Raw genomic sequence first — 72,089 nt, forward strand, 5'->3', positions numbered from 1 at the left:
TGACACCAAGATTGGTGGAACGGCAAATTGTGCGGAGGGTGTGGAGAGTCTGCAGAAGGATATAGATAGGCTGGGCGAATGGCCCAGGAACTGGCAAATGGAATTTAATGTTGGCAAATGTGAGGTGGTCCACTTTGGTAGGAATAATGGTAGGAAGGACTATTACTTACGTGGCGAAAAACTGCAGCATGCGATGGTGCAGAGGGACCTCGGGGTCCTTGTGCATGAGTCGCAAAAACCCAGCCTACAGGTGCAGCTGGTGGTCAGGAAGGCAAATGGGATGCTGGCCTTCACAGCGAGGGGGATTGAATATAAAAGTAGGGAGGTCTTGCTGCAGCTGTATGGGGCACTGGTGAGGCTGCAGCTGGAGTACTGTGTGCAGTTTTGGTCGCCGCACTTACGCAAGGATATTTTGGCCTTGGAGGGAGTGCAGAGGAGGTTTACTAGGCTGATACCGGAGTTGAGGGGGTTCAACTATGAGGAGAAGCTGAATAAACTAGGCTTGTACTCGTTAGAGTTTAGAAGAATGAGGGGAGATCTCATTGAGACGTATAAGATGATGAATGGGTTGGATAGGATAGAGGTGGAGAGGCTCTTCCCGCTCAGAAAGGACAGTAGGACTAGAGGGCACAGCCTCAAGATAAAGGGGGGGTGGTTTAGAACAGAGTTGAGGAGGAACTTCTTCACTCTGGAATCTCTGGAATTCTCTGCCCGTTGAAGTGGTGGAGGCTGCCTCGCTCAATATTTTTAAGACACTGGTTGATGGGTTTTTGATAGGCAAGGGGATTAAGGGTTATGGGGAGAGGGCGGGAAACATAAGAAACATAAGAAATAGGAGCAGGAGTAGGCCATCTAGCCCTTCGAGCCTGCCCCGCCATTCAATAAGACCATGGCTGATCTGTCGCTGCTCAGTTCCACTTTCCCGCCCTCTCCCCATAACCCTTAATCCCCTCTCTTATCAAAAACCCATCAACCCGCGTCTTAAAAATATTTAGCGAGGCAGCCTCCACCACTTCAACGGGCAGAGAATTCCAGAGATTCACCACCCTTTGAGTGAAGAAGTTCCTCCTCAACTCCGTTCTAAACCGCCCCCCTTTTATCTTGAGGCTGTGCCCCCTAGTCCTACTGTCTTTTTTGAGCGGGAAGAGTCTCTCCACCTCTATCCTATCCATCCCATTCATCATCTTATACGTCTCAATGAGATCTCCCCTCATTCTTCTAAACTCTAACGAGTACAAGCCCAGTTTATTCAGCCTCTCCTCATAGCTCAACCCCCTCAACTCCGGTATCAGCCTAGTAAACCTCCTCTGCACTCCCTCCAAGGCCAAATGTGGAGCTGAGACACGACAGATCAGCCATGATCTTATTGAATGGCGGGGCAGGCTCGAGGGGCTAGATGGCCTACTCCTGCTCCTATTTCTTATGTTCTTATGTTCTAATCCCCCGACTTTAAGAGTCAATTTAGCACAGCCAATCAACATAGCCTGCGCATTTTTGGAGTGTGGGAGGAAACCGGAGCTGGGGAGAATGTGCAAACTCTACATAGACAGTGATCTGAGGCCAGAATTGAACCTGGGTCCCTAGTGCTGTGAGGCAACAGCGCAAACCACAATGTCACCTGATATGTTACTTTTGATGAGGTATTTTTTATATTTACAGAAAAACAAACTGATTGAGTTGGAGATGGGAAGTCAACAACATTATGTCATCAAGGAGATCCAGATAGAGTCTGAGAGCGTGATCAGGAATGTTAACTACAACCCTGAGCACAGCTACGAAGGGCGTATGGAGGGAGTGTGTGAATGACAGGCTTCAGTAACAAATAGGCACCAAGAATAAGTGAATCTTAAGTGTGACAGAGATAAAGGAGGTGAGGAGTGATACTGGCATACATGGTGAAAGGATATGATCATTGGATCCCAGAGTACACTGGCTGTTTTGTATCACACTGGATAGTTCAGGGTGTGCATGAGCAAACTGCTTTCAACACTTACTTCTGTCACACACTATTCGAAGTTGAAAGATTGTGTTGGACGTTTGGTGATGACCGATAGGACATGAATAATCTCACTGGTAAAATATATCACTCTGAACTCAAAAGAAACATGCATTTTGATAGAATAATTGGGAGCTCATTTGCTGTCCCTCTGCACCAAGTGGAAAAGTCCCTTCTCTCTCTCACTACAGAGACAGGAAGGGGGAATGGAAATTTCTGTTCTCTCTAGAATATTTTATCTTTTCTTTGCCATTGGATGATCATATTCTCCTGCTCTAAGACAGAGAATAGATTTCCTCTTGTACACCTAAAGCATGGGCAAAAAATTAGTAATAAAACACAAATAAACGCTGAGGCCAATTTTTGTTCTCACGGGTTTAAAAAGCTATCTGCCATCTGCTGTTTTCTCAGCAGTAGTTCAGTTTGTGATGGGGTGGGGGGGTGGGGGAGTGTCAATGTCAGTCAACATTCACCAAGTAACAGGCCAGCTCACAATCTGCTTCAATCCTGCAGAGGCCAGTAACAGAGCTTGCATATTTCCCTGTCCCAGACACAACACCACAAGGATGGGGATGGGCAAGGCCAGTAACTGCTGCTCACACACTGTTTCCTACCCAGTTCTCTCACCTTCTCTTTCAGAGGTGCTCACTGAACTTCACTTCCCCAGGTGGCAGATCCTCGCTGTCACCTTAACCAATAGAATCACAGAGTCATTCAGCGTATGACAGGGCCCTGCAGCCCATCGAGTCCTCACCCACATAACTACTAGTAAAGTCACACTAGTCTGGTTTTCCAGCATTTGTCCAATATCTTTGAATGTTACGAGATTTCAAGTGCTCGTCCAAATACTTTTCAATGGCTGTAATGTTTCCAGCTTCCACGACCTTCCCAGTGCATTCCAGATCCTCACCATCCTCTGAATGAAAAGGTTTTTGTCAAATCCCCTCTGATTCTCCTGCCCCTTACCCTAAAACTCTCCCTTATCATGACTGACCCCTCAACGCAGAGGAACAGCTGCTCCCTATTCATCCTGTCCACATATCTCATCATCTTATACACCTCAATCATAACCTTCCTCCCCCCCCAGCCTACTCTGCTCTAGAGAAAACAATCCAAGCCTATCCAGTCTCTCCTTATAGCTCCTTCCCAGACAATATCCTAGTGAATCTCCTCTGTACCCCTCCAGTGCAATCACATTTTTCCTCTACTGAGCTGACCAGAACAGCACACACTGCTCCAGCTGTGGTCTCACCAATGCTCTGTCGAACTCCAACATTACCTCCTCACTCTTATATTCCATGCCATGACTGATGAAAGCAAGTGTCCCATGTGCCTTCTTAACTTGTACATAAGAACATAAGAACATAAGAAATAGGAGCAGGAGTAGGCCATCTGGCCCTTCGAGCCTGCCCCGCCATTCAATAAGATCATGGCTGATCTGTCGTGGCTCAGTTCCACTTTCCCGCCCTCTCCCCATAACCCTTAATCCCCTCTCTTATCAAAAACCCATCAACCCGCTTCTTAAAAATATTTAGCGAGGCAGCCTCCACCACTTCAACGGGCAGAGAATTCCAGAGATTCACCACCCTTTGAGTGAAGAAGTTCCTCCTCAACTCCGTTCTGAACCGCCCCCCCTTTATCTTGAGGCTGTGCCCCCTAGTCCTACTGTCTTTTTTGAGCGGGAAGAGTCTTTCCACCTCTATCCTATCCATCCCATTCATCATCTTATGTGGCACAGTGATTAGCACTGCTACCTCACAATGCCAGGGACCCAGCTTCGAATCCCGGCTCGGGTCACTGTCTGTGCAGAGTTTGCATGTTCTCCCTGTGTCTGCGTGGGTTTCCTCTGGGTGCTCCAGTTTCCTGCCATGACATGCTGGTTAGGGTGTATTGGCCGTGCTAAATTCTCCGTCAGTGTACCCGACAGTCACCGGAGTGTGGCAGCTAGGGGATTTTCACAGTCACTTCATTGCAGTGTTAATGTAAGCCTACTTGTGATACTAATAAAAAAACTTGCACAGAAGCGAAGGTAAACTATATAGACCCCAAGTACTGATACAAAGGACTGAGGTAATACATGTAATAATTGTGCATTGTTAATCAGTACTTGTCCTGGGGAAACTCTTTATCAATCATCACTAGAAAGACTGATGGTTTAGAACGAGATCATACTGTTTGGGATTTGGGTCTCGATGTGGGACTTATCTAACTGGGATGCGGCTTTAAATGGAGAGTTAACACTCAGGGGTAGAGGTTTAAACCGGGAGTTGATGAGGTTCGGGTTCACTCCAGGAGCTGGGGTTTCCAGTTCACTCTGTCCTGAGGGGCTGGTCCCTGGTGAAGGGAGGTTGAGGCTCTGGCTGACGCCGGCTGATTGACAGTCAGTCAGTTCAGACAGACAGACAGAGCCCGGGCTGGGTTACACCGAGACTGACCCAGCGCCGGCTCCACTCTCAAAGCGGCCACACTCCTAGTCTAAGGCGGTGCTGCTCCCCCCCCCAATTCCCGGTCATGGCTCTGGGCCACGGGCTGCTCACCCTCCTGTTTCTGGCTCTTTGCAGAATCGGTGAAGCACGCCAGGAAATGCAAGGTAAGAAATTGTGAACTGTAGTTCTCTGGAAAAGTTTCCTACGGGTGGTAAATGTATTTCCCAGTATCTTGACTTGTGAAATTATGTCCGTTACTTCATGTGAAGTTAAACTATTCCAGGCATCTGGGACTGAGCAGAGGGTAATACTGCAGTGGCAGGATAAGTTAAACAAAGTTAGCAAAAGAAAAAGGAATAAAAATGAAATGGAGGAATTGGCTGAGTAACTTCCAGTAAGACCAGAGAAGTCTCCAGAGGCTGTCCTTGTAAACCCTCCCTTCTCCATTTCACAGGACAGCCTAGAACCAGGACCTACAATGATGCTTGGTTTCCAAGAGTTAATTTACAAAGAATCACACAGACTGAATTTGTATTCCTGCGATTTGAAAGGGTAATTTGATCAAACCTTTCGAGATAGCAGTCTGTATTTAGCGTTTATTAACAGGGAGTTTGAGTTTAAGAGCCGTGGGATTATGCTGCAACAATACCGGACCTTGGTGAGACCACATTTGGAATATTATGTTCGGTTCTGGTCACCTCACTATAAGAAGGATGTGGAAGCATTGGAGAGAGTGCAGAGGAGATTTACCAGGATGCTATCTGGTTTGGAGGGTGGGTCTTATGAGGAAATGTTGAGGGAGCTGGGGCTTTTCTCTTTGGAGCGGAGGAGGCTGAGAGGTGACTTAATAGAGGTTTATAAGATGATGAGGGGGATTGATAGAGTGGACGTGCAGAGACTATTTCCTCGGGTGGATGTAGCTGTTACTAGGGGACATAACCATAAGGTTCAAGGTGGGAGATATAGGAGGGATGTCCGAGGTAGATTCTTTACTCAGAGAGTGGTTGGGGTGTGGAACAGACTGCCTGCTGTGATAGTGGAATTGGACGCTTTAGGAACTTTCAAGCGGTTATTGGATAGGCACGTGGAGCACTCCAGAATGATAGGAATGGGATAGCTTGATCTTGGGTTCACACATAGCTCGGCACAACATTGAGGGCTGAAGGGCCTGTACTGTGCTGTAATGTTCTATGTATTTGTATAAATACCTTTACCATAAAGGTATCCCAAGGTGCTGCTTTGATTTGATTTATTATTGTTATATGTATGAAAGGAAATAGGTAGAAAAGATGGAGCAAAACTATTCCCATAACAGAGTCCCAGCAGTACAGAAGGAGGCCATTCGGCTCATTGAGTCTGTACCGACCATAATCCCAGCCAGACCCTATTCCTGTAACGCCACACATTTACCCTGCTAATCCCCTTGACATTTGGGTCAATTTAGCATGGCCAGTCCACCTAACCTGCACATCTTTGGAGTGTGTGAGGGGGAAACCGGAGCACCTGGAGGAAACTCACGTAGAAACGGGGAGGACATGTAAACTCCAAACAGACAGTGACCCAAGGCTGGGAATTGAACCTGAGACTCTGACGCTGTGAGGCAGCAGTGCTACCATCGTGCCGCCCATCAATTGGATAATCTGGGATGTGAGTGGGGGGAAAGACTGTAAAAAGTCAAAGCCAGATCTTTCAAGAAGATAATTAGGAAGTAATTGTACACCCAGGATGGTGGTGGTTTGCAGCTCATTTATGAACATAAGGAGCAGGAAAGGCCATTCAGCCCCTTGAGCCTGTTCTGCCATTTAATACTGTCATGGCTGAAGCAAACTCCACTTTTCTGCCATTCTTCAAAACCCTTTATCTCGTACTAATTAAAGATCTGTCTATCTCCCCAAATTTACTCTGTCCCAGCATACGCTGCACCCCAGGAAAGTGAATTCCACGCAGTCACCACCCTTTGAGAGAACTAGTTTCTCCTCATCTCTATTTTAAATCTGCTACCCCCTGCTATCCGAAAACTGGGACTTTCGTTCTAGATTGCCCCACAAGAAGGGACATCCTCTCCACTCCGGGTGGTGCGGTGGTTAGTACTGCTGCCTCACAGCACCAGGGACCCAGGTTCAATTCCTGGCTTAGGTCACTGTCTGTGTGGAGTCTGCACGTTCTCCCTGTGTCTGTGTGGGTTTGCTCCGGGTGCTCTGGTTTCCTCCCACAGTCTGAAAGACGTGCGGATTAGGTGTATTGGCCGTGCTAAATTCTCCCTCAGTGTACCCGAACAGGCGCTGGAGTGTGGCGACTGGAATTTCACAGTAACTTCATTCCAGTGTTAATGTAAGCCTACTTGTGACGATAATAAATAAACTAAACATCTGCTTTATCAATCCCCTTTATTATCTGTACAGAGTCATACGGTGCAGAAAAGGCCTATTGAGTCTGAACTGACAATAAAAGGCGCACTAATACCATTTCCACTTGTCCCATATCCTGACTGTTCAGATATTTCAAGTGCTCATCCAGATACCTTTTTAAAGGTTGTAACGTTTCCAGCCTCCACAACCTCCCAGGCAGCACATTCCAGATTCTCACCACTCTCTGAGTGAAAAAGTTTTTTCAAATCCCCTCTGAATCTACCCCGACGCTAAAACTCTGCCCCCTCAACCAAGGGGAACAGCTGCTTTCCACACTCCCTATCCATACCCCTCATAATCTTAAACACCTCAATAATTTCCCCCCTTAGCCTTCTCTGCTCTAAAGAAAACATTCCAAGCCTATCCAGTCTCTCCTTATAGTTCAAACGCTCCATCCCAGGCAACATCCTGGTGAATCTCCTCTGTATCCCATCAAGTGCAATCACATCCTTCCTATAGTGAGGTGGCAGGAACCACACACACTACTCCAGCTATGGCCTAACCAATGCTACGTACAACTCCAACATAACTTCCCTGCTCTTATACGACTGATAAAAGCAAGTGTCCCATATGCCGCCTTAACTCTCCTATTCACCTGCTCTGCCACCTTCAGGGATCTGTGAATAATTACCCCAAGATCCCTCTATTCCACAAAGCTACCTAGTGCCCTGCCACTCATTAAATACTCCCTCAACAACATCAACTGAACTTCCCTTTTCCATATATTAGATCTTGAAAAGTGCAACCACGTTAACAGTCAGAGTCATAGAATCTGTAAAGGGCAGAAGGAGGCCATTCGGCCCATTCAGCCTGCACTGACAGTGTCCTCTGACACTTTTCCCCCAACAATACACGCCTCTTTAACATGTGCTTAACCCTCTCTCCACTCACATCGTCAGTACTTTTAAGACTTGATTATCTGTAAAGACTCACATTCCAATCATTACCTTGTAAATTGAGTTTGCATCTATATATGCCCTGTTTGCGAACACAACTCTTCACTCACCTGAAGGAGGAGTGACACTCCGAAAGCTTGTGCTACATATTGGATTTTAACCTGGTGTTGTGAGACTTATTACTGTGCTTACCCCAGTCCAACGCCGGCAACTCCACATCATGACTTCCCCCATGGCCAGAGAGGAATTAAAAGTTTGCGTCAGAGCCCCTGTAATTTCCTGCCTTGTCTCCCACAGCAGTCTGGGATGCAGTCCATCCGGTTGATGGCAACTGATGCTAAATTTTAAATTAAAATTAAATTTTAAATCTGTAACTGATAGATTTAGATTATTTGAAGGTGCTATTGAATTTGGGCCCGTTGCAGTCAGTCATGAACTCATTAAATGGCAGAACAGATCAAAAGGGTAAAATGACCTCGTCCTGCTCCTAGGAGCCTAATTCATAATCCAAAGACCCAAGATTCTGCAACCCCATACCTGAACCCCTGGCCTAATCATGGCCTACCTTTCACGTTGATTTTTAAAGTTCTTTCACAGGGATGTGGGCTAGACCCAGCATTTATTGCCCATCCTTAATTCCCTTGAGAAAGTGGTGGTGAGCCGCCGCCTTGAACCGCTGCAGTCAATGAGGAGTCGTTACATCCACAGTGTTGTCGAGAAGGGGCTTCCAGGATTTTGACCCAGTGACAATGAAGGAACAGCAATATATTCCCAAATCAGGATGATGTGTGACTTGGAAGGGAACTTGCAGGTGGTGATGTTCCCATGGGCCTGCTGCCCTTGTCCTTCCAGATGGTTTGAAAGATGCTGTCGAAGGAGCCTTGCTGAGTTGCTGGAGTGCATCTTGTAGATGGCACATTCTGAATTGGTGGTGGACAGAGTGAATGTTGAAGCTGGGCCAGATGGAGTGCCAATCAAGCCGATATAGTCACATAAGCAAATTCAGCAAGGTGTGTGCACGTCCACTTTCTGTATTTGTTGGAGTACCAATGTTAGACTTAGTTCTTGTGCATCACTTTTTGATTACTAACCTCAGTTGTTTTCCCCTGTAGAGCTGGAGTCAGGCATTGGGGGGGTAGTTATGTGAAACAATATTCTCCTCAATCAGTAGCTGTCCTTTAATTGCCATTGATCCTGTGTGCATTGCCATAATTTTCTGTTCCGATTTCCAATAAGTGGTTGTCTTTCTGTTTTTGACGGTTCCTTCTCTTTCTGTCCCTGGCAGTGATTGATTTTGGATCGGTGCAGAATGTGAAACAAGAGGCTACGATAGTGGAGAAACTGGCCACAGAAACTCGGACAGTGAATGAGCTCTTTGTCGTGTCAGTGTTCAGGCTGCCGCCCAGACAGGGTGGCATTCTGCTGGGTTTCTATGCAAAACAAGACAACATGAGATACCTGGAGGTTACTGTGATGGGAAAGGTCAACAGAGGTAGGCAATGGACACCGTGGAAGCTACGAGCAGTGTGCTGGAAGTTATCAGTGTAAAAGGGGTTAGTATCATATTAGGGAGCGGAGAGAGGGTGAGGAAGGGGAGGAGGGATATGGGAGGAATGGGATGCTGAGGGGGGGGTGGAGATGAAAGGGGAGTAATAGGGAAAAGAGAAAGAGTAGCTGATTAAGTTTTTGGTTGTCTCTTTTACACAGTCCTTGTCCGTTACTTGAGAGAAGATGGGAAAACCCAGTCCGTGAACTTACAGAATGCAAACCTGTCAGACGGGAAGCCTCACTCCATCATCCTGAGGGTCAGTGGGTTTCAACGTGACCTGATCACCATAGAGCTGTACATTGACTGCAGACTGATGGATTCCAGTGTGGGGCTCCCAGCCATGGCCACCATCCCCCCAGGGCACGCAGAGATGGTCAATGTGCGAACTGGTCACAGGGCATACGCACGGATGCAGGTGAGCTCAGGCCATGGGACAAATTGGATTAGGTTCGACATTATTGAGTTAGCGTCTGGATCTTCTCCTTTGCAGCATTCTGTTGGGATCCAATTTGACATTTCCCATCCCTGAGAACAAACACATTGTCAAACACACGATGCTGTAGCAACTGTCAACATACAGCACATGGACTGCAACAATTCAAGAAGGCAGCTTACCACGACCACCTCAATGGAATGGGCAATAAACGCTGGCCAGCCAGCGATACCCACGTCCCATGAATGAATGAATTAAAAAACCTCAGAGGGAGAGTGAGGTAGGTGGAAGCTGGCTGGTAGGGGTGAAGGAAGTTGGATGAACAAATTAGTGGAACGATTGAACACAAGGGAGAGGCGATTGGATATCAAAGATGCCTTTACCTGCTTAGTTTTTGGATAACTAGTGTGAACCCTGAGAAACTCACTGGTTTAACCACAGAATGATAGATTTCCCTTTAGTGCAGAAAGTGGTAATCCAGCCCATCGAGTCTGCACCGACTCTCTAAAAGAGCATCCCACCCAGGACCAGTCTCACCCGCATCCCGCCCCCCCGCCCCCGCCCATCTATTCCCATGATCCTGCAAACTTACCATGGCCAATCCACTTAATCTGCACCTCTTTGGAGTGTGGGAATAAACCAGAGCACCCAATGGCACTTTCACAGGATTGGGTGCAAAGTATTTTCGGAGCTAGAACGTCATCAGTTGGACACTGAGGAAGATTTGGATAAACTCTTAAAATTTATGGTCTAAATTTATCAGAAACCTGATCTATTAAATGCATAGAGTCTTTCTCAGCATTTAACATACATAGGATGGACACTTATTCCACAGGAAAATATAACATGGAACTTAACAAGTTATACACAAGATTGCAGAAATTCTATTTGAAGATCCCTAATTCAGTGGGTACTTTCAAATGGTTTGATTTATTATTGTCACATGTATTAACATAGTGGAAAGTATTGTTTCTTATGTGCTACACAGATAAAGTGTACTGTTCATAGAGAAGGAAAGGAGATAGTGCAGAATGTTGTGTTACAGTCATAGCCAGGGCATAGAGAAAAATAAAGCATTGTTAGCAAGTTTAAAAGAGAATGAATTTTTAGAAGCCTAGATCGATATAAAAGATAGAATTAGAAGGTATGCTGGGCACAGCTTGCAAGACTGGCGCCATCTTGGAAAAAATGATTAGACTGTGAGGAAATGGGAGGGCTAAAGAACATTTGTGAGTGTCCTTCAAGACACTGCTATGCCAAGTATAGAGGACGTTAGCTGAGATGGACGGGACATGTCATCAAAATGCCCATCTCTAGACTGCCTGGACAGGTGTTCTACTCAGAGCCACGCCATCTTCACATATGAGCCAAGTGAAACATTTCCAAGACCATCCCAAAGCTTCCACAAAGGTCTGATCTGTTAACATCAACTCACTCAACTGTGACCAAAATAGCGATTCCTCGTCACAATGATGTCAAAACCTTCTAATCAAGCAGTACAACAAGTGAGACAGAGACAGAGAGAGGGAGGGAGGGCAGCTGCTTGAGGTAATAATCCACCAGCACACAACCAACATCCTCACTGTGGTTCAGCCTGCAAGGCTAACATGGGTTTCGTTAACCATCTGTGAACCCACAGCCACCGACTGACAACTCACTTTCAGGATGAATCATCTTCTGAGGGATAGAAACATGCTCATCTCAGGATCTTACAGCCCATCATGCATTGCTGTTACTTTCAGCAACCTATTCCGTTGTCCATGATTTAGCAGTTTGCATGATTGTTTTGTGGAGGTTGACTTAAAGGTTTATTTTATTCATTCCATGAAAATGAAATGATCGAACCTCATGCTGTATGCAGGGCTCATTGGAAGAGTTGAAGCTGTTCCTTGGAGGGACAGTGACCCGAGTTGGTGCATTGCAGGAGTGTCCATTTCAGGGTGATGATGCTCTAAGGAACACAGGTATGATTTAAATAAACCAACTCACAACAAGCTACTCTTAATGACTGCAAACATGGGCAGGGGATTGCTGCAAGAGGCTGTGACGTTCCAAGGAGACACAATATCTGTTGGGTGTTTATCTATCATTTAACCTCCCTTAGGAATTCCCAAATCACCTTTTCTCTCCAAAGGTGAATGGCCATTGCTGACTCCGTTTTTAGAATAATAGAATCCCCACAGTGCTCAAGAGGCCATTTGGCCCATCGAGTCTGTACCAACTCTCCGAAAGAGCATCTTACCAAGGGCCTCTTTCCCCCATATGGCCAATTATCATGGCTAATCCACCTAACCTGCACAATTTAGGAGTGTGGGAGGAAACCGGAGCATCTGGAGGAAACCCATTCAGATACGGGGACAACGTGCAAACTCCACACAGACAGTGACCCAAGGCCGGAATTGAACCTGGGTCCCTGGAGCTGAGTGGTAACCACTATGCCACTGTCCTCTGTCCTCTGTCTAATGCTTATCTCTGGTGTCCAGTTCCTGTGCCATGACTGTCTCCACTATCAACCTACTGTGCTCAGTGTCTGTGTCCTGAGTTCAGATTCCAATATTTGCTTCCAATCCTTGTGTCTATGTTTGACTCCAATGGTCAGTTCCCATGTCCAGGGTTCAATGTCTGGTGTTCAGGGTTCATTGTCTGTTTCCAATGTTTCCCTCCAGTTCCCTGTGTTGTGTGCAGCTCAGATGATCTTCTTCATTCCAAATGCTTAACTTGAGTTCATTGATATCTCTGTAATGATTTGTTTTGTCTTTTTGCAGTGAATGGTGCAAATTCAGTTCTGGGTAAGTTCTTTTTCCAATGCCTGCTTACTATGTTGCTGGCTCCGTGGATTATATGGGGTGCTGGGATAATTTTTACTAAAATTGTTAGCCCAGATTTTGTTTTCAAATGAATGTTTGTGTTTCCGATAAATGTGAAATCTGATTTGGTACTGAGTCTGACAGAGCAGGAGATCGTGTGTCCATTTTGAACTTTCATTAAGGCACAGTAAGAAGTCTCACAACACCAGGTAAAAGTCCATCAAGTTTCCCTGAGGCCAGCAGCAGGACAACTTCAAGTGACTTCAGTATCCTTGCATTGGGGAAGGGAAACAAATCTAGGGTTCCTGATCACTGTCCAGTGATCCCTGGGTTAGAGAGTGGGGAAATCAGCCAGGGTTCCTGCTCCTGATCACTGTCCAGTGATCCCTGGGTTAGAGAGAGAGAGAGAGAGGGGAAATCAGCCAGGGTTCCTGCTCCTGATCACTGTCCAGTGATCCCTGGGTTAGAGAGAGAGAGGGGAAATCAGCCAGGGTTCCTGCTCCTGATCACTGTCCAGTGACAACTGCATGTGTGACCATTGGGTGCATTATGATTTTTTTCTTACTGGTGTTTTGCCTTAACTTCAATAAATTAAGGTGGTAGTTGTTGCACTGGTTTTCATTTCATTGGGAAATCCTCCAATGACTAAACCAAATAAAAGCTGGTTGTGGTTGTTAGAGGGCAGTCCTTTGAGCAGCAGAACGTTGCTGCAGGAACTGCTGCAGTGTGGGGTGTCCAAGTCCAACCATCTGCAACAGTTTCATCAAACACTTGCCCTCTGTAAAGTGAGGAGGAGGCTGTTTACAGCATTCAGTTCTGTTCACTACACTGCTGATAATGAGGTAGCCTGTGCCGGTCTGCACTACACCCAGAACAACATTCAGACTTGGGCTGACAAGTAGCTGGTAACATTTCTGTCACCTAGATGCTGGTTAATGACCATTACCAACCCCAGCTACCCCGACCAGCGACCTTCCAACAGAACTACCACCAGGTTAAGCAGAAACAGGACTGCGTTCATCAACAGGAGCAGGATGAAGGCTGGACATTCTGCAATGAGTGGATCACCTCCTGACCACTCAGTGACCTTGTTACCATCAGCAAGGCTCAAGTCAGCAGTGTGATGGAAGATTTGTCACTTTCCTGAATCACGACAGCTCACAACCATCTAGAAACCACAGAGTTTTTACAGCACGGGAAGAGGCTCATTGTGTCTGCATCTGTTTTCCAAATGAGCAATTCACCCATTGCCACGGTCCTGACCTCACCGTAATCGTGCATATTCATTATTTTCAGTTCACCGTTTAATTCCCTTTTGAATCCTCGATTATACCTGTCTTCACCACACTCTTGGGTCATGTATTCCAGCCTAGATCCATTCTTACTCCATTGAAGTTGGCTTTGACCTAATTAGTTATTCTACCTTTCGATTCCTCTTTGTCCTTTCCTTGACCAGACTAAAGCTTATGAAACAATGATAGCTCACTGTTAAATATTCTCTCATAAATATTGGACCATTCCCCAGGAACCTCCTCTTTAGTTGGACTGGAAACATACTGCCAGAGAAAATTCTCATGAACATCACTCGAGGAATTCTTGCTTCTCTTTGCCTTTTTAGTTTCCAACTATCTCAGCCTGTATTTGATCATTAAAATCGCCCATTATAATTACAAAAACAATTTGCTAGGTTGCCTTTGGCATTAAGTACCCACCTCCTCTAGCTCCTCTTTGCAAACAATCCAACCTATCTGTCTGTGGACTCAGTGTCCACCCCTATCCTACAACACACTGGCAATATAACCTATATGACTGTACAGAAATGTTGACAGTGCCTCCCTACCCTGCAATCTGTCCCACTGAGAAAGACGAGGCAATACTCTGAGAATGAAAAAACTGTCGTCATAACTTGGACATATATCAACCATTTCTTCATTGTTGCTGGATCAAACTCCTGGAATTTTCTCCCAAACGCTGTGTAAAAGCACCTTCACCACACAGACTGCTCTGATTTAAGAACTAGGCCCGAAGGGCAATAAGAATGAGGAATGAGTGCCGGCATTGCCAACAATCCCCACCATCCATGAATCAATATTCAAAAGGCCTGTACACCTCTTCTAATGTCTTGTCAACTGCTGCCTAACAATACTGGGCCATTGAGTGGCCTTTACCCTTCTGAATCCAAGAATGTTGCAGTGTATGGAGGGGAGGGTTTAAACTTTCAAAAGTGTGTGCAGAGTTGAATTTGGGGCAGTTAATTGTGCCAAGTGGATGGCTGCCTAATGGCAATGGGAATCCTGTTAGTGATTAATTCAAATCACAGAATCCCTACAGTGCCAAAGGAGGCCATTTGGCCCATTGAGTCTGCACCAACTCTGACAGCATACCTTACCCAGGCCCTCTCACCTGCCCTATCTCCATACACTTCCCATGGCTAATCCATTTAACTGACACATCTTGGGATACTAAGGGACAATTTACCATGGTGGCTCAGTGGTTAGCACTGCTGCCTCATAGCATCAGGGACCCAGGTTCAATTCCAGGTTTGGGTCACAGTCTGTGCGGAATTTGCATGTTGTGTCCGTGTCTGCGTGGGTTTCTTCTGGGTGTTGCAGTTTCCTCCCACAGTCCAAAAGATGTGCTGACTGGGTGCATTGGCCATGCTAAATTCTCCCTCAGTGTACCCGAAGAGGTGCCAGAGTGTGGCAACGAGGGGATTTTCACAGTAACTTCATTACAGTGTTAATGTAAGTCTACTTGTGACTAATAAATAAACTTTACAATCTATCTAACCTTCACATCAGTCACCCAAGGCTGGAATTGAACCCAGGTCCTTGGGGCTGTGAGGCAGTGATGCTAACCACTGTGCCACCATGCCATCCAAGATATGACAATGGTGCTGAATATGGAAAAGTAGGAAGGATCAATAAATGGGTGGTTAGAGCTATCCATCCATTCTAATGCTTATAGATTCCCAAACATGCCAGTCTTATGATTTAAGCTTACACGGAAGAAAAAGTCCTTTGTCTGTGGAACCACGCACCAGCAATGTATGGGGATGGAAAGGGAGAGAAAGATAATGCAACTTTCTGACTTCTTTATTTTTCAGGTGACCAGACAAAAGCCCTGATCAATCAGTTGGTTCTTTTCAATCAGGTCCTTCGTGACCTGAGAGAAGATATTCGTGAGCAGGTAAGCAACACTCCTGGTCAGGGGAATGAATATCCTGGGCAAGGAGTCTGCTGTCCTGAGCAGCACATCGGCGAGTTGCTGCTTTGAGCAGGGGACAAAGGGTGGGTGTCCTGAACTGGATGTCAGTGCTCTGAATAGCAGATCACGGGTCAATGTGCAGGGCAAGGGGGACTCAGTGAATGGGGGTCCAATTCCTTAGCCAGGACATCAAGTGGTCAAGGTCCTTGACAGCACAGCGTCCAGAGAAGGGGGATCAGGGTTCAGTTTCCCAGCAGTATTATTGTTTTTCATGTTGTTTCCTGGTTTTATAAATAGGTGAAGGAAATGTCACTGATAAGGAACACCATCCTGGAATGTCAAGTGTGTGGTAAGTATGGAACTTCTTAAAGTCTTAGAATCATAGAGGTTTACAGCATGGAAACAGGCTCTTCGGCCTAACTTGTCCATTCCACCCTTTTGTTTTTAAATCCCTAAGCTAGTCTTAATTGCCCGTATTTGGGCCATATTCTTCTATACCCATCTTACCTACGTAACTGTCTAAACGCTTCTCAGGAGACAAAATTGTACCCGCCTTTACTTTTACCTCTAGTTCCAGACACTCACCACTTTCTGTGTGAAAAAATTGCCCTTCTGGACACTTTTGTATCTCTGTCCTCTCAGCTTAAACGTATGCCCTCTCATTTTAGACTCCCCTACCTTTGGGAAACGATATTGACTATCTAGCTGATCTGTGCCCCTTATTATTTTATAGACCTCTATAAGATCACCCCTCAGCCTCCAGAGGAAAAAGTCCCAGTCTATCTAGCGCCTCCTTATAACGCAAACCATCAAGTTCCGGTAGCATCCTAGTAAATCTTTTTTGCATTTTTTTCTAGTTTAATATTATTCTTTCAATAATAGGGTGACCAGAACTGTACACAGTATTCCAAGTGTGGCCTTACCAATGTCTTGTACAACTTCAACAAGACGTCCCAACTCCCGTGTTCAGTGTTCTGACCAATGAAACCAAGCATGCTGAATGTCTTCTTCACCACTCTGTCCACCTGTGACCCCACTTTCAAAGAGCTATGAACCTGTGCCCCTAAATCTCTTTGTTCTGTAACTCACCTCAATGCCCTATCATTAACTGAGTAAGTCCTGCCCCGGTACAATCTACCAAAATGCATCACCTCGCATTTATCTAAATTAAACTTCGTCTGCCATTCGTCAGTCCACAGGTCCAATTGATCAAGATCCCAACTGCAATCTGAGATAACCTTCTTCACTGTACCCTATGCCACCAACCTTGGTGTCATCTGTAAACTTACTGACCATGTCTCCTATATTCTCATCCAAATCATTAATATCAATGACAAATAACAATGGACCCAGCACTGATCCCGAGGCACACCACTGGTCACAGACCTCCAGTTTACAAAACATCCCTCTACAATCACCCTCTAGCTTCCCATTACTAGGAACCTTCTCTTACTGGGAACCTTCATTGTCCTTTTGTGTCCAAATGTTGGCCCATGAGCCATTGTCACTTCTGGACAAAGTCTTGGAGCAAGATTCAGTAGGTGAAAGGTGTAAATCTGAACAGAATCAGTACAGAGGGAGTGAATGGAAAGGATTCTGATCCATTGGCAATTGGATATGGATTTGATGCACTTGTGTTCTTTACAAGGGAGTGAATGCAATGGGTTTGGTCCATTTGCTTTGTGTACAGTGGAGTTAATAGGTTGAATCCATTGGGATTCTGTACTTTGGGAGTGAATGGGAACAAGAATTGGGTTCATTGAGATTGTGTACAATGGGAGTGAACGAGAAAGGGTGTTTGATCCAATGGGATTACACAATGCGGATGAATGGAAAGGAGTTTGCTCCACTGAGACTCTGTACAATGAGAAGGGAAAGGGGTTTGATCCATTTGTATTTTGCGCAAGAAGAATAAGTAAAAAGGTCTTTGGTGTATTTTTCAACAAAACCACTTTCATTCCTTCCAAAGGGTTTCACGACCATCGCTCCAAGTGTGAGCCCAACCCTTGTTTTGAAGGTGTGGAATGTATGGAAACGTACGAATACCCAGGTTACCGTTGTGGATCATGTCCTGAGGGATTTACAGGAAACGGCACACACTGTACTGATATTGATGAGGTCTGATATTAATATCAAGTATTCATATAGCAATGACGTACAAATTGAGACTAAGTTACAGGCTGGAATTTAATCAATGTATTTGAAGGTTTACATCTAGTATAAAAGAAAGCTGGGAATGAGTTACAGATTGGAATCTAGTGAAGGGCTAAATGGCATATGTAGAGTAGAATAGTAATTGTATTTTTTTTCTTTATGCATTCCTGAGATATGAGTGACCGTGATAAGGCCAACATTTGGATCAGGATATTGAAGTCGATGATCAGCCATGATCAAAACGAATGGTGGAGCAGGCTCGAAGGGCCAAATGGCCTCCTCCTGCTTCTAGTTTCTATGAATGTACAGTTTTAAAGATCATAGAATCCTACAGTGCAGAAGGAGCTGTGCTGACTTCAGCCAGGCTAATGAGGTTGGCTTGTTGAGTATGAACTACCTGATGAATCCGAATTGATGGTTAAATTAGGGAGCCTCATGCTCTCTATTTAAAGCAGGTTATATTAGACTCCCAGCCTGCATTCAGCAGGGACAACTGGAGAGCTGGCTGTTTACAGATGTATGGTGTAAATAAAGTAACTTGGTGATGGAACTTCCACCTCTGTGGAGTTATTACAGAGGCTATTCAGCCCAACAAGTCTGTATCAACAACAATCACACCCAGACCCTATCCTCATAGCCCCATGCATTTACCCTAGCTAATCCCCCTAACACCAAGGGACAATTTAACATGGCCTAGCAACCTAACCTGCACATCTTTGGACTCCGGGAGGAAACCGGAGCAGCTGGAGGAAAGCTATGCAGACATAGAGAGAATGTGCAAACTCCACACAGACAGTGACCCAAGCCGAGAATTGAACTCAGGTTCCTGGCACTGTGAAGCAGCAGTGCTAACCACTGTGCCATCATGCCACTCAACTCCTCAAATAATGAAGATCCTGTGCCTGCATGTAGCAAAATCTGGATAATGTTCAGACTTGGCCTGATAAGCAACAAGTAACATACATGCCATACCATGACCATCTTGAGCTAGAGAGTCTTACCACCCTCTCCTGACATTCAGTAGCATTACCATCACCAAACCCCAACATTTTTACTGGACCAGTCACATACTATGGCTACAAGAATGAGTCATAAGCTGGGAATTCTGTGCTGACTAACTCATCTCCTGATTCCTCAAATCCTGTCCACGAGGCACCAGTCAGGAATGTGATGGCAAACTCTCCACTTGGCTGCAACAACACGGTGGCACAGTGGTTAGCACTGCTTCCTCACAGCCAGGGACCCAGGTTCAATTCCAGCCTCAGGTCACTGTCTGTGTGTTCTCCCCGTGTCTGCGTGGTGCTCTGGCTTCCTCCCACAGTCCAAAGATGTGCGGGTTAGGTTGACTGGTCATGCTAAATTGACCCTAATGTCAGGGGGATCAGCAGGATAAATGTGTGTGGTTACATGAATAGGGCCTGGGTGGGATTGTGGTCAGTACAGACTTGGCTGAATGGCCTCTTTCTGTACTGTAGAGATTCTAACACTCAAAGGTTGACACCATTCAGAACAAAGCCACCAGCTTGATTGGTAACCCACTCATAATTTTGTCGACCTCTGTCAGGTCTCCCCTCATCCTCCGTCTTTCCAGTGAAAACAATCCAAGTTTATTCAACTTCTCTTCATAGTCAATACCCTCAAGACCAGGCAACATCCTGGTAAACCTTCTCTGCACTCTCTCCAAAGCTTCCATGTCCTTCTGGTAGTGTGGTGACCAGAACTGCATGCAGTTTACTCAACTATCTGAAACTAATTTCAATTTGCAATAACTATGATGATACCTAAAACAGTTGCAGAAAATGATACTTGAAATAGGTTGTAATGTCTGTTAAAGTACAGAGTGAAGGTAGATAACGTTATATTCGGTGTTTGGCTTGGGTAATATTTTGGCTGTGACGATTTTTTTTTTCTTCAGTGCATCTTTGTCAATCCCTGTTTCCCTGGATCTAAATGTATAAATGCAGTGCCAGGATTCCGCTGTGAGAACTGTCCCTCAGGCTATCAAGGGACAATTGTGGCTGGTGTAGGAGTGGATTACGCAATGACCATGAAGCAGGTGAGGAACAGATGCAGAATGTCAGTGACCTCACGTGTCTGGAGAGAACTAAAGTATATTTTACAGTTGGAATCTAATGTAATCCTGGGCTATGTGGTCAGTAACTGAACATGCACTGACTTCTTCTCTCTAGTTCCAGGGCAAGGAGTGGGTAGTGTTTTGCATTTTTGTTGTGTAGTCTTGTTGGGAAAGAGTTGGCTTCATTGGCTTGGTCACTTTCCCATTTAAGCTGACTGGGTTCACCCAGAAATAATTAAATACCATTTTGTTAATTTGTATATTACATTTTCAACAAGGGATTATTTAACTGATTACTTTCTGGACAATTTGGTTCTGGCATCCTTCTATCTGTGATAAATGATGGACATGCAGCAACCAGAGAATCCCAATTGTGCAGCAGAAGGCCATTTGGCCCATCAAATCTGCACCAACTCTCCAAAAGAACATCTTTACCCAGGCCCAAATCCTGCCCCATTCCCATAATCCCACATATTTACCACGGCCAATCCACCTCAACCTGCACATCTTTGGACTGTAGGAGAAAACCCACGCAGACATGGGGAGAATGTACAAACTCCACACAGCCAGTCATCCAAAGTAGGAATTGAACCTGGGTCCCTGTCGCAGAGGGGCAGCAGTGCTAACCACTGTGCCAAACAAACAATCCATTTCATACAGAAACTGAAAAAGCTGGAAAATCTCAGGTCCGACAGTATCTGTGGACAGAGAACAGAGGTAATGTTTGGGGTCTTCATGTGGTGAACCTTCTGCTGGTGTCTGAAGAGGTCACTCCTTGACAGACAGGTCCTACCATAAATGTCACACATGAAGCCAATAGGTGACATTGTGTTTGGTGTTGATCTCCATTGTCAAGCCATTGTCGGCATTGGTCATCTTGACGGTAAAGTTTATTTATTAGTCACAAGTCAGGCTTACATTAACACTGCAACGAAGTTACTGTGAAATTCTCCGAGTCGCCACACTCTGGTGCCTGTTCGGGTCAATGCACCCTAACCAGCAACTATGGGAGGAAAGCGGAGCACCTGGAGGAAATCCACTTGGACACGGTGAGAACATGCAAACTCCACATAGACAGGGACCCAAGCTGGGAATCCAACCCGATTACCTGGTTTTGTGAGGCAGCAGTGCTAATCACTGTGCCACCGTCCGCCCAGCCCACAGGAGGTGTTGCCATTTTCCTCTTCCATAAGATACTGAGTCTTGGATGCAATGTTCAATGTCTCAGGCTTTTATGACACATCCTTGAAGCAGAGGTTTAGGCACAATGTTGGTCATCTTGCACCATTGAGGAGGTCCTTGGATCTGTGACTGTTTTCCATCCTGTAGATATGCCCAAGCCAATGAAGTCACGTCTGGATGAGTGCTGAAATACTTGGGAGCTCTGCCTTTGAAAGGACTTCCTCCCCCATGATTTTGGAAACTATTGAACTTCTTGTCCTGATAGCTGTAGATCATCCATGTTCCACAGCCATACAACAAGGCGCTGACAAAAAAACAGGCTTTAAGAACCATCATCTTTGTCCTAAGGCTCAATTTGATGTTATTCCATGCAAGCTTCATGAGTCGGCTAAAGGCGATAGTTGCTTCCCCTTACGTGTATCAAGTTCTGCAACTAGGAACAGACCTGTCACCATAAACCCAAGATGGCAGAGCTTGTTAACTACTTCCAGCCAGGGTGTTATTTTAAAGACAAGTAAATGACCCAAAGATTGGAGAAAGTTCAGAAAAAATTGAACAGAACAAATTATTTTCCCATTTAAAAAAATAAAGAGAGGAATCAAAAGGTGATGGACTGGAAATCAGATTAATTGGTTGGAAAAGGAGACCAAAGAGATATTTAAATATGAAGTGGATAAGTTAACAGTTAACTCTTTTCTGACAAGTAACATAGGGAGGTGTCAAAGGCTGTGATTTCAAAGATGCAACAAAGAGGAAAAAAGAAGATTTAAGGACAAACTATCAGTTGCATTTGGGTGTCTGCAATTTTCAGTGCCCTCCCATGAAGCTGAACACAGGCACCTGTACGCTCTGCTATGATTAAAGTTTAAAGTTTATTTATTAGTGTCACAAGGAAGGCTTACGTTAACACTGCAATGAAGTTATTGTGAAATTCCCCTAGTCGCCACACTCCGGCGTCTGTTCTGGTCAATGCAACTAATCAGTCTTTTGGAATGTGGGAGGAAACCGGAGCACTGGGAGGAAACCCATGCAGATACGGGGAGAATGTGCAGAGTCTGCACAGACAGTGACCCAAGTCGGGAATCGAATCCAGGTCCCTGGTGCTGCGAGGCAGCAGTGCTAACCCAGTGTGTCACTACAAGAATTCCGTTAAGGGTTCAAGCTCGGAGCTGTCTCCATGCTTGGTTGTGCACAGGGCTCTGTCCAAAAGTAGACTGACCCCACGGTACAGGTCATGTGCTCTCTTACATCACTGTGTCGATATTACTGGACTCAGTTCCAGCCTTAACCCTACGTGTGCCAGAGCCTTATTCCGCACCTCTTCACCTCCCTGAGTCTGTATTCAATACAATTCAAGTTATTCCAGTTTACCCCCTGTACTTACATTGTTAATACTACTTCATCTTCCCCCTTCATAGGTTCAGGTGGGCTGGAGGCTTCATAAACCATCCATATCTCATTCACACCATTGTTGGAGGAATGATGGTCTTTGTCATTGCAGATAAACTGTTGATTTTGAGGTTGTTCTTGTCAGTGTTTGGTATTGCCTTGTTAAGGGAACACTAGACTGACCATTAGGTGTGGGTCATGAGTTCTTTTATGTCAGTGTGTGGACAGTACTGTGCTCAGTTGCATATTAACTCTGTATGTGACAGATCCTTATACTAAACATTCCTGACATAGTCCGATCTTTCAAAGTGACAAACAAACTGAGGACAATAGCTGGCCTTGAACTTGTTCCTGTTGCCTAAACAAAGCAAGGCAGGTTTGTATTCAGCGTCCATTTGCGTTCTGTGAATATCCTAGGGAGGAATGGAACCATTTGAGCCTGACCTGTATCTGAGCCTGTCAGCACCTAAATAATCTGAAAAGTATATTTGCACATGAAATATTGACTTTGTTTTGTTGGTGACGAGGCTCAGAGCCTTGGGCTGCCATGTCATATTTTATGACGGACAATGTCTTGTACTTTCAGGTTTGCACGGACATTGATGAATGTAACGATGGGAATAATGGTGGCTGTGTAATAAACTCACTCTGCACAAATACAGTGGTGAGTAATCAGAATCCTGGTTCTACTGATTTTGTCTGAAAGGGCACACAGGTCACTCAATGAGTTACCGTCTGATCCCAGGGTCAGTCCCTGGCCACTGGTTTCACCTGCAGCAGCAGAAGGTTTCTATTACCTCTGGTTAAATGGGGGAAGCTGGTGACTGCTGTTGGACCCAACTCACTGCAGATCAGTTCCTGTCTGTCAGAGTCACTGCAATACTGGGGCTGAATGAAACTGCTTATTTACTACGTGAATATTGGACAGCATCATGTTCCACGCTAATACCACAGGATCCCTACAATGCAGAAGGTGGCTGTTCGGCCCATCAAGTCTACACCAACCCTCTGAAAGAACACGGTATCTAGGCCCACTCTCCTGTCCTATCCCTGTAATCCTGCTCATTTACTATGGCCAATCTATCTAACCAGCACATCTTTGGTTGTGGGAGGAAACCCATGCAGATACGGAGAGAACTGTGGGCAAATCCACACAGTCACCCAAGGTTAGAATTGAACCTGGATCTGTGACGCTGAGGCCACAGTGCTAATCACTATGTTACCCGTGTCACCCATATACCTCTGTGGTGAACAGTATTCAGACAGGTGTCATTTTTTTAAATTCATCTGTGGGACCTGGGCCAGTATTTATTGCCCATCCCTAGTTGCCCTTAAACTGGCTTGCTAGGCAGAGGGGCAATTGAGAGTCAACCACGTTGCTATGGCTGTGGTAAGGACGGCAGATTTCCATCCCTAAAGGACATTAGTGAACCAGATGGTTTTTCTGACAATTGATAACGGTTTCATGGTCATCAATAGATTCTTAATCCCAGGTTTTTTTTTTATTGAATTCAAATTCCACTATCTGCCGTGGTGGGATTCAAACCTGAGTTCCCCAGAATGTTAGCTGAGTTTCTGGATTAATAATCTGTCAGTAATACCACTAGGCCATCACCTCCCCCATGAGGAATGGTCTGTGAAACGATAATCCAATGAAAATCAGTGGATTCTATCCGTTTATAAAGCTCTGTTTAAAAACTGACTGTGACCTGTTGAGAATCCAGAGATCCTTTTTTTGTCACTGTGTTAACATTAACTCTGAAAGGGAACCCTAAGCATTTAATGATCGCCTGCTTTCTGTTATGGTTCAGGTTAGAAACTCCTGAAGCCCACCTGAATCATATGTTTTGCAATTTGAATTTGGCTAGGATGAGCATGAGATGCTTCACTTCAAGTGAGCCACTAGGGAGCTTTTATCAATCTAAGTTTATTTAAGAATATAGTTAACATGTACAGTAAGAAAATTGGCAGGAACAATTATCAATTGCAAGAAACGAACAATCATCATAATGTATAATCCTTAACAAAAATATCTACAATGTTCCAATCAAACCAATTCCATAGACAAAAGACCTTTTCACAAGTTTAACACATCACAGACTGATACTCACGTGATACTGGGAAGTTAGTTTAATTCTGCAGTCAAATGCCCTTGAGACTCCTGACAGTTTGAAGACATCTTCCGAAAACACCAGAGAGACGCTGGTCTAGCCCCTGACAACAGCAGAATTTTTTCCTTCAGGAAGGCAAAACCTTGCTTTAAGATCACCAGCAGAATTTCTAAATAAAACAGGGAGAAAAGGAAAACACTTATTTTTAGCTTGCTGTCCCTTCTAAAACTGAAACTCAAACCTGCAGCTCCAACTAAAAATGAAGAAAAAAGCCTGTCCAAAAACATGACTGTCCTCCTAGCGATGCAGGATCGCAAAATTAATCAACCCCATTTAAACCACTTAAGTAGCAATGAAAGAACTCATCGCAGTCAGCCTGGCAACAACAACATCACTGAAGCTGTGAGCTGCAAAAAATTATGTTTTTTAAAAAAACCTTTCTAAAAGGTACTCTGACATCGGATGCTGGCCTTCAGGGGATTAAGGGTTATGGGGAGAGGGCGGGAAAGTGGAACTGAGCAGCGACAGATCAGCCATGATCTTATTGAATGGCGGGGCAGGCTCGAAGGGCTAGATGGCCTACTCCTGCTCCTATTTCTTATGTTCTTATCCCACTCTGCCACTCCACTGGCAGTAACATGGTGATGGGCTTTAGATGTTCAGGGATCTTGTTGTGTCACAGTGTTGACTGTAACTCTTTCTTTGTGTAGGGCTCGTTTAAATGTGGTCCATGTCGGAGTGGATTTGTTGGAAACCAGACAGTGGGCTGCTTTCACCGGAAGTCTTGCAGCAGTGCCACTGTCAATGTATGTGACATCAATGCACAGTGCACTCTTGAGCGGAATGGAGAAGTGTCCTGCCAGGTGAGTTTAACTCCCAGGAAAACCTCCTGGCTGTTGTTTGTGAAGAGGCCAATACCGTACACAATACTCCAGATATGGTGTCACCAATACCCTGTACGACTGAAGCTTAACCGCCCTACTTTTGTAATCAATTCCCCTCCCAATAAACAATCATGTTTTATTAGCTTCTCTAAATACTTGCTGTACCTGTATACTAGTCTTTTGAGATCCTGAACAGGACACCCACATCCCTCTGCATCACAGAGCTCTACAATCTCTCACCATTTAGATTTTTTTTATTGTTCCTGCCAAAATGGGCAAATTCTCATTTTCCCAAATTATTCCATTTGCCAGAGTTTTGGCTGTCCACTTAATCTATCTATCTCCCTCTGTAGCCTCATTAATATCCTCTTCACAATCTCCTTTCTAACCTATCTTTGTGTCGTAAGCAAATCTAGCAAACATACCTTCAGTCCCTTCACCCAAATCATTTATATAAACTGTAAAAAGTTGAGGCCCCAGCACTGAGCTCTGTGGCACTCCACCCACCGTATCCTGCCAGTCAGAAAAAGACCCATTTATGTGAACTCCGTTTCCTGTGAGCTAGCCAATCTTCAATCCATGCCAATATCTTACCCCCTACATCATGAGCTTTTATTTTCTGCAATAATTTCAGATGTGGACTTTTTCAAATGCTTTCTGGAAATCTAAGTACAGTACATCCACTGGTTCCCCTATACCCACTCCATCAAAGAACTCCAATAGATTAATTAACATGATTTACCTCTCAGACCATAGAATCCTACAGTGCAGAGGGAGGCCATTCAGCCCATCAAGTCTGCACCGACAACAATCCCACCCAAGCCACATCCCCATAATCCCACATATTTACCCTGCTAATCCCTCTAATTTATGTATCCCAGGACACTAAGGAGCAATTTAGCACAGCCAATTAACCTAACCTGCATATCTTTGGACTGTGGGAGGAAACCCGAGCACCCGGAGGAAACCCACGCAGACACGGGGAGAACGTGCAGACTCCACACAGACAGTGACCCAAGCCGGGAATCGAACTCCGGACCCTGGAGCTGTGAGGCAGCAGTGCCAACCACTGTGCTGCCCATTTTCCCTCTCTTCACCATTTTCACTCTTTCCTTTCCTTACCTTTTTCTTCTCCTTTGCTTCCCTTTTCCTCCTTTTTCTTAATTCTACCTCTCTCCCACCCATTCCCCTCCATCCTTCCCACATCTTCATCTGTCTCAAGTCTCACAGCACCAGGCTCAAGATTTATTTGGGTGCATGAGCTGTCCTTTCTTCAGGTGACTGGAGATTATTGTGCCTACCCCAGTCTAACGCCAGCATCTCCACATCTGTCTCAGTTTACCCTCTGATTTCAGCTTCTCTGCCATTTGGCCCTTTATTCTCTCTATGGACTGCCATTAGCAGCCTCTCTGTGGCTATGACTCATCTTTCATTCCCTCCCCCTGTAGTATAAATATCTCCCACTTTCTGTGCCTGTTAGCTTTGACAAAGGGTCATCTGGACTCAGAACATCAGCTCTTTTCTCTCCTTCCAGATGCTGCCAGACCTGAGATTTTCCAGCATTTTCTCTTTTGGAACCATTTTCACTCTGCCTGATTGAATTTCTCCAAGTACCCTGCTATAATATCTTTAATAATGGCTTCTAATATTTACCCTATGACAGATGTTAAGCTAACTGGCATGAGGTTGCCTGCTTTGAGTTCCTCTTTGAATAAAGGAGCTACATTTACCATCTTCCAAACTAATGAAGCCTTCCCCAAATCTAGGGAAAATTGAAAAATTAAAACCAATGCATCAACCATCTCATTAACCACTTCTTTCAAGACCTTAGGGTGAAGTCCATCTGGACCAGGGGATTTGTCAGCCCGCAGATCCAACAATTTGTCCCCTACCACTTCCTTGGTGGTTGTAATTTTCCTGAGTTCCTCCCTCCCCTCCATTTCCTGATTTATAGCTATTTCTAGGATGTTACTTGTATCTTCCATAGTGGAGGCCGATACAAAACACCTGTTTAATTCATCCACCATAGCCCTACTTTTCATTTGTGACCTGGTTGATTCCATGCTGCATTGTGCAGCTTAGGACTCCAGATATAAGCATGTGTTTATGACATGTTAAAAGTGGATGTAATTTTAGTGTAAATATGAACAATAAATGTTGGAAGGACTGGCAGCATTAGTGGAGACGGAAATAGAGTTCACATTGCAAGTCCAATATGATTCTCTGGAACTCAGTATTTCTGAAGAAGACTTGTATCAAAATGTTAACACTTTTTTTTATTTCAGATTTCTAGTACCCACTTTGCATTTATTTCTGTGTTTGTGGAAAATGTTGGTCCCATATGCTGCTGCTGATTGTCTCTATCCCTTGTTCTGATTCTCTTCCACCACAGTGTAAGGTTGGTTGGGCTGGGAATGGATACGTGTGTGGACCAGACACAGATATCGATGGCTACCCTGACCATGACCTGCCCTGTATTGACAACCATCGTCACTGTAATAAGGTCAGTGTTTGCAGGATGCTCAGAAGGAGAAGCTCCAATCATCTGATTCCCATTTAATTATTAATGTGTGATATCTGCTGTTATAGTTAAAAATGGAACAGTGAATGAACGACTGACTAGGTAACCCATTAGTGTTGTTCAAAGATTTGGCCAGTGTTTTGGGAGGGCCCCCATAGCCTCTGAATAGCATCATGGGGTAGTGTGGATCTATCTGAGCAAATAGACAGCGCCACTTAATAGTTCCAATCAAAAGGAAGAATTTGCTCTGACAGTGTGACACTTCCTTAGTACTGGCCCTGTGACAAAGCAGCACTCCCTCAGAATCACCCTCCGAACTCCCTCAGTACTGATCCACCAGTAATGCGGCTCTCTGTGAGCACTGCCCTCTGGCAGTGCTGTGCTCCCTCAGTGTTATCCCTCTAATACTACAGCACTTCCTGAGTACTGCATATATTGAAGGTTTACCCAGAACTTTCTTTCTAAGATACAAGAGCATTTCCTGCTGATATATATCATGATCTCTGCCTCAGTTAAACTATTAGAACCTGAGAGAGATTTCTAAAAGTAGTGACGAGGAAATTAAGCAGTGGAACTTTGCAAGTGGCATAATGAAATTTTATTTCTACAGGACTTGGAGTTTGAAGTCATTTTATCTGGGTGACTGCCTGTTTTCCTTCCACTTATTTTTCATTTGTTTTATGTTTCTTCCCGTCACCCCTCAGGACAATTGCCGGTATACCCCAAACTCGGGTCAGGAGGATGCAGATAATGACAACGTAGGAGATCAGTGTGACAATGATGCAGATGGAGATGGGATCAAGAATGTGGAGGTTGGTACCCTGAGTCAAAGGGGAGCAGGTGTTATCAGAGAGAGTGTGTGTGTGTGTGTGTGTGTGTGTTGGGGGACTGGAGGATCCTTTCCCAAAGTAAGGAAACAAGCATGATGATGTGCAGCCCTTCTGAATCTGTCGGCTGAGCTCGTCCCAGTCTCCTGGGGGTGTGGGGAAATGTTGGAGCAGGCGGGGGACAAGAGTTGGGCAGTTTTTTTAAAGGTTTTTCTCCAAACTTGAAATTATAAAGCCAATGCGCAGAGTTGTATAGGCTGTCCCAAATCCATCATCTTGCTTGCTCCAATAACCAAATTCAAATTAAATCCAATTCACGTCTCCAGAAGAGAGACATACAAGATCCAAGCTGACAAGGTGAGACATTTCACCCCATCTGGGATTGATCCGAGAACACTCAATCTTCCTGCAGCAGATCCCTGTTCCCTCTCCAGCAGGATACTGGTCAGTAGTTTAGGGATTCTACTGGGAAGGCAGAATTCATAGAATCCTACAGTACAAAAGGAGGCCATTTGGCCCATCGAGTCTGCACCAAACACAATCCCACCCAGACCCTATTCCCATAACTCTTCATATTTACCATGCTAATCCCCATCACGTTTAGCACGGCCAATCCACCCTAACCCACATGTATTTGGAGTGTGGGAGGAAACTAGAGCACCCGGAGGAAACCCACACAGACACAGGCCAAATGTGCAAACTCCATATAGACGGTGACCTGAGGCCAGAATTGAATCCAAGTCCCTGGCACTGAGGCTGCAGTGCTAACCACTGTGCCACCCCATGGTGGCTAAGAATTCCGGAAGTCCTATCAAAATTTTTTTTACACTAAAATAGATTTCTCCCAATTTCTGAACTTTAATTTCTTGGCTGTTGTGAAAGTAAAATCATAGAAACCCTATAGTACAGAAAGAGGCCATTCGGCCCATCAAGTCTGCACCGACCACAATCTCAGGCCCTATCCCCATATCCCCACATTTACCTGCTAATCCCTCTAACCTACGTATCCCAGCTCAATAAGGGGCAATTTAGTATGGCCAATTAACCTAACCCACACATCTCTGGACTGTGGGAGGAAACCAGAGTATCCGGAGGAAACCCACGCAGATATGGGAAGAACATGCAGATTCCACACAGACAGTGACCCGAGCCGGGAATTGAACCTGAGTCCCTGGTGCTGTGAGGCAGCATGAGTGGCTTACTAGGCCATTTCACAGGGCAGCTGAGAGTCAACCACATTGCTGTGGCTCTGGAGTCACATGTAGGCCAGTCCAGTTAAGGATGGCAGATTTCCTTCCCTAGTGGGAACCAGATAGATTTTTCCGACAGATCGACTACAGTTTCGTGGTCATCAGTACATTCTTAAGAGGTGTGTGGGGGAATCATAGAATCCCTACAGTGCAGAGGAGGCCATTTGCCCATCACGTCTGTGCTGATAACAATCCCACCCAGGCCTAAGCCCCATAACCCCACATATTTACCCCCTAAGCACTGTGATCCATCCCAGGACATTAAGGGGAAATTTAGCATGGCCAATCCACCTAACCTGCTCATCTTTGGATTGTGGGAGAAATCCAGAGTACCCGGAGGAAACCCATGCAGACATGGGGAGAATGTGCAGACTCCGCACAGACAGTGACCTAAGCCGGGAATCGAACCCAGGTTGCTGGAGCTGTGAAGCAGCAGTGCTAACCATGCCGCCCCAAATCTTCAGTTAAACATTTAAATGCATGTCTCCTTCCATGTGATGCTGTTGTTTTCAACATAAATCAATAAATTAGGCAGAAAGATTTAAAGGTGTAACAAGCTATGTCTCCCTGCTAATCACAAAAAAGGAAGCTATTAGAGTAATTAGTCAGTCTACTTGAGATGAGACTCCATAGGGTTGATCCAAGGATCTGAAGAGAGTCCCTGGAAAAAGTTTTCTTAGGGTTCTCGTGAGAGTCCGAGATCCAGAGGACCAGAAAGAGACTCGTGTTTAATACTTAGTTTCAAAAATGGGATAAAAGTAATTCGATTGAATACAAGTGAGTTAATTTAGTATCTGTGTTTGAGAAAACTCTGGAATCCTTAAAATAAAACTGAAATTACTGAATATCTAGAGGTAGAGACATTCATTGTAAGGAGCCAATGATGATTTCAGAAAGGAAGATTGTACCTGACAAACTTTTTGAGCCCCTTCAGAGGGGTGACAGACCAGGGTGCAGCCCTGGGGACAGCAGGATGAGAAACCAAGGCAAGGAATTGGTTTTGGGGATCTGCAATTGTTTAGAGGACTCCAGAGCTGCTGAGACATACAGTGAGAGGAACCTGGATTCCCCTGAAGGTGGAGCAAGGCAATTGTGTTTATGGTCAAAATGAAACTGCCAAAGCAGTACCTGGCAAATCAATAATTTGTGACAATCTTCTCTTAGCTACGTAATGTTAAGACAGAGAGTTCCTCCTTATTTCACTTTCAGTGTAACAGAATACCCAACTGCCTCCTAGCTTTTATTAGTACCTGATGGATAGGCATGGTTGCCGCAGCAATAGCAATAGTTTGATGGGTTAGGCACAATTTTCAAGAGTTGCTCAGCATTCTTCAATCCAGTATGAACTTTTAGCAAACCACAAACAAGAAACAAAAGGCAAGAACTTGCAATTATTAGCTGCTTTACAGATCCTCTGCACATCCCAAACCATTTCACACCAAAGACAAAAGTTAAAGTTTATTTATTTATTAGTCACAAGTAAGGTTTACATTAACACTGCAATGTAGTTACTATTCCCCTAGTCGCTACATTCCGACGCCTGTTCCGGTTAATACGCCTACCCGGCATGTCTTTTGGACTGTGGGAGGAAACCAAAGCACCCAGAGGAAATCCTTACAGACACAAGGGAGACTGTGCAGACAGTGACCCAAGCCGGGAATCGAACCCGGGTCCCTGGCGCTGTGAGACAGCAGTGCTAACCCACTGTGTCACCGTGCTGCTGGGAATCGAACCCGGGTCCCTGGCGCTGTGAGACAGCAGTGCTAACCCACTGTGCTACCGTGCTGCTGGGAATCGAACCCGGGTCCCTGGCGCTGTGAGACAGCAGTGCTAACCCACTGTGTCACCGTGCTGCCGGGAATCGAACCCGGGTCCCTGGCGCTGTGAGACAGCAATGCTAACTGTGTACCACCATGCCGCACTTTTCAGGTAGAGCCGCTGTTGTAACATAGGAACTGTGGAAGCTAATCTGTGTATAGCAAGATAAATGACCAGATTATCTGTTTTAGTGATACTGACTGAGGGATAAAATATTGACCAGGACACCAGGAGGCCTCTCTCTTTTTAAAAATAGTGCCACAGAATCTTCCTGTCTGGAAGGACAGTTGAGATAAGGGACTGAAGTAAACCTTTCTTTTCCCAGGATAACTGCAGGCTAGTTCACAACAAGGATCAGCGGAACTCTGACACAGACTCATTCGGGGATGCTTGTGACAATTGTCCTAATGTTCCCAACAACAATCAAAAGGACACAGACAACAATGGAGAGGGAGATGCCTGTGACAATGACATTGATGGAGACGGTAAAACTAATTCCGCACAAAGAGCCTTCCCTATCCAGCCACACCTGATGCTTGAAAGCTCCACTTGCCAAAACCTCAGGGAGCTCTACCCTCACCCCTTGCCAGGCCCAGGGGCACGTTTTATTCCTGCCGCATCTCACATCCCTGCGGCATTCTTTCTACCCAGCCCTTTTCCCAGGGACATTCTTCCTTCTCCAACCCCTGGGACATTAGAACATTACAGCTCAGAAACAGGCCTTTGGGCCCTTCTTGGCTGTGCCGAACCATTTTTCTGCCTAGTCCCACTGAGCTGCACCTGGACCATATCCTTCCACACCCCTCTCATCCGTGTACCTGTCCAAGTTTTTCTTAAATATTAAAAGTGAGCCCACATTGACCACTTCATCTGGCAGCTCATTCCACATTCCCCCCCTAATATTCCCTTTAAACTTTTCCCCCTTCACCATTAACCCACGTCCTCTAGTTTTTTTCTTCCCCAGCCTCAGTGGAAAAAGCCTGCTTGCATTCACTATCTATACCCATCATAATTTTATACACCTCTATCAAATCTCCCCTCATTCTCCAGGGGATAAAGTCCTACCCGCTTCAACCTTCTCTGTAACTCAGTCTTTCAAGTCCCGGCAACATCCTTGTAAACCTTCTCTGCACTCTTTCAAACTTATTAATATCCTTCCTGTAATTAGGTGATCAAAACTGCACACAATACTCTAAATTTGGCCTCACCAATGTCTTATACAACCTCACCTTAACATTCCAAATCTTATACTCAATGCTTTGATTTATAAAGGCCAATGTACCAAAAGCACTCTTTATTACCCTATCTACCTGTGACGCCACTTTTAGGGAATTATGTATCTGTACTCCCAGATCCCTCTGTTCTACAGCATTCTTCAGTGTCCTACCATTTACCTTGTATGTTCTACCTTGGTTTGTCTTTCCAAAGTGCAATACTTCACACTTGTCTGCATTAAACTCCATCTGCCATTTTTCAGCCCATGTTTTTTTTGCTGGTCCAAATCCCTCTGCAAGCTTTGAAAACCTTCCTCACTGTCCACTACTCCTCCAATCTTTGTATCATCAGCAAATTTACTGATCCAATTTACCACATTATCATTCAGATCATTGATATATTTGACAAACAACAATGGACCAACACTGATCCCTGTGGCACACCGCTAGTCACAGGCCTCCACTCAGAGAAGCAATCCTCCACTACCACTCTCTGGCTTCTTCCATTCAGCCAATGTCTAATCCAATTTACTACCTCTCCATGTATACCTAGCGACTGAACCTTCCTAACTAACTTCCCATGTGGGATTTTGTCAAAGGCCTTACTGAAATCATGAAGTCCACTGCCTTCCCTTCGTCCACTTTCCTGGTAACCTCCTTGAAAAACTCTAATTGGTTAAAGCTGACTTACCATGCACAAAGCTATGTTGACTCTCCCTAATAAGTCTCAGTCCAACCAAGTATTTGTAGATCCTATCTCTTAGTACTCCTTCCAATAATTTACTTACTACTGATGTCAAATTTACCAGCCTATAATTTCCCAGATTACTCTTCCCAACCCCTCCCCAAATTTTACTGCACTCTCTCCAGACACCTCAAAACTCTGGGGCAGTCGTCACCCAACCCACTCAAACACCACAAACTCTATTCCTTAAGCTTTCAAAAGTTCTACATCTGAAATCCCAAGGAATTCTACTTGTGATTCCTGGGAAATAGTAGCCATCCCTTCCTGCAAACCCTGAAGAACTGTAACTCTTTTCACCCAGGTGAAAACTAAAATCTAAAACTGCTCTCCCTGAACCTCCAGGAAATTCTCCTTCCCAATCCCCAGGGAACAGCAATAATCTTCCCCCACCCATGCCTGCAGCATAAAACCTAGGGAACTGTTACTCTAATAGCAGGTGATATTATTCTCCCACAAGACACTGCCCCAAAATATTCTCCTGCTCATTTTATTTCTTTTCCAGGTATTCCAAATCTTCTGGACAATTGTGCAGGAGTTCCCAACCCTCTGCAGACAGACAGAGATGGTGATGGAATAGGAGATGCATGTGATAGCTGTCCTGAGATGAGTAATCCCACACAGGTACTGCCTGCTTCCATCCATAATCTCTTTGTAAATAAGCATTGTTCTTGATTTAATTAATAAAATACCTGCAGCAGAACCAGATCGTACTCTGCAATCAGCATTTGTGTAAAATTCCCATTTCTTTCTGTTCATCTTTTAGTCCCTGGGTGGGTTCTGTTCTTCTATGTGATGGAGAGCATCTATCTAAAGGGACGGTAAGAGCTCATTAATCAGGAATAATGCTGCTCAAATATGTAGGCATATTGGAGGTACCCAATCTCACAAGATTTCAGCTCCATTGATCCAGATTGGAATTCAAAGCTGGAAACAGGTGGTGAAACACTGTTATCCGATGAAGGAAAATTCAGGGATAAATGTGCTTGGGGTGATGTCTGTGGGGGTTGTGATTAATGCGTATAGTGGAGGTTGTGTTTTTATTATTGAAGGTTGTTTTTGAGGTTGTGCCTGGTGTGGTGTTTGGGGAGAGTTCTGTGCTACATTGATTTGTCGATATTTGTACCCTGTCTTTAGACTGATGCTGATGATGACCTTGTTGGCGATGCATGTGACAACAATCAAGACAGGTATTATGCTCCATTCTAATTACCACATACTTGCATCCAGTGCTCTAAATGAACACCCTCAGGTACTCCCCCACTCTCATTCACACTTTCCTAGCTGTCTGTGATACTGTGCCATGCACATTAGAATGTCAATTTTCAGCCTGTGTAAATAGCCTCAGTACTCATGGGTTAGAGTAGCTGTCTCTGATCATTATCCAGTGAACCCTCCTGCAAAGTTCATCGGCCTCGCGTGTTGGATGAGTTCAGGATTAAGCTCAATAGTAATGCCCATTGTCGTGGACCAGTCACTATCTAATGAGAGCCTAATTATTCAGGATAGGAACACACATTACATAGCTGCACTTTCTCACCCATTGACAGTTATTCTCTAAGCCATAAATTGTATACATTGAGGAATATCTCATTGTAAATCTTCCTCCCATATTTACAATTGCTGTGCATAACTGAAGTTCAATTGGGACTGCTACACAGTGACATCCACTGCACACAGCTGAAGTCAATGGCTGGGAGAAAGTTTTCAGATCAATACCTTTTACAGGTTTCTGGCCAAATGACAGACAGTCAAATTGGTGTCCTGAATTGTTGCCCCTGTTCCCAACATTCCAGTTCTTCTGCACATAAATCATTTCTCCCAACCACCACTCTACACCTCTACTGGATCAGCTCACATTCTCCCAGCTCCTTCCACCATTATCCTGGTTTCTTGAACATCCTTTTCTAATATTCCTGCTCTCCCAACTTAGATTGTATTCCTGCACCCCTTCTGTGCCCCCTGACAATATATTGTATTGTAAGATGTTGACCCTGTGTATGTGGGTGGGGTGAGATGTTGACCCTGTGTGTGTGTGTGTGTGTGTGTATGTTATATGGTGAGATGTTGACCCTGTGTGTGTGTCATGGTGAGATGTTGACACCATGTGTGTGTGCCATGGTGAGATGTTGACCCTGTGTGTGTGTGTGTGTGCCATGGTGAGATGTTGACCCTGTGTGTGTGTGTGTGCCATGGTGAGATGTTGACCCTGTGTGTGTGTGCCATGGTGAGATGTTGACCCTGTGTGTGTGTGTGTGTCATGGTGAGATGTTGACCCTGTGTGTGTGTGTGTGTGTGTGTGTGTGTCATGGTGAGATGTTGACCCTGTGTGTGTGTGCGTGTCATGGTGAGATGTTGACCCTGTGTGTGTGTGTGTGATGGTGAGATGTTGACCCCGTGTGTGCGTGATGGTGAGATGTTGACCCTGTGTGTGTGTGTGTATGTCATGGTGAGATGTTGACCCCGTGTGTGTGTGTGTGTGTGTGTGTCATGGTGAGATGTTGACCCTGTGTGTGTGTGTCATGGTGAGATGTTGACCCTGTGTGTGTGTCATGGTGAGATGTTGACCCTGTGTGTGTGTCATGGTGAGATGTTGACCCTGTGTGTGTGTGTGTGTCTCATGGTGAGATGTTGACCCTGTGTGTGTGTGTGTGTGTCTCATGGTGAGATGTTGACCGTGTGTGTGTGTGTGTGTGTGTGTGTGTGTGTGTGTGTCATGGTGAGATGTTGACCGTGTGTGTGTGTGTGTGTGTGTGTGTCATGGTGAGATGTTGACCGTGTGTGTGTGTGTGTCATGGTGAGATGTTGACCGTGTGTGTGTGTGTCATGGTGAGATGTTGACCCTGTGTGTGTGTCATGGTGAGATGTTGACCCTGTGTGTGTGTGTGTGTGTGTGTGTGTGTGTCATGGTGAGATGTTGACCCTGTGTGTGTGTGTGTGTCATGGTGAGATGTTGACCCTTTGTGTGTGTGTGTGTCATGGTGAGATGTTGACCCTGTGTGTGTGTGTGTGTGTCATGGTGAGATGTTGACCCTGTGTGTGTGTGTGTGTGTGTGTGTCTCATGGTGAGATGTTGACCGTGTGTGTGTGTGTGTCATGGTGAGATGTTGACTGTGTGTGTGTGTGTCATGGTGAGATGTTGACTGTGTGTGTGTGTGTCATGGTGAGATGTTGACCGTGTGTGTGTGTGTGTGTCATGGTGAGATGTTGACCGTGTGTGTGTGTGCGTCATGGTGAGATGTTGACCGTGTGTGTGTGTGTTGTGTGTTATGGTGAGATGTTGACCAGGTTTGGTTGGGTTTGGGTTGTAGCGATGGCGATGGGCACCAAGACTCCAAAGACAATTGTCCAGAAACTCCAAACAGCTCTCAGCTGGACTCTGACAACGACGGTATGGGCGATGAGTGTGACGATGATGATGACAACGACGGGATTCCTGACTATGGGCCATTGGGCCCCGATAACTGCCGCTTAATCGTGAACCCCAATCAGAAGGATTCTGATGGTTAGTGACTCAAACCAAATCTCCCACCATAAATAGGTCCGGTGCATGTTTTCAATGATAGTGGGGCTGAGGTTTGAGGACGAGGGTGGGGCATAGGGATGGAATGGAGGTGGAAATCTGGGGAGGGGATGAATTTTGGGGAGAGAGGATTAATTTTATGGAGTTGGGCTAGCTTTGAGGAGGATGTGTTGGCTACAGGTATTAGGGGGAACAGATGGGATTGATATAGATGTTTATTCTGATGTTTTGCTTATCTTTTATGCCAGGTAACGGGATTGGGGATGTTTGTGAAGATGATTTTGATAATGATGCTGTGTTTGACCAATTTGATGTCTGTCCTGAGAGTTCAGAGGTCACTTTGACTGATTTCCGAGCCTATCAGACTGTTGTTCTTGATCCTGAGGGTGATGCACAGATTGACCCAAACTGGGTGGTCCTAAATCAGGTAAATTTACTTTCTCTGCATCACTTTGTCTGTATTAAGGCTTATTCCCTCTTTCACTTTCTCTATTTTTTTTATCTTTCTCTAACTCATTAATGAGGAGCTGCTATAAAACCTTAGATCTCAGTCAAGACACTAATGTACTGGATTGCAGACTACTGGCGATGTACTAAGGCAGCAAAGAGAGTTCAGGGGTCACTGGACATTGCTAGACCAAAAATGGGATCTTGTTTTTAAAGAACACAGGGATGATGTGCTAGAAGTGTTTAAAATTACAAAAGAGAGGGATGAATAGATAGAAGTGGATTGTTTCCAACAGTTGTCTGGAGCAAAATGCCATAGATACAAGACTGAATGTGAGAGTAAAGCAGTATGGTGGCACAGTGGTTACTGCTGCTGCTTCACAGCGCCAAGGACCCAGGTTCAATTCCTGACTCGGGCTACTGTCTGTGTGGAGTCTGCACGTTCTCCCCGTGTTTGCATGGGTTTCCTCCAGGTGCACCGGTTTCCTTCCACACTCCAAATATGTGGATGAGGTGGATTGGCCGTGATTAATTGCCCCTTTGTATCAGGGGGACTAGCTAAGGTAAATGCATGGGGTTATGGGGATAGGGGCTGGGTGGGATTGTGGTCAGTGCAGACTCGATGGGCCGAATGGCCTTCTTCTGCACTGTAAGATTCTATGATTTTTTTTAAGTTTCAGAACTGAGGACGGGAGAAATGTTTAGTTGTGAAGCTGTGAAATTCACTTCCAGGATTAGTGATTGAAGTGGAACTGGTTAACGTTTAGGATCAAAGAGGTTTACAGCATGGGAACAGGCCCTCGGCCCAACTTGTCCATGCCGTTCTTTTTTTTAAACTACTAATCTAGTCCCAATTGCCCACATTTGGCCCATATCCCTCTATACCCATCTTAGTCATGTAATTGTCTAATCGGTGGATGAAGGCCAAGGAACATATTGTGTAGAAGTTTGAACTGTTGATCTGAGTGAAGGGCAAACACAAGTGGATTTTTTGCCTTGTAAATTTTATGGATTTCTAGGAACAGTTGCTGTTGTCTGGAGTGGGTATTTTAGCATCTCATCAGTGTTTCTGTGGTTAACTGGCGACAGCTCAACAACCTTCCGTCCCCATTTTGAGACGTGGATCCAAAATATGATCTTTGGAGTAATGGCATTTTAACAAGGTACACACACAATAAGCTCAACAGATCATTCTGAAAAGATTGCTGCCAAATCCTCGGTAACATTTTACCGCAACTCCATGTTTGAATCTCTCAGGCCATCCCATAATGCTGAATAGAATCATAAAATCCTTACAGCACAGAAGAGGCCATTGGGCCCATTGAGACTGTACCAACACTCTGACAGAATATCTTACGCCCACTCCATCACCGTAACCCCACACATTTTCCGTGGCTAATCCATCATTCAGCATCCCTTGCTGAAACTCTTTGGAGTTTCTGACTTGCCACTCTAAACTAACTTTTGTGTTTTTGTGACAGGGAATGGAGATTGTTCAGACTATGAACAGTGACCCTGGACTAGCTGTTGGTAAGTTGCAACTTGTTCAGTCAGTGAAATGTGGGGTCAACAGTGTTGACCCAAACTGGACTAACTGAGAACATATAGAGTGGTTTCACTTATTGCCATCACTGGGGATTTACTGTTGAACTGGATCCAAACATCTACACTAGATGTTTCCGATGTCCCCATCAAATGTAGAGCAGTGATGGGCAACCTGCAGCCTGGGAGCCACAAGTGGTCTATCTGGGTTCTGAGTGCAGCCTGCAAGATGTTTTGTTGACTGCTCTTCACAAGCTGGGTTGCCACATTCTGATTCCTGCAAGGATAGTTGCCTTGCTACTGGCATGGCTAAACTGAAAAGAACATAAAGCAAGGGCGAGTGAAGTGAGGAGCCTGCTGATTCCTCACAACGTTGACTGTGAGGAAAAACTGTGTGTTTTTTGTTTTTGAAGTTGGTGGCAGTTCTATTAATATATGAATGATTAATGTAAGATCCAGGAGCAGGCAATTCAGCCCCTTGAGCCTGCTCTGCCATTTAATACAATTATGGCTGATCTCATTTCAGCCTCAGCTCCACTTTCCTGCCCGCTCAGCAAAGCACTTCAAACCTCTGCTAATCAAAAATCTCCTATCTACTATATCCATCCCTTCCTTAAATTTACTCAATGTCCTGACATCCCCCGCACTCTGGGGTAGTGAATTTCAGACTCTCAGCCCTTTGAGAGAAGTAACTTCTCCTCCTCTCTGTTTTAAATCTGTCACCCCGTATCCTAAATCTATGACCTCTTGTTCCAGATTGCCCCACAAGAGGAAACATCCTCTCCACATCTACTTTGTCAATCCCCCTTATCATATTGGACATCTCAACTAAATCTCCCCTCATTCTTCTAAACTCCAGGGGGTATTGGCCTAAACTGCAGAATTTCTCTTCATAAGAAAACCCCTCATTTCTGAAATCAATCTAGTGAACATCCTCCGAACCACCTCCAATGCAACTGCATCCCTCAAATAAAGTGGACCAAAACTATTCATAGAATCACAGAATCCCTATAGTGCAGAACAGGCCATTCTGCCCATTGAGCCAATACTGACAACAATCCCATCCAGATCCTATCCTGTAGCCCCACGTTTGCCCTACTAATTCCCCTGACAGTTGGGCAACTTAACACGGCCAATCCACTTAACCCGTATACCTTTAGACAATGGGAGGAAACTGAAGCACCTGGTGGAAACCCAAGCAGATAAGGGGAAATGTACACACTCAACACAGACAGTGACCTGAGACCAGAATTGAACCCAGGGCCCTGGCACTGTGAGGCAGCAATGTTAGCCTGTTTACAGATGTTAAACTAATTGGCCTTTAATTTCCTAATTTTACCTCCCTTTTTGATTAAGGATGCTATATTACCACTTTTCCAAGCCACTAGAACCTCTCCTGCACCCAGGGAACTTTGGATAATTGAAACCAATGAATCCACTATCTCCAGCACTATTTCCTTTAAGATTGTAAGCATTCAGATCCTGGGGACTTGCCTGCTTTCAATCCCAATAGTTTGCTAAGTCCTCTTTCACTCAAGCACTCAATATAACTTGTTATGAAATATTAATGTACATTAATGTATATAATTTTATTGATGGAATCATGGTTAGTGAACAAGTCTGATTTCAATCTTGGGACTACTGAATAAACCATCACTGGTGCAGAGTGAGATTTACAGTCTATCTAACCCTGTGCTGTACCTGTCCTGGGAGTGTTTGATGAAGTGGGGGGACAGTGTAGAGGGAGCTTTACTCTGTATCTAACCCCGTGCTGTACCTGTCCTGGGAGTGTTTGATGGGGGGGACAGTGTAGAGGGAGCTTTACTCTGTATCTAACCCCATGCCGTACACGTCCTAGGACTGTTTGATGGGGATAGTATAGAGGGAGCTTTACTCTGTATTTAACCCCGTGCTGTACCTGTCCTTGGGGTGTATGAACTCCCTGTTACTAATGACATAATAAAAGTAGGAATATATTCCTACTTTATGTAAGTAGATATTTGATTATGTTTTACTGAGCTGGTGTTTGATACTGCCTCTCACTCTATCCAAGAGGTTTGTGTAAGGTTTGCTCATGCAAGAACTGTGTGTGCTGACTCCACTATTCTCATCTCCTTTTGCAGGTTACACTGCATTCAATGGTGTGGATTTTGAAGGCACATTCCATGTGAACACTGTGACAGACGATGACTATGCTGGATTTATCTTTGGCTATCAGGACAGCTCCAGCTTCTACGTGGTGATGTGGAAACAGACAGAACAGACATACTGGCAGGCTACACCATTCCGTGCGGTAGCTGAACCTGGTCTTCAGCTCAAGGTGAAACAAATGCAGAAAGCTGTGAGAGACAGTGGGTCAAATTAATACCTACAATCCTGAGCTGTAAAAGTCTGCCATGGCTCCTGCTCCTGATCACTATCCAGTGACCTCTTGGTGGGGAATGTGTGGGTTGTAGACTATGACTGAACAGTGATTCTTCCAAACATCTGATGGCCTGATTTGTCCTTCCACAAGCCCCTGATTTGAGAGACATCAGGCACAGGGATCCACACTATGGGTCTAACTTGGACAGTAGCCCAGCGGACACCAGAGCACATCTACACTGAATAGGGAACTGTGTCTGGAATCAGAGACAAAGTACAGCTGCTGCTGTAGCCTTATGGAGTCGCTGCCTGGAGGGTCCTGTCAAAATGTAATATCTGGAACTCTCCAGAACACAATCTCTGGTGGAGCTACAGGAAACAAAACGCCTCTCCAGCCTTGCTGTCTCTCTTTCAGGTGGTCAGTCGAAGACAGCCAGAAAATGTTGATTGTCAACTATGCTGAATTCCTTTGCAAACAGACGGTTCTTTCTGTTTATTAGGATGCATCTGCCTGGAACATTAACACTGTCCCTGCATCCTGCCTCCCTCATCCACCTCATCTCAAGAGTTTCCAATCACCTGCCTGTCTGAGCCACAGGAATCCCCAATGCCCTTTCACCCTCCCTTCATGCCTCCCTCTGCCCCTTGTTTCCAGATATCTCTGCCCACCTCCTCCTCCCTAGGTGTTCCACTTTAAGAGGTGAAGGATTAGTTATGCTGCAATTGGTCTGTCTTGTACTAGGGAAGGGGCTCAGGGGTGAAAGCAGAATGAATCAGGCTGAGTGTCCTCCATTTAAATGCCGTGCTTAGCCACTTTGATCCCTGCGAGGACATCATCAGTATATCAAAGTTCAACACAGTGACAATCAGACCTTTCCAGAGTCTGAGCATTCACAAGGGTGGTAAGCTGACGGTAGTTAGCACTGCTGCCTCACAGCTCCAGGGACCGAGGTTCCACTCCCGGTTTGGGTCACTGTGCAGAGTTTGTGCTTTCTCTCCATGTCTGCAAGGGTTTCCTCACTCAGTCTGAAAGCGCTGGTTAGGGTGCCTTGGCTGTGCTAAATTCTCCCGCAGTGTACCCGAACAGGTGATGAAGTGTGGCGACTAGGGGATTTTCACAGTAACTTAATTGCAGTGTTAATGTAAACCTACTTGTGACACTAATAATAAATAAATTTTAAACTAATAAATAAACTTAAAACACTCTATGTTCATTATTGGAGCCTCCACACAAACCATGCTCAAAATCATGACATTAACACACACAGTGATTTAGGAGTTAGTCTAATCAATGGGATTGGACAAACCATTTAGATATTATGTTTGTGATGATATATTGTTTAAGTTGGTAACTTGTGCTTGCTTTGGGTCCCAATCAGGCAGTGAAATCAAAGACTGGCCCGGGTGAGCACCTCAGGAATGCACTGTGGAATACTGGCAGCACCCAAGACCAGGTTACGCTACTGTGGAAAGATCCCCGTGATGTGGGCTGGAAGGACAAGACATCCTACAGATGGCAGCTGATGCACAGGCCCCAGGTTGGCTATATAAGGTGAGCTATAGGGCCATAAGATTACATGTAGAACGCACAACAGTATAAGTCACAGCCCCCCTCTGTGTACATGTACTGACCATCACATAAATGCACTTTGTATTACTGTAGCACATTTGCACTGCAAAATGTCTCACTGTGGTTCACAGGTCAAACAGAATTTCACACCGCGTGGGAATTCCCAGATCTTAAAAAGTTGGCCAAGAACAAGACTTGATATTGTATGCTGTGACAGGATGAATTATTGAGCTCAAAACAAAGGTATCCTGCTGTAGCACAACCATAATATGCTTGTTTACAGCTGAAGGGTCCCAGTCCATGGTAGCTACTGGTTGATTCTCTTGGAGATGATGGTATTAATTCACTAATTCTCCTTTAAGAATTCTCGGTTTGCAACAACGAGGTTTCTAATGGGTTTCTCAAATCACAAACAGCCTCGATGAGAAGGTGCCCAAGAGAAATAATGAAAGGTTGGGTAAACCTGTTACCCCTGAGGCATTGTATTATCTCACTGACTGTACAAAATCCTTTAACATCCAAAATCTGGATTATGTGATGTCTGATTGAGAACTCCAGAGAGTCTGTCTCCATAAAATATCACGTGCCATTTGCAAATGCGACAGTGTAGCTCCTATAGGCCAGCGTTCTTTGCTGAGCAAAAACGCCCAGTCCAAATGCCTCCTCCTTACGTTCCCCGCTCCCCCCTTCCCGTTTTAAACCCATGCTTGATAAGGAGGATTCGCACTGTGCATGTACCAATGATTCTGGATCAGCGAGCAATCATCACCAACTCCCAATGTCATTCATGAAAAGACTCATTTCACTAAATTGACCAAAGCTGGTGCCCTCAGTGTACCTGAACAGGCACCAGAGTGTGGCAACTGGGGGATTTTCACAATAACTTCATTGCAGTGTTAACATAAGCCTACTTGTGACACTAATAAATAAATTTTATTGAGGTATACAGAATTATGAGAGCCATTATACAAAATTATGAGAGCCATTAGTAGGATAGATCATAAGAATCTTTTCCCCATGATAGAGGTGCCTAAGATGTGGAGAGATGCCGTGTCGATATGCGCAATCTTCTTGGAGATCCTCTCCACTTGGAGTCGGCAGTTTACAGTGTCGATGGTAGCCAGTGATGAGGTGTCTAAGACCAGAGGGCACAGTTTAAGGGCGACTAAGTGGTTTAAAGGGAACCTGAAGGAAAACCTTTTCACCCAGAGGATGGTGGAAATATGGAACATGCTGTGTGGTGAAGGCAGGTACTCTTGCGACACTTAAGTTGCCAAGGCATAGTATACTATGAACCAAGTGCTGGTAAATGGGATTGGTATAGATTGCAATTTGATGGTTAGCATAGACATGATGGGCCAAAGGGCCTGTTTTTGTGCTGTATGACTCTATAAAGTGGTGGAGGCAGGGTCACTGAATATTTTTAAGGTCGAGGTAGGTAGATTCTTGTTAGGCAAGGGATTCTAAGGTTATTGGAGTTACATGGGAATGTGGAATTCAAAACAAACAGATCAGCCATGATCTCGTTGAATGGTGGCGCAACTTGAGGGGCCGAGTGGCTTGCTCCTATTTTATAAGTTTGTTCGTTTTCCTACCGAGGTAACACATAATACTGGTAATGCGTCCTTCCATCCCCAAGATTGTTGGCTTGATGTGCACCAAGATGAGGGAAATCTATTATGCCCCTGCAAGGTGAAGGTAACACTATTCCTGTTCCACATCTCTCTCTCTTGTATAATTCCCTTTCCCAGGTTTTTTTGGGGGATGGGGGTGCGGATTTGCTGACAGTAAATGGAATGTAAGTGGTAGGTTAAAGTGGGGAGGGTCCTCAGCAGAGCTGAAAACATGGACGTTTAATCAATCTGGAGTAAAGGGCCAGGACACTGGGATGTTTAGTGAAAAACTCCCAAGTGTGCTGGTAAAACTGGGATCTTTGGTCACCTCTAGAACTGGCAGGCTGTTTCTAGAACTAAGAACTTGTGCCTAGGCGTCTTCTGTTGCTTCCTTTGCTTCTGTTTATTTCTGTGAGCATGTGTGCTGTGGCTGTTAGTCACCAGGGGGAGTTAGAGTCACCACAAATTCCACCATCTCCTCCCCCCTCCCCAACACACACACACATCAAACCAAAAATGTTTTCACTGATTGGGGTTGTGTTTTGTCATTTTGGTGAATGCTGAACACGTTCTCCAGACACAAAAGACATCCCTTCTCCTCTGGTAACACAGTCACTCTCCCATGGCAACGGGATCCTGGCAGGTCACTTTGGGCCCCTGTCTCTATTATCATGTAAATCTGGACACAATGGCTGACGGGCTGAAGTTACCATTTGGAATTTGGGTTCTCCATCGTCAGATCAGCATGACTCCAGCTCTCAGTAATTTCCACTTCTTTCTTTCTTAGACTCACTCTGTCCTTCCATGGGTTCAGGGCCCAAAAACAGACTTGGAAAGGATTCACTTTGCTGCAATATGCAATTAAAGACAGAGGGAGAGAGTGAGAGTGAGACTGAAACACATTTACAGACTAAAAGGTGAACACGCACACGAACCACCTGTGCAAAGTTAGAGACTAAGAAACACATACAGTGGAGACAGAGACACAAAGATAGATAGGAGCCACAGTGCAGATTCAAGTAAAGTTAAGAGACAGACATACTGTAATTACAGAATGAGTGCAGAGCTGAGTTCCAATGTCTGATGAAGCGTTATCCTGACTCAAAACATTGACTCTATTTGCTCTCCACAGATGCTGTCAGACTCACTGAGATTTTGCAGCATTTTCTGTTTTTGTCCCAATGTCCACTGGTTGTCTGTAACATTTCTGGCACTGACTGGATGAGTGTCTCTCTGGGTTAGTTATACTGCTCTGGTATGTAATTTTCCCTCATCATAGAATGAAGGAGGCTATTCACTGCCCGTTGTGTTTCTGCTGGCTCTGCAAGAGAGTCTCGGCTGGTCACAGTATCTCACCCTTTCTCCCTAGCTCTGTGATTTTTCCCTCTCCAGATGGTTTTCCAATTCCCTTTTGAAAGCCAGGATTGAATCTGCCTCCACCAGACTTCCAGGTATTCCAGATTCTAACCACTTGCTGCGAAAGCTTTCTGTGAAAAGCATTTCCAAAGATTAAATGTTGAGGGTCTGCATCTGAGAGGCTTTAATGTTTCTGTTGTGATGGCTGGAGATGTTGTTCAGCAAGCACCCCCACTCCCCCACACACACACACACACACACACTAACTGACTGCTCTTGTTCTTTAGTGAAACTACACTGAGATCAATATCTGATTACTCTGCTGCCTCCTGATCTGAACCTTTATCCTAATGAGGCTTCAGACGTGATAGCCTCCACTTTCTTTACAATAAAGGTCTGTCTGTACCGAGAGGAGAGAACTTGGGTTCAAAGGTTACACAGCCAAATGGCCAGAACCCATCTTACAGACTGACTGATCCTGCTGCGTATTCTATTTCCAATTACACTGCCCTGACAACACCAGATTAGGTGCAGCCAGGAGTTTTACAACAGCATAGCTGTAATGGGCTCCTAAAAGCTGAGGGCAGAGATAAATATTTCAGTCAATTGATCAGCTGTTTCTTCGTCCCCTTTCAGAGTTAAACTGTACGAAGGACCTAATCTTGTGGCAGATTCGGGCGTCACAATTGACACAACGATGCGTGGAGGGCGTCTCGGAGTCTTTTGCTTCTCCCAAGAGAACATTATTTGGTCAAACCTGCGCTACAGGTGTAATGGTGAGTACAGGTGTGGCCAGTAGCCCCTATGGCCAGAAATTATTAACCAAGTAGCGCCAACAGAAATAAATGATTGGGTGTGAAGGGGACATGTGCTTGATTCTTTCACTCACTTGTACTTTCTTACTCTCTCAGACACAATTCCCGACGATTTTGAACCATTTCGGAAGTTGCTGCAGCTCGGCCTGTGAGGACATTGAAGGTCATGCCAGGTGGCTTCAGGCACCATTGTCAATCATTTCCAGAACCAGTGAATTGGGCCCAATTGCGACAAAGAATTTTTAAAAACTCCAAACACAAAATAAAAAAAATAGAAAAGAAAATAAGAAACCTGGCCGGGGGTGTTAATGTCAAAATAAGCATTGGCACTAGGTTACTCCAGGGGATTGGGGATTCCAAGGAGTGATTATGAAGGGTTGGGGGTTATAAAAACATACGCATCAAGAGCAGGAATCGGCCTGCTCCACCATTACAACCAGATCATACATGATCTTACTGAACCTCAACCCCACCTCTGATAACCTTCAAGGGTATTGCATAGGATAAATTTGTCATTGCACTTAACAGATTTAGCATGGTTTCCATTCCAATAACAGATGTTAATAGATGTTTTCTTTCTCAACCTCTCTGTTGCTTCAGAGGTTCTGGTTCACAGGACTGTCCCCCTGACATCCCCACTGTCTGGAACAGAGTTTGTCTGCTGGCTTCACTTGCTCAGACAGGCCTCTTTAGTTTCTGTTTTTAATTTTCTAAGCGGGGGGAGCAGTGGGAGCTAATCAGCACATCAGCTCATTTCTTTCTCTTGCTGAGGTCTCAATGCACCCCAGTCAGCCCAGAAATGTTGAACACTGAGTGCCTTCATAGCTTGGTGAAATTACTCTTACTTGGTTCAATTCTTACGATGTACCCTAAGGATTTAAATTTGGTCCGTTCCTATTTCTCAATTACCTGTGGCCTCTTGGTAGACCATCCTCGAGCACAACATTAGTTTTCATATGCATGTTGGTGACCCCAGTTCAACCTCTCCACCCTCCATCTTGTAATATATCAGACCACTTATCTAACAGCCAATTTCTGAATGAGCAGAAGTTTCCTCCACTTAAAACAATGGTTTCAGTTTTCCTGATTTTAGTTCCGAACTTCATCCCTTTCCTAGAACAGTCTGAGTCTAAACCAATATGTTTGTAGTCTTGGTGTCATATTTGATCCAGAGAAGAGTTTCCAACCACATATTTACACCATCACTAAGGCCACCTATTTTGGCCTCCATTATGTTGCCTATATTTACCTCTGTCTCAGCTCATCTGCCTCTGAAACCCTCATTCATGTCTTTGTCACCTATTCCAATGCACTGCTAAACATCTCCATAAACTTAAACTAATCAAAAACTCTGCTGCCCGTCTCTTAACTCACAGTAAGTCTCACTGAACTATCACCTCCGTCATCGACCTATATTGACTTTAAAATTCTCATTATTGTTTTTGAGCCTGGCCATGACCTTTCCCCTCCTGATTTCTGTAATCTCCTCCAGCCTCACAACCTTCTGAGATAGCCGTGCTCATCCAATTCTGGACTCTAGAGCATCTCCAATTTTAATCACTCCAACTGGTGGCCATGCCTTCAACTGCCTAGGTCCCAAGCTCTGGAATTCCCACCCTACATTCTCCTACTCTCTACCTCATTTACTTCCTTTAGGATACTCCTTAAAACCTCCCCCCTTTGACCAAGCTTTTGGTCATCTAACCTAATGTGGCTGAGCATATTTTATTTTTCTCCAGTGAAGTGCCTTAAGATGTTTTATTATGTTGAAGATTCTATAAAAATATAAGTTGTTCTCTTTACTGAATCTCAGACAAAGTGACTCGAACTGAGACAGTCCATGAAATGGGATTCGAACAGTTACACATCTTAGATTGATATTATACCCAGACTCCCCTTGCACATGGCTCACCAGGACCAAGCCAACAGCATTCACCCACAGATGGTGACACACGGTCTGGCCACATGCAGACCGGGCTTAAACCCGTGTCCCGGATCTGCATGTGTTCCTAGCTCACATGCCCTAGTTTCTGATCTGCTGGATGAGGAGTGAGGACAAGTTGTGGTTTTCGCTGGGGACCAGGAGGTTCCGAGAAGCAATTAAGCATCTGGCAGTTCAAGTGATGTGGGCCCTGAGATGTATAATCCTCTCAGACTCTGGCCGGGATGAGTGCAATGCCTTTAAGGAAAGACTCTATGCAAATTACAGCCCTCCCAACCTTAGAATGAAAGGAAGTCCCTGTACTCCAGCCGGCCATATCTGATCACAGCAGCTGCCACCCTGTGGGGAAATCCAACCTGACCAGGAGGCCGGGACGAGTGCAATATTGGAAGGTAATGAGACAACAGTGCACCTCATCCCGCACCAGCCAGTCAGTTGGAGTAACAAAGTGCTTCTTCAATATGATTCTGTGACATTGCCACATCAACCTGAAGGAGATAATGGCAGAAAATAACCAAGGAAGAATGGGTAAGGAATGATTCTGAGCATTTTGCCCAGAGATAAAGCAGCTGACTTGGAACAAGCAAGTCATAGGACCAACGTTCAACATTTGTTTAGATTATTTCAAAAGCACTCGTTCTTTTTCACTGATTGTAATCTTAGAAGAAGATAGTGGGTTAAGTGTTCCAACTCTGAGATCTTATTAATAAACATAAGAAATACGAGCAGGAGTAGGCCATCTAGCCCCTCGAGCCTGCCCCGCCATTCAATAAGATCATGGCTGATCTGTCGTGGCTCAGTTCCACATTCCCGCCCTCTCCCCATAACCCTTAATCCCCTTACCTATCAAAAACCCATCAACCCGCGTCTTAAAAATATTTAGTGAGGCAGCCTCCACCACTTCAATGGGCAGAGAATTCCAGAGATTCACCACCCTTTGAGTGAAGAAGTTCCTCCTCAACTCTGTTCTAAACCGCCCCCCCCCCCCCTTTATCTTGAGGCTGTGCCCTCTAGTCCTACTGTCCTTTCTGAGCGGGAAGAGCCTCTCCACCTCTATCCTATCCATCCCATTCAACAACTTGTATGTCTCAATGAGATCTCGCCTCATTCTTCTAAACTCTAACGAGTACAAGCCTAGTTTATTCAGCCTCTCCTCATAGTTCAACCCCCTCAACTCCGGTATCAGCCTAGTAAACCTCCTCTGCACTCCCTCCAAGGCCAAAATATCCTTGCGTAAGTGCGGCGACCAAAACTGCACACAGTACTCCAGCTGCGAAGGAAGGAGTTCCAGCTGCGAATAAAGGAAGGAGCTAGGAAGTCTCAATGTATATCCCATCTGAAGTGCAGTCATTTTGTAATACAGGGGACAGAAGAGTGTTGGGAGTAGACAGACTGCTGCCCAGTTGAAATCAACTGAAATTGATTTTACCATATGGATCGTTCGTTTACTATCACTACAGGAATCCCTAGATTAGACTATCCATGGTGATCCCTGGATTAATCTGTGAGGAATTCTGGATTAATCTCTCCCTGGGGCATCACTGGATTAATCTCTAGGGGAATCTGAGATTAATTTTTACAGGGAATCCTAGATTAATCCCATTTCTGTCAGGATTCCTGGATTAATCTCTGCAGATCTCAAGATTAATCTTCTTGAGTGTAGGGATCTCTGGATTAATGTCAATGAGGGTCCCTGGACTAATCTCTCGGGGGGCGGGGATCCCTGGACTAATCTCACCATCAATTTTCCAGATAAAGTGCAAAATGTCTGTCTTGTGGGGGAAAGGAAACTGTGCTTAGGTTGTTACAGGAGAAATGAGACACTGAATGAAGATTAACTCCTGTCCCAAATAGTTCCAGACAGGGCCACGATGCCGCTAATTCAATTCCATTCCTCACTTGGTGAACGAGTTGCGTTTCTTTCCGAAAAGGACAAAAAACAAACATTAGGTAATGAATAACTGAGGCTCTGGTAGTTGTCATGGTGACGGGTTCCTAGCAACACCGCGAAATCAGCTCAATGGAGGGTGAGATACAGAAAGAAGAGGGAGAACGAGGAAAGAAGTGAAAAAGCAAGCAAGGGTGAAACAGACCAGAGACAAAGTTTATATGAAGTTTACTCAAAGGGGAAAAGTAGATTCTAACAGCCTGTAATAAAACTGTAAGCCTAGCAGAGTTTTAGAATTTAACTTCAAATCAAATTTAGCAAATATATTTTTCTTTTCTAGTCTGTAACTAAATTATTAATTTGTTTTGAAACAGATTTAGAATCCCCTCCACCCCACTCAAGTTACAAACCTTTAAAAAGTCTTGCCCTCTCCTCCCTCGGGAGTCACTCTGCTCTGCTGGCTGGTTCCGGGACCACTTTTGCAGCTCTGTGCTGGCTCTGAATGAGTCTTCTGGATCCCGCCCTTTCCCCTCACACACCAACAATAGACCTGGCTCCGCTCACTCGGGCATGTACTGCCATTTAAAGGGGCCACTGCTCATGTTAGAGAGAGAGTCACAGCACCGAGGCGAGTGAGTGCAGGTTGCCCCTGCCGGGAGTGACGACTTCTTGCTGGCTCCAATTCAGGGTATCGATCATTTCTTGGAGTAAGGGGGACCAGGATGTCATAGAAACCCGACAGTGCAGAAGGAGGCAACTCAGCCCATCGAGTCTGCACCGACCCTCCGAAAAAGTGCTCTATCCAGGCCCATTCCCCCCCTGCGTATCTACCCCGGCTAATCCACCTATCCCGCACACCTTTGGGAGGAAACTGGAATAACTCCACAGTTACCCAAGGCTGGTGCTGTAAGGCAGCAGTCCTAGCCACTAAGCTGCCCATGCCCTTGTTGTGGGGTGAACAGTTAATTATCCAGGGCTGTGTTGGAAAGATTTGAGGTGATTAAGATAGATCCATACGTTCGGTTACTCTTCATGGCCCAGAATACATGGTGTTACTCCCTCAGATGCTGCTAGTTTTGCTTCACTGTCTGGGCTGGAATATTGCGCCACACTATAGAACCAGAGAACACCCACAGTGCAGAAAGAGGCCATTCGGCCTATCGAGTCAACACCGACTCTCTGGAAGAGCATCTTACCCAGGCCCATCCCCCACCCTATTCCTGTAACCCTGTGCATTTACTGCAGCTACTCCACCTAACCTGCACATCTTTGGACTGTAGCAGGAAACTGGAGGAAACCCATACAGAACATGGGGAGGTCATGCAAACTCCACACTGACCAGAATCAAATCCTGGTCCCTTGCGCTGTGAGGAAGCAGTGCTCACCACTGTGCCACCTTGCTGGTGAACGCTTTGAAGAGAGTGCAGAAGAGGTTTACAAGAATGGGTGGCATGGACAAGTTGGGCCAAAGGGCCTGTTTTCATGCTGTAAACCTCTATGACGCTATGATTCCAGGAATGAGTAACTTCAGTTATGAGGATAGATTGAAGAACATAAGAACATAAGAAATAGGAGCAGGAGTAGGCCATCTAGCCCTTCGAGCCTGCCCCGCCATTCAGTAAGACCATGGCTGATCTGAAGTGGATCAGTTCCACTTTCCCGCTTTCTCCCCATAACCCTTAATTCCCTTGTCTATCAGAAACCTATCTACCCGTGACTTAAATATATTCAGCGAGGCAGCCTCCACCACTTCAACGGGCAGAGATTCACCACCCTTTGAGTGAAGAAGTTCCTCCCCCAAGAAGTTGGGACAGTTCTTCTTGGAGAAAAGAAGGCTAAGGAGGGGATTTGATAGAGATGTTCAAAATCATGAGGGGGGTTGGGCAGTATTAGTAGGGAGAAACTGTACCTGCTCATGAAAGGATCAAGGATGAGAGGGCACAGATTTAAAGACGCAACAGGCCAATTTGCATGAGAAACCAGGGAAACTGACAAGCTTGTTCAGTTGACTCCTTCTTGTCATTCTATGAGTACAGACTGATCAAGTGTGCTCGAGTTTGATTTCATTATTCTATTGGGAACAGACAGGGGGCGGTTTGCTCTGGTTCCTGATCTGGGACTTTGTGCCTCAAATTCGTATGTGTGTGCAGTGACTCAGTAGGTTAAAACACTGGAGAAGTACGATGAAGTACCACTTTGCCATGTCCTCCAAATCTGGCGGAAAGGAAAGGGATTTAACAGCAGCATCCTCTCCCAAGCCAACCTTCATGTGGAATGCAGGAGGGCATACTAGGAGCAGCACCAGGCATATCTAAATGAAATATCAACCTGGTGAAGCTACAAGACAGAACTAATTGCATGCCAAACAGCATAAGCAGCAAGTGATAGTCAGAGCTAAGCAAATCCACAGCCAACAGATGAGACCTGAACTCTGCTACATCTGGCCATGAATGGTGGCGGACAATTAAACAACTCATCAGAGGAGGAGGCTGTTCCAGTACAGCTACAAAACTGACATCTATTTGGCAACATGGAAAATTGCCCAGGTATGTCCTGTACACAACAAACAGGACAAATCCAACCCGGCCAACTAACAAATCACCAGCGTTCCATCAAGGTCACTCAGTTTCTGAGCTCATTACAGCCTTTGTTCAAATATGGATAAAAGAGCTGAATGCTCAAACTGAGCATCTGTGAGCAGGTTATTGCTGAGTAAGTGTTGTTTGATAGTGTTATTGATGACCTCTTCCAACACTTAATTGATTATTGAGAGTAGACTGATGGGCTAATTGGCCGGGTTGGATTTGTCCTGTTTGTTGTGAACAGGACGCACTTGGGCAATTTTCCACACTGTCAGGTGGATTTCAGTGTTGTACAAGAATAGCTTGGCCTGGGGTGTGGTAAGTTCTGGAGCACGAGTCTTCAATACTACTACTGGAATATTGTCGTGGCCCATAGCATTTGTAGTATCCTGTACCTTCAGCCATTTCTTGTTATCATATGGAGTGAATTCAGTTGGCTGAAGACTGACATCTGTGATGCTGGGGACCTCTGGAGGAGGCCGTGTTGGATCACCTGCCTGGAACTTCTGGCTGAAGATTATTGCAAATGTTTCAGCCTTATCTTTTGCCCTGGTGTGCTGGACTCCTCCATCATTGTGGATGGGGATATTTGTGGAGCCTTCTCCTCCAGTGAGGTGAGATGAGAGACTGCCCTTGACATCAAGGCAGCATTTGATTTAATATGGCGTCAAGGAACCCTAGCAAAACTAGACTCAATGGGAATCGGGGGAAAACCCTCCGCTGGTTGGAGTCATAACTGGCACAAAGGAAGACGGTTGTGGTGATTAGGGGTTAACATCTCAGTCCAGGACATCACTGAAGGAATTCCTCAGGATATGTCCTAGGCCCAACCATCTTTAGCTGCATCATCAATGACCTCCCTTCCATCATAAGTTCAGAAGTGGAGTTGTTCGCTGATGATTGCACAATGTTCAGTATCATTCGCGACTCCTCAGATACTGAAGCAGTCCTTGTCCAAATGCAGGAAAACCTGGTCGATATCCAGGCTAGGGCGAACAAATGGCAAGTAACATTTGTGCCACACAAGTGCCAGGCAATGACCATCTCCATCAGCCCTTTCATATTCAATGGCATTACCATCACTGAATCCCACATTAGCATCATCCTGGAGGTTACCATTGACCAGACACTGAATCCATATAAGTACAGTAAAATGTCTGACAACACCAGGTGGCTATTGCAACAGGTCAAAGGCTAGGAATCCTGTGGCGATTAACTCATCTCTTGCTTAGGTGATAGTGGATGCCTTGGTGGTTATTTTCCAGACGTCGCTGGATTCTGGGGAAGTGCCGGAAGATTGGAAAACGGCTAATGTTACGTCGTTGTTTAAGAAGGGTGGCAGGCAAAAGGCAGGGAATTATAGGCCGGTTAGTTTAACGTCTGTTGTAGGTAAAATGTTAGAATCTGTCATCAAGGAGGAAATAGCGAGGCATCTTGAGGGGAATTGCTTGATAGAGCAGACGCAGCACGGTTTTGTTAAGGGGAAGTCGTGTCTGACAAATTTATTGGAGTTCTATGAGGATGTGTCTAGGGCGGTGGATAGAGGAGAGCCGGTGGATGTGGTCTTTCTTGATTTTCAGAAGGCGTTTGACAAGGTACCTCACAAGAGGTTATTGCAGAAGGTAAGGGGGCATGGAGTTGGGGGTAGGGTGTTAGCGTGGATAGAGGATTGGTTGTCAAATAGGAGGCAGAGAGTGGGGGTTATTGGGTGCTATTCGGATTGGCGGATGGTGACTAGTGGAGTGCCCCAGGGGTCAGTGCTGGGGCCTCAGCTATTTACCATTTATATAGATGATCTGGAAGAGGGAACCGAGTGTGTGGTGTCGAAATTTGCTGATGACACCAAGATTGGTGGAACGGCAAATTGTGCGGAGGGTGTGGAGAGTCTGCAGAAGGATCTAGATAGGCTGGGCGAATGGGCCAGGAACTGGCAAATGGAATTTAATGTTAGCAAGTGCGAGGTGGTCCACTTTGGTAGGAATAATGGTAGGAAGGACTATTACTTACGTGGCGAAAAACTGCAGCAGGCGACGGTGCAGAGGGACCTCGGGGTCCTTGTGCATGAGTCACAAAAACCCAGCCTGCAGGTGCAGCAGGTGGTCAGGAAGGCAAATGGGATGCTGGCCTTCATCGCGAGGGGGATTGAATATAAAAGTAGGGAGGTCTTGCTGCAACTGTACAGGGCATTGGTGAGGCCGCAGCTGGAGTACTGTGTGCAGTTTTGGTCGCCGCACTCACGCAAGGATATTTTGGCCTTGGAGGGAGTGCAGAGGAGGTTTACTAGGCTGATGCCGGAGTTGAGGAGGTTGAGCTATGAGGAGAGGCTGAATAAACTAGGCTTGTACTCGTTAGAGTTTAGAAGAATGAGGGGAGATCTCATTGAGACATATAAGATGATGAATGGGATAGAGGTGGAGAGACTCTTCCGGCTCAGAAAGGATAGTAGGACTAGGGGACACAGCCTCAAGATAAAGGGGGGGCAGTTTAGAACGGAGTTGAGGAGGAACTTCTTCACTCAAAGGGTGGTGAATCTCTGGAATTCTCTGCCCGTTGAAGTGGTGGAGGCTGCCTCGCTAAATATTTTTAAGACGCGGGTTGATGAGTTTTTGATAAGCGAGGGGATTAAGGGTTATGGGGAGAGGGCGGGAATGTGGAACTGAGCCACGACAGATCAGCCATGATCTTATTGAATAGCAGGGCAGGCTCGAAGGGCTAGATGGCCTACTCCTGCTCCTATTTCTTATGTTCTTATGTTATGTTACGTTTTCCCCAAAGCCTATCCATCATCGACAAGGCACAAGTCTGGACTGTAATGGGATAGTCTCCACTTGCACGAATGAGTGCAATTCCAACAACACTCAAAAGGCTTGACACCATCCAAGACAAAGCAGCCTGTTTGATTGATACCAGTTCTACAAACACTCACTGCCCCCCTCCACCACTGGCAACAATGGCAGCAAAGTGTACAATCCACAAGATGCACTGCAGGAACTCATCGAGGTTCTTAGGCAGCACCTTCCAAACCCACAACCACTGACATCTAGAGGACAAGAACAGCAGATACCTGGCAACAACACCATCTGCAGGCTCCCCTCTAAGTCACTCACCATCCTGACTTGGAAAAATATCGGCTGTTCCTTCACTGTCACTGGGTCAAAATCCTAGAACTCCCTCCCCAATAGTACTGTGGGTGTACCTACACCTCAGGGGCTGCAGCAGTTCAAGAAAGCAGCTCAGCACCACCTTCTCAAGGGCAGCTCGGGATGGGCAATAAATGTTAGTCTAGCCAGCGAAGCTGACATCTCATAAAGGAATTTTTAAAAAATGAGGTGCTAATCACTCAGAACAAGTTTTGCTGGGTGGGACGTGTTGTTCAAATGCGTGACACTAGACTCCCGAGACAACTGCTCTGTTTGGAACTTGGTGACAACAGGAGACTTTCACGAGACTGTGGAAACCTTTCAGAGATGTCCTCAAAGCATCCCTGCAGCGGTCAAACATACCTATCAACTCAGGGAAGTCTCTGGTTTTTGACTGACCAAAATGGAGAAGATACAAAACATATCGAGAGACTTGAACAAGCAGAGGCGCAGTTGAGGTGTCGGATATAGAGTGCAAACCTCCTAACAATTAATCTACCTGACCCTTCAAGCATCACCTGCCCTGCATGGAACAGAGTCTGCAGATCTCACACTGGATCTATCAGCCAGCTCTGAAGCCATTGAACCTGACTGGGAGCAATTTATCCACAATCCCAAGGGACTAACTAAGAAGAAGGATCAAATAACTGAGCTTAATATTGATATTACATCAAGTCAAATACACAGTGAGATAGTACAATAATGGAGTCTTAGATACTGCATTATCCTTTGATATTGTTGTCAATTTGCAGTTTTTAAAATATTTCACCATTTGCATTCACATGGTGATACTAAGCTATATTTTATTTCAATCTTTACCATACAGTTGCAATAGATTTTGTATCCTATTTGTGATGATAGTAGTGCAATTGATGTAGATATATATATTTTATGTTTAAAGGGAATACGGTGGCACAGTGGTTGGCACTGCCACTTCACAATGCCAGGGACCTGGGTTCGATTCTGACCTCGGGTCACTGTCTGTATAGAGTTTGCATGTTCGCCCCATGCCTGCATGGGTTTCCTCTGGGTGTTCTGGTTTCTTCCCACACTCCAAAGATCATATAAGTTTACAGCATAGGAACAGGCTCTTTGGCTCAACTTGTCCATGCTGCCCTTTTTTTAATCCCTAAGCTAGTTCCAGTTGCCCACATTTGACCCATATCCCTCTATACCCATTGTACCCATGTAACTGTCTAAATGCTTTTTAAAAGGCAAAATTATACCCACCTCTACTACTACCTCTGGCAGCTTGTTCCAGACACTCATCACCCTCTGTGTGAAAAAATTGCCCCTTTGGACACTTTTGTATCTCTCCCCTCTCACTTTAAACCTACGCCCTCTAGTTTTAGACTCCTCTACCTTTGGGGAAAAGATATTGACTATCTAACTGACCTATGCCCCTCATTATTTTATAGACCTCTATAAGATCAACCCTCAGCCTCCTATGCTCCAGAAAAAAAAAGTCCCAGTCTATCCAGCCTCTCCTTATAACTCAAACCATCAAGTCCCTGTAGTGCAGGTTAGGTTGACTGGCCATGTTAAATTGCCCCTTAGTGTCAGGGGAACCAAAAGGTAAACGTGTGGGGTTACGGGGATAAGAACTGGGTGGGATTGTTGTCAGTGCAGGCTCGATAGGCCAAATGGCCTCATTCTGCACTGCAGATCCTATGTAAAAATACAGCTTTATTCTACAGGCAGTTGATATATATGGAGGAAATGCAACTCAGATGCTGGGAGAGCAGGATAATTACTCATTTTAGCCATGTGTGTTTACTTATAGAGCTAATGAATTTTTGATTATAGATGGAGATTTCCCCTGGGGCTTTGGATTAGGTTAATTGTAAGAATCGTGAATTATTGGTCAGGTTCTGATGTGGATAAAAGGAGGAGGAAGATCTTAGCAGAGAAAAAGCTTTTTAGTTGTCATTGAGAATTGTTTAAATATGAATGTTTTCTACAAGCTGCTCTGAAACTCATGTTCTCTCTGAAAGCTTCAAGACTGTCCACACTTATTATTGCAAATATATCTATGGTTGCTAACTGTATTTTAAAAAAATGCTTATTTGGAAAGGGAATAATCATAAACTAGAAATTAAAGTCCTTCCTTTCATTTTTATATATTGTTCAACTGCTAATAATGAAGCTGTTTCATTTGTTAGCATTATATTTAAACTATGTTATTAAATAAACTTTGTTTTACTATAAAAATCCCTAATTTGACAATGGAATCAATCTGGAGCAAAGTACGCTTTCTTCACATTTATCCCCAAAAGAAAAATTGTTAAGGTCTAGTTTGACTTCCAAATGTAATTTCAGATTCTGGTCCAGGACCCCAACACAAATTGGAGGCTCTTTCTGGGATTACAAAGTATAAATTCCTTGTTTGTCTTGGGATTTAAAGATGGTGAGTGTGGGGAGCTGGTCCTTTCTTTCAGATGTTGCATTTGATTAGTTTAAATAGGGAGTGCCTTGTGAAAAAAATGGCTCTTTCAGTGGCTAAAGATTTCTGGGGTATGGAAGAGGTCACTTGGTGTGGTTTACAAAGGGCAGCTAAAATAAAGTTTTTGGATTTGGTGAACAAGCTATAGTTGACTTTACCTGATAGAGTATCGGAGAAAGAGATAATTTCAGTGATAGTGCAGCATTTATGTTTGCCAGTGATACAGTCTTAATCATTGGAATTGGCTAAAATTCAACATAAATGAAACAGTTGCAACAGGATAAAGAAATGACACTGCTTGAATTGGAATTAAAAGCAAAGGAAAGAGAGAGAAACAATGGCAAAGGAAAGAGACAGCATTCAAACTTCAAAAACTAGAACAGTAAAGAGAACATCAAATTAAAATGGTGGAGGCAAAGGCAAACATTGGGAAAAGTGACAAGGAAAGTGAGGATGAATCAACTCCTCTTAGTCAAAGGCTTAGTGAGGATAAGTTTAAATATGTTTAATTAGTGCCAAGGTTTGAAGAGATGTATGTAGAACTTTTTTCAATTAATTTGAGAAATTAGCTCAAAATGACCACACATCATGTGGGTATTGTTGGTTCAAACAAAGCTGGTAGGTACAGCTAGTGAGGTGTTTGCGTCACTATTTGAGGAGGTATCCAGGGATTATGGTGAGGTGAGAAAAGCAATTTTAAGTGCACATGATCTAATGCCAGAAGCCTAGAGACAGAAGTTTAGAAATCTAAGGAAAGAACCAGACGAGACTCATACATAGAATTTGAAAAAATTAAACAAAGTAACTTTAGATGGATGAAAGTGTTAAAATAGACCAGACTAGGCAAATGGTTATGTTGGAGGAATTTAAAAATTTACTTCCTGCAGTAGTGAGAATCATGTGGAAGAGCAGAGGTTAAAACTGAGCGACTGGCAGCAGAAATGGCAGATGATTTTGAGTTAGTTCACAAATCAATGTTTGGTTTTCAATGTTGATTTCAATCTATGAGGGATAGAAACTGGGGAAAAGGGAAATCTGTAGGTGGTCAAGGCAAAGGGGATCTCATTGAAGATAGTAAGGACAGTTTGTCTCAGGTTAAAAAGGAAATATAAGAAGGTGGAAGAGTAAAAAGAAACCTTAGATGTTTTAAAGTTGGACACACAAAGTCACAATGTTAGTGGTTTAAGAGAAGAACTGGGGAGACAGAATTGTTAAAACAGGATAAGAAAGTAGGGCTTGTTAAAGTGGCAAAGAAAATCATGGCTGAAGCTGAAGAAGTGCAAAAGAATGTACAACCTGTTCAGAGGATGGCTGATAAACAAGTGTCAGATTTAAAAAAAAAATTATTTGTGTAGTAAGATTTATTCATGTGTACAAGATGAAGTAGGTAAGCAGGTTAAAACCTTAAGAGATACAGCAGGAAGTCAATCTTTAATGGTGAGAGATGAGGAGAAATGTAGTTCGGAAGGAGTACTGCCAGAAGAGATGATAATATGTGGAATTAGTGGTGAAGGAGTAATGTTCCATTATGTAAGGTAAACTTAGAGAGTCCAATGAAATGTGGTGATAGGAGTAATAGAGAAATGACATTTTTCAGGGGTATAGTTTATCTTGGGTAACAATATAGCTGGATCACAAGTGGGAAAGATACCTATGATGGTCGAAAAGCCAGTGGAAAATCAAACAACTGAAGTATTGCAGAAAACATATCCATGAATATTTCCCGGCTGTGTGGTAACAAGATCACAAAGCCATTAAGTTGAGACAGGAGAAGGAGTAAAGATAAGGAGGCTGAGGTTCAGTTATCAGAAACAATCTTTGACCAGATGATTGATCAAGAACAGGTGGAGGATGAAACAGATATCTTTAGTTCAGGAAAGTTGACAAAATTCTGTGGCACAGTGGTTAGCACACCTCACAGCACCAAGGACTGGGTTCAATTCCAGCCTTGGGTGGCTACCTGTGCAGAGTTGTACATTCTCCCTGTGTCTGCATGGGTTACCTCCAGGTGCTCCAGTTTCCTTCCACAGTCCAAAAATGTGCTGCAGGTTAGGTGGATTGGCCATGCTAAATTGCCCCTTAGTGTGTAATAGATGTGTAAGTTAGCTGGATTGACTATGAGGTTATGAGGATAGGGTGGGGGGGGGGAGGTCTGGGTAAGATACTCTTATGGAGAATTGTTGCAATCTCGGTGGGCTGAATGACCTCCTGCTGCATTGTAGGAATTTGATGATTCTATGAATTACAATAGAAAGATGCAGAGATAAAGCAGTTGTATCAGAAAGCATTCACAGGAGAATCTGAGTGTATACCCTAGTGTTAAAATAAAAATAATGTCTCTGTGAGGAAGTGGAAACCCTTACATATTCAGGCAGGTGAAAATTGGGCAGAAGCTTATCAAGTTGTATTACGGGTGGGTTATAGAGAAGAGTTTCCCAAGATAGCATTTGAGGTTCCAGTAGGAGGTAATTTACGAGTAAAGAAAATGCAAGCATAAAATATAAAAACATTTTCATTGGCCTGGACTGCATAAGGATGTGATTGAATCTTGCTGTACATGTCACACATTAAAGTAAAGAAAAAGTTTATTTATTAGTCACAAGGTACTAATTACATTAACAATGCAATGAGGTTATTGTGAAAATCCCCTAGACACCACACTCTGGTGCTTGTTCAGGTACACTGAGGGAGAACTAAGCACAGCTGATGCGCCTAACCAGCACACCTTTGGACTGCAGGAAGAAACCGGAGCACCCAGAGGAAACCCATGCAGACTCGGAAAGAATGTGCAAACTCCACATAGACAGTGACCTAAGCCAGGAATTGAATCCAGATCCCTGGCGCTGAGAGGCAGCAATGCTAACCACTGTGATACCATGCCATCCCATGTCAAGTAACAGGAAAACCTCAAGCAGTCATCAAATCAGGGGCCTTAATCACAAGAGGTTATTACAGAAGGTAAGGGGGCATGGAGTTGGGGGTAGGGTGTTAGCGTGGATAGAGGATTGGTTGTCAAATAGGAGGCAGAGAGTGGGGGTCAATGGGTGCTATTCGGATTGGCGGTTGGTGACCAGTGGAGTGCCCCAGGGGTCGGTGCTGGGGCCTCAGCTATTTACCACTTATATAGATGATCTGGAGGAGGGAACCGAGTGTATGGTGTCAAAATTTGCTGATGACACCAAGACTGGTGGAACGGCAAATTGTGCGGAGGGTGTGGCGAGTCTGCAGAAGGATCTAGATAGGCTGGGCGAATGGGCCAGGAACTGGCAAATGGAATTTAATGTTGGCAAGTGTGAGGTGGTCCACTTTGGTAGGAATAATGGTAGGAAGGATTATTACTTACGTGGTGAAAAACTGCAGCAGGCGACGGTGCAGAGGGACCTCGGGGTCCTTGTGCATGAGTCGCAAAAACCCAGCCTGCAGGTGCAGCAGGTGGTCAGGAAGGCAAATGGGATGCTGGCCTTCATAGCGAGGGGGATTGAATATAAAAGTAGGGAGGTCTTGCTGCAACTGTACAGGGCACTGGTGAGGCCGCAGCTGGAGTACTGTGTGCAGTTTTGGTCGCCGCACTTACGCAAGGATATTTTGGCCTTGGAGGGAGTGCAGAGGAGGTTTACTAGGCTGATTCCGGAGTTGAGGGGGTTGAACTATGAGGAGAGGCTGAATAAACTAGGCTTGTACATATTAGAGTTTAGAAGAATGAGGGGAGATCTCATTGAGACATATAAGATGTTGAATGGGATGGATAGGATAGAGGTGGAGAGGCTCTTCCCACTCAGAAAGGACAGTAGGACTAGAGGGCACAGCCTCAAGATAAAGGGGGGGCGGTTTAGAACGGAGTTGAGGAGGAACTTCTTCACTCAAAGGGTGGTGAATCTCTGGAATTCTCTGCCCGTTGAAGTGGTGGAGGCTGTCTCGCTAAATATTTCTAAGATGCAGGTTGATAGGTTTTTGATAAGCGAGGGGATTAAGGGTTATGGGGAGAGGGCGGGAATGTGGAACTGAGCCATGACAGATCAGCCATGATCTTATTGAATGGCGGGGCAGGCTCGAAGGGCTAGATGGCCTACTCCTGCTCCTATTTCTTATGTTCTTATGTTAATACTCATTCCAGCATTTGATGAACCTTTTGTTAGGATTCTAATTGATTACGTGGGACCCCTGCCTAAAACAAAAGTGGAAATCATCTGCTGATCATAATATCAAATAGATTTATGTCAAAGTTATTCAGTGAAGTTATGGATAGCGCAGGTGTAAAGCAATTTAAATCAACTGCATATCATCCAGAATCACAGGGAATATTACAATGGTGGCATCAAACTTTAAAGACGATGTTGAGGTCTTATAATCAGATTATCCAGAGGATTGGAATAAAGGAATTTCATTTGTACTCTTTGCAATTAGGGATGCATCTAATGAATCAAAATTCACTTTATTCAAATTGATTTTTGGTCATGAGGTAAGAAGATTAAGGAGAATATAAGAACATAAGAAATAGGAGCGGGAGTAGGCCATCTAGCCCTTCGAGCCTGCCCCGCCATTCAATAAGATCATGGCTGACCTGTCGTGGCTCAGTTCCACATTCCCGCCCTCTCCCCATAACCCTTAATCCCCTCTCTTATCAAAAACCCATCAACCCGTGTCTTAAAAATATTTAGCAAGGTAGCCTCCACCACTTCAACAGGCAGAGTTCCAGAGATTCACCACCCTTTGAGTGAAGAAGTTCTTCCTCAACTCCGTTCTAAACCGCGCCCCCCCCCCCCTTTATCTTGAGGCTGTGCCCCCTAGTCCTACTGTCCTTTCTGAGCGGGAAGAGTCTCTCCACCTCTATCCTATCCATCCCATTCAACATCTTATACGTCTCAATGAGATCTCCCCTCATTCTTCTAAACTCTAACGAGTACAAGCCTAGTTTATTCAGCCTCTCCTCATAGCTCAACCCCCTCAACTCCGGCATCAGCCTAGTAAACCTCCTCTGCACTCCCTCCAAGGCCAAAATATCCTTGCGTAAGTGCGGCGCCCAAAACTGCACACAGTAGAAATTGGTTCTGAGACTACATTGTTGTACAACATGGCAAAGTTTTGGCAGAAATTAACTAGGGCTGGTAAACTGGCTCAACAGCATTTTAAAGTGGCACAGCATGTGATGAAAGATGAAGCGGATAAGAAATCAAAAATTCATAGCTTTGTTAGCGGGGAGATCCTGGAGTAGGTGAACAATTAAAAGTAAGGTTTAGTGGGACTTATCAAATCGAAAGAAAATTAAGTGAAGTTAATTATTTGATAAGAATGTCAGATAGAAGGAAAACTCACAGTGACTCAACTGCTGAAAAAGCACAGGAAATTTCAGTGGATGTCTGAATTTCAGGAGGCATTTGACAATCTAAAAACTGTGTTGACCACTGCACCAATCTTAGTGATACCAAATTATGCTAAGTAATTCAAGGTGGCCATTGATGCAAGTGATATGGGCGCTGGTGTTTTACTGTTACAAGATGACGGAAGAAAGACCTATTGGTTATTTTTCCAAAAACTAACTATAAATCCACATAAATAATAGGCAAACTGTGTTCAGATTTCCACATTCAAACCAAGTGGTAGATGTCAGCCAAATAACCTCCACGGATTTCTCATCAATTTCCCCCAGATGCTTGTCACACTGTGAGCCAACTGATCTCATTTGAACTCTTTGAGGATTTCCAATCTGCATTTTCAAAGAACACACCGTGGAATCGTCTCCCAAGCAACGCTTTCTCTCAGATGTCTTCACCAGAGGCCTCTTCCTCGAAAGTTCCTTTGCCCTTGATCACATGTGCATTCATACCGCCTTTTACACAATCTCTCAGATACCTAGCTATACCAGCAGAACACCACTGCTTCACAGGTTGTAGTAAGGAATCACCAACCTTTTGGTCACCTTGGATGTCTGGCTTCTCGCAAGCCCGCTTTCTATCTGCTTTCTGCAGCTTCACCTTTTTGGAGCCTCTCTCTGCTTCACACTCTTAACTTTTTCTCCAGATTCTTGTTCTTTGTTCCTTTGACTAGAATCTCTTCTTGGAGCTTGCTCTGTCCCTCTCCCTGGTTTCTGGAATTCTCTCCTTTAGATTATAAAGCTTTTCTTCTGAGCCTACATATTGTCCTACATATTGTCCTACATATGGCCATTTCTGCAGAATGCTTCTTCCTGTTGGGCCACCTTGTTCCAACTGAACTCAAATTGTCTTTTGTTTCCCTGGAATGTCTGGTGTCGCTAGGCAACAGCCCAACTTTTTTATGCCCTGTGTTGGCTTTAGAATTGTAAATCTCATTTAAATCCAGGCATCTAAATGAACCCACAGATTTGCAGGTAACTTTTTAAAAGCAAAAGCAAACCCCTATTTCTCAACAGACAATTACAAAAATATAAATTGAGCTTAAACTTAAAGCTATATCTTATTTCTAACACACAGTAATACAAATATCAGTTACTTAAAACTATCTCTATTGCCCATCACTGATGATAACTAGTGATTGTCACTGACTGCTGCTGAGAACCAGTGATTGAAGATGAGAGCCAGAGATTGACAGTGATTCCTGGTGAGAGCCAGTGATTGATGGTCAGGGCTAGTGATTGAGGGTGAGGGCCAGTGATTGAGGGTGAGAGCCAGTGATTGCCAGTGAGAGTCAGTGATTGTTTTTAACGTTTAGTTATTAATGTCACAAGTAGGATTACATTAACACTGCTATAATGTTACTGCAAACATCCCCTAGTCACCACACTCCAGCGTCCGTTCGAGTTACACTGAGGGAGAACTTAGCATGGCTAACCAGCACGTCTTTTGGCCTATGGGAGGAAACTGGAGCACCTGGAGGAAACCCACGCTGACATGGGAGAAAGTGCAGTCTCCTCACATTCACCCCAGTCAGGAATCGAACCTGGGTCCCTGGAGCTGTGAGGAAGCAGTGCTAATGATTGTACCAATGTTCATTGTTGGTAAGACCCAGTGACTGTTGGCAATTGGTGAGTGCCATTGATTAACAGTGTTTGCTATTAGAACCACAATTATTGGTTAATTTTAAAAATCTTTTGAAGTGCTAAAACAAAATTCTGCGGTGCTGGAAATTTGAAATAAAGTCAGAAAATCCTAGAAATACTCAGCAGTGTTGGCAGCATCTATGCGGAGAGAAAGTGTTGGCATTTTCTTGATGACCTTTCGTCAGGGCCAATAATGAAAGGTCTCAGAAGGGTCATTGATCTCAATTTGTCAGTTCTATTGAGTACTTCCAGCATTTTGTATTTTCATCGCTGGTCCTCTTCCCAAGACAGCATTTTGTAAGGTTTAGGATGAGCACATGGGGGAGCCAAAAGCACATTTCCCAAGGCTTGCTCAGTTCTGACTGACTCCACATTTGAAACATGGATGGCTCACAGCCAAGTGTCAAGGAACCGGATCTTTGACACTTTCTTTATGTTGGGATTGTAGCTGCTCCACTCTGTGAGAACAGAACACTGGAAACAAATTGTTTTTGAATTATTCACCACAAAACAAAACATGGACAAAATGTACCATCAATCTACTTTTCCCAGTGAAAGCATCAGGACTATATACCAGCAACACAAACTTCCCTGGAGTCTCAGGGTATTGATGTAGTCCAGTCACATACACCTGGTAGTGTCTGCAATCTCTCTTCAGATAACTGATTTCAAGTGGGCAGCAGTGAGAACAACACCTGACTTCTGAGCCTGGGTATGGCAGAAGAGACAGTAACCAGGGCCCCTGATCATTCTCCAAGGATACTTGCTGGAAAGAGTATGTACTGAGGACATTGGCTTACCATTCTGGTATGTACTATCTTAATCCCACAGTTTTCATCATCCAGGCCAGTAAAAGCAAGTTATCTGTGCTCAATGTGCTCTCCAATGTTCTTGCTGGTCTTATTGTAGAACCCTTCCTTTCCTCAGTATGGTCCAGGAGCTCATAGTGGGCACTCCAGCTGTCCTCCAACCATCAGGGATCCCAGTCTTTGCTGCAAAGGTGTTCCAGGACTTTGATTCAATGATAAGAACATAAGAAATAGGAGCAGGAGTCGGCCATCTAGCCCTTCGAGCCTGCCCTGCCATTCAACAAGATCATGGCTGATCTGAAGTGGATCAGTTCCACTTTCCCGCTTTCTCCCCATAACCCTTAATTCCCCTGCCTATCAGAAACCTATCTACCCATGACTTAAATATATTTAGCGAGGTAACCTCCACCACTTCAACGGGCAGAGAATTCCAGAGATTCACCACCCTTTGAATGAAGAAGTTCCTCCTCAACTCTGATCTAAACTGTCCCCCCCTTACCTTGAGGCTGTGCCCTCTAGTCTTGCTGTCCTTTCTAAGCAGAAAGAATCTCTCTACCTCTACCCTATCCATCCCCTTCATTATCTTATACGTCTCTATAAGATCCCCTCTCATCCTTCTAAACTCCAACAAGTACAGACCCAGTCTATTCAATCTCTCCTCATAGGCCAACCCCCTCATCTCCAGTATCAGCCTAGTGAACCTCCTCTGCACTCCCTCCAAGGCCAATATATCCTTCCGCAAGTGTGGCGACCAAAATTGCACACAGTACTCCAACTGTGGCCTCACCAGTCCCCTGCACAGTTGCAGCAAGACCTCCCTGCTTTTATATTCTATCCCCCTCGCTATGAAGGCCAGCATCCCATTTGCCTTCTTGATCACCTGCTGCACCTGCAGACTGGGTTTTTGCAACTCATGCACAAGGACCCCCAGGTCCCTCTGCACCGTAGCATGCTGCAGCTTTTCGCCCTTTAAATAGTAATCCCTCCTACTGTTATTTCTGCCAAAATGGATAACCTCACACTTGCTAATGTTATACTCCATCTGCCATCTGATTCTAGATTGGTGAAGGGATGATGATGTGTCCAGTTTGTGATGATGTGTGAGTTGGAGGGGAACACAGAGGTGAATATGTTCCCTTGTGCCTACTGCCCTTGTCCTTCTAAGGTGGTGGAGGTTATAGATTTGGGAGGTATTGTCAAAGAAGCTTTTTGATATGAAGAGCTTCTTGATTGTGCAGATATGTAGGCTCCAATAAATGAAGATACTTTCTAGTTCAATTGACTGCCCTATGTCTCTGACTGAGAAGACTGTGGATAAAACCAAGGCCTATGAGCAGTTAATTTCACTCCCTCCAGTAACCATGGGAGTTCCACATTCTCAGAGGTGCTGTCTTTTGGATGAAGAGTGAACAGATTTCTTATTCCTCAAATCAGTGTGAGGGGGAGATGCCGGCGTTGGACTGGGGTAGGCACAGTAAGAAGTCTCACAACGTCAGGTTTAAGTCCAACAGGTTTATTTGATAGCTCGAGCTTTCAGAACACTGTCCCTTCATCAGGTGATGAAGGAGTAGCACTCTGAAAGCTCTGCTACCAAATAAACCTGTTGGATTTTAACATGGTTTTGTGAGACTTCTTACTGTGTCAAATCAATGTAAAAGATCACAGGGGATTATCCACAAAGAACAGGAATTTATGGAGCTAGGCTGGAAGCTGCAAGCTAGGACAGAACATGTAGTTATCTCTGGTTTGTTACCAGTGCCACGTGCTAGTGAGTTGAGGAACAGGGAGAGAGTGTAGATTAATGTATGGCTACAGGTATGGTGTAGGAGAGAGGGTTTCACTTACTTGGATAATTGGAGCTCATTCTGGGGAAGATGGGATCTGTACAAACAGGACTGTTTGCACCTGAACCAGAGGGGCACTAATATCCTGGGAGGGAAATTTGCATCTGCTCTTTGGGGGGTTTAAACTAGTTTGTCAGGGGGATGGGAAAATGAGATGTAGTCCAAAAGCCAGTGTTGAGGATCGCGAGATACTGAGGAAGGTACCAAGGTCACAGGAGTGTACAGGCAGACAGGATGGTGGATGGAAGTGTATCTACTTCAATACAAGGAGCATCAGGAATAAGGTAGGTGGCGTGGACTGGTACTTGGGACTATGATGTTGTGGTCATTACGGAGACATGGTTAGAACAGGGACAAGAATGGTTGTTGGCAGTTCCGGGGTATAGATGTTTCAGTAAGAGTAGGGAAGGCAGTAAAAGAGGTGGAGGAGTAGCATTGTTAATAAGGATAGTTTAACGGCTGCTGAAAGGCATTTCGAGGGCAATCTGCCTACTGAGGTAATATGTGCTGAAGTTAGAAATAGGAAAGGATCGGTCACGTTGTTAGGAGTTTTCCATAGGCCCTCAAGTAGTAATACAGATGTGGAGGAGGAAATGGCAAAGTAGATTATGGATGGTGTGGAGGTCACAGGGTAGTTATCATGGGTGACTTTAACTTTCCAAATATTGATTGGAACCTTTATAGGTCGAATAGTTTGGAAGGGACACTTTTTGTACAGTGTGTGCAGGAGAGTTTCCAGACACAATATGTGGATAAGCCAACAAGAGGTGGGGCCACATTGGACTTGGTACTGGGTAATGAACCAGACCAAGTGTTAGATTTGTTTGTGGGAGAGCACTTTGGAGATAGTGACCACAATTCGGTGTCCTTCATCATTGCAATGGAGAGGGATAGGGTCACACGGCAGGGCAAGGTTTATAATTGGGGCAGGGGTAATTATGATGCAATTAGGCAAGAATTAGGGGACATAAGATGGGAGCAGAAACTGTCAGGCATGGACACAAACAAAAAGTGGAGCTTTTTCAAGGAATAAATACTGCGTGTCCTTGATAGGTATGTCCCTGTCAGGCAGGGAGGAAATGGCAAGTGAGGGAACCATGGTTCACAAAGGAGGTTGAATGCTTTGTGAAGAGGAAAAAGGAAGCGTATGTAAGGATGAAAAAACAAGGTTCTGTTGGGTCGCTTGAGTGTTACAAGGTAGCTAGGAATGAGTTAAAGAAAGGGCTTAGGAGAGCTAGGAGGGGGCATGAGAAGTCCTTGGCGGGTCAGATAAAAGAAAACCCCAAAGCTTTTTACTCTTATGTGAGAAATAAAACAATGACCAGGGTAAGGTTAGGGCCAATCAAGGACAGTAGTGAGAACTTGTGCATGGAGTCAGAAGAGATAGGTAAGGCATTGAATGAATACTTTTCTTCAGCGTTCATTAAGAAGAGGGGCCATGTTTTTGAGGAGGAGTGCGTGATACAGGCTGATAGGATGGGGGACGTAGATGTTCTGAGAGAAGATGTATTAGCAATTTTGAAAAACCTGAGGGTTGATAAGTCCCTGGGCCAGATGGGATACATCCTAGGGTACTTTGGGAGGCAAGGGATGAGATTGCAGAGCCTTTAGTTTTGATCTTTGGGTCCTCACTGTCCACAGGGATAGTGCCACTGGAGAGTGGCAAATGTTGTTCCTCTTTTCAAGAAAGGAAATAGGAATGATCCTGGTAAGTTAGCCTTACTTCGGTGGTCGGTAAGTTAATAGAAAGGGTCCTGAGAGATAGGATTTATGACCATTTGGAAAGATTCAGTTTAATCTGGGATAGTCAGCACGGTTTCATGAGGGGTAAGTCCTGCTTCACAAATTTGATTGAATTCTTTGAGGAGGTAACTAAGTGTGTGGACGAAGGTAGAGCTGTTGATGTTGTATACATGGATTTTAGTGAGGCGTTTGATAAGGTTCCCCATGGTAGGCTCATGAAGAAGATAAGGATGTGTGGGATAGAAGGAAATCTGGCCAATTGGATAAGTAACTGGCTGTATCATAGAAGACAGAGGGTGGTGGTGGAGGGAAAATTTTCAGACTGGAGGCCAGTTACCTGCGGTGTACCACAGGGGTCAGTGCTGGGTCCTCTACTATTTGTGATTTTTATCAATGACTTGGAAGAAGGGGCTGAAGGGTGGGTTAGTAAATTTGCTGACGACACTAAAATTGGTGGAGTAGTGGAAGAGGTGGAGGACTCTCGTAGGCTGCAAAGAGGCATTGATAAGATGCAGAGCTGGACCGAAAAGTGGCAGATGGAGTTTAACCCTGATAAGTGTGGGGTGATTCATTTTGGTAGGACAAACTTGAATGCGGATTACAGGGTCAATGGTAGGGTTCTAAGGAATGTGGAGGAACAGAGAGATCTTGGGGTTTATATCCACAGATCTCTGAAGGTTGCCACTCAGGTGGATAGAGCCATGAAGAAAGCTTATAGTGTGTTAGCGTTTACTAACAGAGGGTTTGAGTTTAAGAGCTGTGGGGTTATGCTGTAACTATACCAGACCTTGGTGAGACCACATTTGGAATATTGTGTTCAGTTCTGGTCACCTCACTATAAGAAGGATGTGGAAGCATTGGAGAGAGTGCAGAGGAGATTTACCAGGATGCTGCCTGGTTTGGAGGGTAGGTCTTATGAGGGAAGGTTGAGGGAGCTGGGGCTTTTCTCTTTGAAGCGGAGATTAGAGGCAACTTAATGGAGGTTTATAAGATGATGAGAGGGATTGATAGAGTGGACGTGCAGAGACTATTTCCTCGGGTGGATGTAGCTGTTACTAGGGGACATAACTATAAGGTTCATGGTGGGAGATATAGGAGGGATGTCCGAGATAGGTTCTTTACTCAGAGAGTGGTTGGGGTGTGGAATAGACTGCCTGCTGTGATAGTGGAATTGGACGCTTTAGGAACTTTCAAGCGGTTATTGGATAGGCAAATGGAGCACTCCAGAATTATAGGGAGGGGATAACTTGATCTTGGGTTCGGACATAGCTCGGCACAACATTGAGGGCTGAAGGGCCTGTACTGTGCTGTAATGTTCTATGTTTCTATGGAACAATAGGTTCTCCTGTGTTGTGTCCAACATTCACCTCAACAAGCATCACCTGAGTATTTTTGGAAGTCTTAGGTTAACAATTTAGTTGACAAAATGACAAGGACAACCTTTGAAATTTGGGTAAGAATGTGAGAGGTGCTTCTACTGCCCATAACAACAAGTGCCTGACATTCTCTCTTCCACCTTCTTCCATTGGGAAAAAGTACAGAAGTCTGAGATCATGTACCAACCC

General features: G+C 44.7%; 1 protein-coding gene across 1 annotated transcript; it reads left to right on the forward strand.

The window, feature by feature from the left end:
* The first annotated feature begins 4,377 nt into the window (after nt 1–4,377).
* On the forward strand, nt 4,378–48,209 carry thbs3a (thrombospondin 3a). Its single transcript, XM_080182730.1, has 23 exons — nt 4,378–4,586; nt 9,012–9,218; nt 9,434–9,690; nt 11,570–11,672; nt 12,474–12,497; nt 15,622–15,704; nt 16,020–16,071; nt 17,692–17,840; nt 19,792–19,932; nt 23,108–23,185; nt 25,343–25,495; nt 27,909–28,019; nt 28,742–28,849; nt 32,258–32,417; nt 34,394–34,512; nt 35,026–35,078; nt 37,200–37,393; nt 37,660–37,838; nt 39,340–39,388; nt 41,524–41,720; nt 43,144–43,316; nt 46,940–47,079; nt 47,215–48,209. The coding sequence occupies exons 1-23, from the start codon at nt 4,508–4,510 to the stop codon at nt 47,268–47,270; spliced, it is 2,865 nt and encodes a 954-aa protein (XP_080038856.1). The 5' UTR covers nt 4,378–4,507; the 3' UTR covers nt 47,271–48,209.
* Nucleotides 48,210–72,089: the final 23,880 nt, after the last annotated feature.

The sequence above is a fragment of the Carcharhinus amblyrhynchos genome, unplaced genomic scaffold (assembly GCF_965287045.1).
Source record: "Carcharhinus amblyrhynchos unplaced genomic scaffold, sCarAmb.v2.hapA scaffold_85, whole genome shotgun sequence".
In the NCBI taxonomy this organism is placed as follows: domain Eukaryota; kingdom Metazoa; phylum Chordata; class Chondrichthyes; order Carcharhiniformes; family Carcharhinidae; genus Carcharhinus; species Carcharhinus amblyrhynchos.

Excerpts from the sequence above, each read along its gene's own strand:
- thbs3a (XM_080182730.1), top strand. The coding sequence starts at position 4,508 with ATGGCTCTGGGCCACGGGCTGCTCACCCTCCTGTTTCTGGCTCTTTGC. Across the intron at positions 28,850-32,257 it reads ATGGGATCAAGAATGTGGAG|GATAACTGCAGGCTAGTTCA; the intron begins GTTGGTACCCTG and ends TTCTTTTCCCAG. Across the intron at positions 43,317-46,939 it reads CCCCAGGTTGGCTATATAAG|AGTTAAACTGTACGAAGGAC; the intron begins GTGAGCTATAGG and ends GTCCCCTTTCAG.